The 72,089-nt window shown below is 43.0% G+C and overlaps 3 non-coding genes across 3 annotated transcripts; 1 reads left to right on the top strand and 2 right to left on the bottom strand.

Annotated features, from left to right (window-relative positions):
* Positions 1–44,958: 44,958 nt before the first annotated feature.
* On the bottom strand, positions 44,959–45,033 carry Trnas-cga (transfer RNA serine (anticodon CGA)). The gene has a single exon. It is a non-coding gene; the product is annotated as a tRNA-Ser (tRNA).
* Positions 45,034–45,259: 226 nt separating this feature from the next.
* On the bottom strand, positions 45,260–45,334 carry Trnas-cga (transfer RNA serine (anticodon CGA)). Its single transcript has one exon. It is a non-coding gene; the product is annotated as a tRNA-Ser (tRNA).
* Positions 45,335–45,588: 254 nt separating this feature from the next.
* On the top strand, positions 45,589–45,663 carry Trnas-cga (transfer RNA serine (anticodon CGA)). The gene has a single exon. It is a non-coding gene; the product is annotated as a tRNA-Ser (tRNA).
* The last annotated feature ends 26,426 nt before the right edge of the window (positions 45,664–72,089 follow it).

The following is a 72,089-nucleotide window of genomic DNA, read 5'->3' as shown; positions in this document are numbered from 1 at the left end:
GGCCATATGCATTATCTCACAGCACTGTGGAATGCCGAAGTTCTGGAGGATTTGTTGTTGACTTCTGGAGATGCTATCGTTATGTGTTAGCTGGTAGTGTAACGGTAAGCGTCATGCACTGTAGATAAATGGTCCCGAGTTCGAGTGCATTCACTGCCACATTTTTTTAAAACGCAATTCTGCTGTCTGCTGAAGTTATCAATCGAATGGAACTTTGAACATAATTCCCTTCACTTCTCAACCCAAAATAGTCGCATGTGGAAAAAGGGCTAACTTCTGCGACACTTTATTCTTTTCAGGTTTAATAGACGGCCAGGCAGCAAATGCATCTCGAAACTTTTGTATTATGTATGGGGAGAGCCGTATCTTGCTAAAATAGGTCATAAAAGTATTTTCTACATTATCTGTCGTATGGTAGTGGCATTTTATTATTTTTCAAATCTTGTTTGACAGATTTAACTTAGCACAATTTTTCTACAAGCATGTAATCAAAAAACTGCATGCAAATTGTCAGAATGTTAATGATAACATCAGAGAATTCTCATATATCGTTGATGATTAAGTTCTCTCTCATGTTTACTATTGTTTTAAGAAATGAAATACACTCCTGGAAATGGAAAAAAGAACACATTGACACCGGTGTGTCAGACCCACCATACTTGCTCCGGACACTGCGAGAGGGCTGTACAAGCAATGATCACACGCACGGCACAGCGGACACACCAGGAACCGCGGTGTTGGCCGTCGAATGGCGCTAGCTGCGCAGCATTTGTGCACCGCCGCCGTCAGTGTCAGCCAGTTTGCCGTGGCATACGGAGCTCCATCGCAGTCTTTAACACTGGTAGCATGCCGCGACAGCGTGGACGTGAACCGTATGTGCAGTTGACGGACTTTGAGCGAGGGCGTATAGTGGGCATGCGGGAGGCCGGGTGGACGTACCGCCGAATTGCTCAACACGTGGGGAGTGAGGTCTCCACAGTACATCGATGTTGTCGCCAGTGGTCGGCGGAAGGTGCACGTGCCCGTCGACCTGGGACCGGACCGCAGCGACGCACGGATGCACGCCAAGACCGTAGGATCCTACGCAGTGCCGTAGGGGACCGCACCGCCACTTCCCAGCAAATTAGGGACACTGTTGCTCCTGGGGTATCGGCGAGGACCATTCGCAACCGTCTCCATGAAGCTGGGCTACGGTCCCGCACACCGTTAGGCCGTCTTCCGCTCACGCCCCAACATCGTGCAGCCCGCCTCCAGTGGTGTCACGACAGGCGTGAATGGAGGGACGAATGGAGGCGTGTCGTCTTCAGCGATGAGAGTCGCTTCTGCCTTGGTGCCAATGATGGTCGTATGCGTGTTTGGCGCCGTGCAGGTGAGCGCCACAATCAGGACTGCATACGACCGAGGCACACAGGGCCAACACCCGGCATCATGGTGTGGGGAGCGATCTCCTACACTGGCCGTACACCACTGGTGATCGTCGAGGGGACACTGAATAGTGCACGGTACATCCAAACCGTCATCGAACCCATCGTTCTACCATTCCTAGACCGGCAAGGGAACTTGCTGTTCCAACAGGACAATGCATGTCCGCATGTATCCCGTGCCACCCAACGTGTTCTAGAAGGTGTAAGTGAACTATCCTGGCCAGCAAGATCTCCGGATCTGTCCCCCATTGAGCATGTTTGGGACTGGATGAAGCGTCGTCTCACGCGGTCTGCACGTCCAGCACGAACGCTGGTCCAACTGAGGCGCCAGGTGGAAATGGCATGGCAAGCCGTTCCACAGGACTACATGCAGCATCTCTACGATCGTCTCCATGGGAGAATAGCAGCCTGCATTGCTGCGAAAGGTGGATATACACTGTACTAGTGCCGACATTGTGCATGCTCTGTTGCCTGTGTCTATGTGCCTGTGGTTCTGTCAGTGTGATCATGTGATGTATCTGACCCCAGGAATGTGTCAATAAACTTTCCCCTTCCTGGGACAATGAATTCACGGTGTTCTTATTTCAATTTCCAGGAGTGTAAAACTACCCACGATAACCTTACAACGAAAGTCTGCTTTCATAAAACTGAATATCTGTTCACAAATGTGCCTCTATTGGCACGTATTAGTAAACTACTACTTACTTAGATTTCGACTGGGTGTGCTGTGTTATACTCAAGAGGTATGCAAATATGGCATTTCATAAATAAAGTTATGTATTCCTAGAAACCCAAAATTTGCGTGTCAGCAGCGGAAAGAGGCGTTACCTGTTGTGCAGCAATGTAAGTTTTTCACCATTGCTCTATGAGCCGAAAATATTTTCTTTTGATTTCCTTACTAAAGTTTGATCTGGCTGCTGGGAAATGTGGCCACAATGGTCTGGTGGACCGAACTATAACAGGTGCAATGCATGGGTTCAGGCATTTACTTTTAAGAGGCACAAACAGATTTGCTTTACCTCTGGTAACCTCAAGAGAAAGACGTTATAATCCAGAATCTGCATTAAACATCACGTTCCTTCATCACCAACTGGGCAGAGCCGGTTTACGTTGGGAAATTACTCAGACGGAAGTCATGGTAAACAGAAATACTGTCGCCAGTAAACTTACTTGCATTAGGAAAGTTTATTTTATTTGGTGAACCGATAGCCGTTTAAGGGAACAGGGCTCTTATTTTACTTGCACTTGATTGAACTACAGTGGTTGAAAAATTTGGTGCGGGACTGTGATTCGAATTCGTAGCTCCTCTTTCGAGGATCTCAATCTCTTGGAACAGTATAGTTCAATCATGTCGTTCCTTTTCCTAAGTCTGCATTCTTCTCTAGGTCTCCTCCAAAGGTAAGTGTGTGTGTATGAATCATGATCCAGTACAAATATATTCACAATTCCATTTCAAACTATATCACGTGCACACCGGCCTGCTAGTGAAAATTAACGTGCATTTTTAATGTCTGTTCATGTGTTGCCAACAATCGCAACAGGTATCGTTATTTCTGCCCAAACACACACACATCTTACTGCTGGTGAGTATGCAATTGATACTTAAGCTATATTCGTGGATGATAAACAAGGAAGGTAGGTGTGCGGTTCGATTGTCACTAAGACACAAAAATTTGTATCCCTATTTTAGATTCAAACACCTAGCAGCTGGTCAGAAAAACCGATACGTAACATTTGATTTTACTTAGTTAACAATCCAGGTTCATATCTCTGTCACAGAACTTCAAATCATGTGCTTCATCTTTAAAAGCATTCACACCCTAATGGAGGTATTTCAGACATTTTTCGTGGTTAGTTAACAGGGACGAAAGGGTCTTGATAGCAGTACCGGTTAATTATAAAAACTGTCTTCTTTTATTTTCCAGTTTAGATTTGGTTACTGACATTGGCAAAAATTTCGGTAATTCATGACTATTCATGGCTAGTCAGCAATAAGATATGATTAGTTTAGATCAGATTAATACTTGTTCCATAGATCACGAAAACAACATTTCGTAATGATGCGGAACGTGTCATTTTAATGAAAGATTTCTTTACACACCATGATTCAGTTTCTTTACAACAATATTTTACTCTTTCTCCCATGCTGTTCTATTTCTTTCTCTCTCTCTCTCTCTCTCACACACACACACACACACACACACACACACACACACACACACACACACACACATCCTTTTTTTTTATTATTTGTTTGTTGTGATCGACTATCAGTGAGGCACGGAAACGTCCGTGAATGTGTTTCTTAGTTTTGAGTACACTCACAAAGGAAATATAAAAACAACTATGAGAGTTACTGATTTATGGTGATTAGTTTGCAGTCAATTATGAGAATTATTACTAACTACGTTCCAGTCCCTAAACCTAGCTAGAGAAATGCGAATCAGACGCATTACATATTCCAGGCCGTACCAGCCGCGTCTTTGAGACGCCATCTATGGTCACTTCCCAGCACGCTGTAGAATCACATCGGTTCGTCTTCTTCCTGCTGGTAATGTAACTTAGATTTGGCAACAAGGCAAGATATGTTTGGCAACTCTGTGATCGACGAGTTACTTCCTGGTATGCACGGAATTAAGCCTCAAAGTTCACATGATGTTTCCTGTCATTTCCATTGATTAATCAGAGTTACTGTCGTTTGAGGTGTAACAAAAGAGTCTAAATTTACGGTTTCCAGCCCGGGAAAATCATTGCATGTGGATATCGCAACTAATCTCGTCCTTTAAGTAGCAGTTTATGCGTTCTAACCACTATTGTCCTCGTAAGAAAAAAGGATGACATATTCATCTTTGCTAGCTCTGTGGTAACGTGCTGACTTGTAAAAAGTGAGTGTTATGGTTCGCGGTTCCACTCTCAATGACTACAACGTTTTTATCCCTTCTGTGGAAGAGCTACAAACAGCCAGATCAAACTTTAATAAGGAAATCAAAAGAAAATATTTTCGGCTCATAGAGCAATGGTGAAAAACTTACATTGCTGCACAACAGGTAACGCCTCTTTCCGCTGCTGACTCGCAAATTTTGGGTTTCTAGGAATACATAACTTTATTTATGAAATGCCATATTTGCATACCTCTTGAGTATGACACAGCACACCCAGTAGAAATCTAAGTAAGTAGTAGTTTACTAATACGTGCCAATAGAGGCACATTTGTGAACAGATATTCAGTTTTATGAAAGCAGACTTTCGTTGTAAGGTTATCGTGGGTAGTTTTATTTCATTTCTTAAAACAATAGTAAACATGAGAGAGAACTTAATCATCAACGATATATGAGAATTCTCTGATGTTATCTTTAACATTCTGACAATTTGCATGCAGTTTTTTGATTACATGCTTGGAGAAAAATTGTGCTATGTTAAATCTGTCAAACAAGATTTGAAGAAGAATAAAATGCAACTACCAACACAACAGCTAATGTAGAAAATACTTTTATGACCTATTTCGGCAAGATACGGCTCTCCCCATACATAATACAAAAGTTTCGAGATGCATTTGCTGCCTGGCCGTCTATTAAACCTGAAAAGAATAAACTGTTGCAGAAGTTAGCCCTTTTTCCACATGCTACTATTTTGGGTTGAGAAGTGATATACAAACAGCAGTTGACTGGCGTTGCCTGGTGAAACGTTGTTCAGATGCCTCGTATAAGGAGACAAATTGCGTAACATCACGTTTCCGATTTTGATAAAGGTCGGATTGTAGCCTATCGCGATTGCGGTTTATCGTATCGCGATATTGCCGCTCGCGTTGGTCGAGATCCAATGACTGTTAGCAGAATATGGAATCGGTGGGCTCAGGAGGGTAATACGGAAAGCCGTGCTGGATCCCAACGGCCTCGTATCACTAGCAGTCGAGATGACAGACATCTTATCCGCATGGCTGTAACGGATCATGCAGCCATGTCTCGATCCCTGAGTCAACAGATGGGGACGTCTGCAAGGCAACAGCCATCTGCACGAACATTTCGACGACGTTTGCAGCAGCATGAACCATCAGCTCGGACACCATGGCTGCGGTTACCCTTGACGCTGCATCACAGACAGGAGCGCCTGCGATGGTGTACTCAACGACGAACCTGGGTGCACGAATGGCGAAACGTAATTTTTTCGGATGAATCCAGGTTCTATTTACAGCCTCATGATGGTCGTAATGATGTTTGGCGACATCGCGGTGAACACACATTGGAAGCGTGTATTCGTCATCGACATACTGGCGTATTACCCGGCTTGATGGCACTGGGTGCCATTGGTTACACGTCTCCGTCACCTCTTGTTCGCATTGACGGCACTTTGAACAGTGGACGTTACATTTAAGATGTGTTACGACCTGTGGCTCTACCCTTCATTCGATCCCTGCGAAACCCTACATTTCAGCAGGATAATGCACGACCACATGATGCAGGTCCTGTATGGGCCTTTCTGGATACAGAAAATGTTCGACTGCTGCCCTAGCCGGCACATTCTCCAGATCTCTCAGCAATTGAAAACGTCTGGTCAATGGTGGCCGAGCAACTGGCTCGTCACAATACGCCTGTCACTACTCTTGATGAACTGTGGTATAGTGTTGAAGCTGCATGGGCAGCTGTACCTGTACACGCCAACACTCAATGCCCAGGCGTATCTAGGCCGTTATTACGTCCAGAGGTGGTTGTTCTGGGTACTGATTTCTCAGGATCTATGCACCCAAACTGCGTGAAAGTGTATTCACATGTCAGATCTAGAATAATATATTTGTCCAACGAATACCCGTTTATTATCTGCATTTCTTCTTGGTGTAGCAATTTTAATGGCCAGTAGTGTATGTTACGTAAAAGTTGGAGTGCTTTTGTGCGGAAGGTACTGTGGGAAGCGTAAAAGGTGGCTTGGGTTTTTGGCGCGCTAGCTGTGGAGCGAGTGGGAACGAGAGGACAGAGACAACCTGTAGGTAGCTGTGAAAGAGGCAACACTTGGACAGAGCAGGCTATGCCTTAGCTGGATACTGTTGCAGAATAACCTCGGATAAACAGCCACGGATAACGGATGCTGAATTATTCCAGCTTTGGTACATGTTTTTGGGCTATGTTACGGACGGTAGAACGACGCCAGCAAGAATCAATTAATCCATACTTCAAGAAAGTTGTACACTGTACCGTTGGTAGTATAGCTGCCCTTACTACCTGCCTCAACCAATGAACTGTACAGTTAGAATTTTAGAAGCATGAATCATTAATTAACAATTGATTTTTTGAATAATTATTGTGTTAAACATAAAATATGGTTCACCCAGCTACTTTATGCCTAATCATTCACCTACATACGGTCCTTTCCTGCCGGCCGCGGTGGCCATGCGGTTCTGGCGCTGCAGTCCGGAACCGCGGGACTGCTACGGTCGCAGGTTCGAATCCTGCCTCGGGTATGGGTGTGTGTGATGTCCTTAGGTTAGTTAGTTTTAAGTAGTTCTAAGTTCTAGGGGACTTATGACCTAAGATGTTGAGTCCCATAGTGCTCAGAGCCGTTTGAACCATTTTTGGTCCTTTCCTGGTGTTTGATTATTGCGAGTAAATCTGTTATAAAAATATTTGAAGTGCTTTATTCAGTATCTACAAGCACTTATTTTCATCTTTGAATAAATGTCTGAAAATAACTGTTGTGGACTAACTTTTAAAGTGCAGGTAAAAGTACTGTGTGGTTTACGTAGTAGAAGTGCTGAAGTGAAATTATGCTTAAGCGCTAAAGCAGGTATTTACAGACAGTTTTAACAATATTAGTTTTCTTACTCTCTTTGTGGTTATAAGTAAAGTGAAAGTGAGTAAATAAGTTTTGCTAAAAAGACGAACTTATCTCGCATAAACACTGAAGTTTTGCAAGTTTAAGTTTTGAGTAAAGTAAACGTAAAATTCTTTCAATTATACATGTAATTCAGTAAAGTACAAAGAGTTATAAAAAGGAAATTGCTTACGTGGCACAGTAACACTGAAATAGGGTTGCATAAAAAAACTGAGCCGCGCGGCGCCGCAGTCATGGACTGTGTGGCTGATCCCGGCAGTGGTTCGAGTCCTCCCTCGGGCATGGCTGTGTGTGTTTGTCCTTAGGATAATTTAGGTAAAGTAGTGTGTAAGCTTAGGGACTGATGATCTTAGCAGTTAAGTCCCATAAGATTTCACACACATTTGAACATTTTTTGAAAAAAACTGAATGACAATACAGTGTGACCATATCCTACCTTTGGCTTTTGACAGATCATTTGTTAAGAGAAAGGTATAAGCGCAGTGTATTAATAATTTTAAATGTGTGTATCATTCTATTAGAATATTTAAGTATTTAGTTTGTTGGTTATACAAAATGCACAAATAGAAGTCTCTCTGGCCAAAATTTTTAGCAGATAATGATGATTAAAACTTCGTAGCCTATATATATATATATATATATATATATATATATATATATATATATATATTTCAGAACCATATCCTGAGAAGTAATATTTATTTGTGAAGTTATGTTAGGGTACACAAGGAAAGTAGGCCAAATTTACTTCTTCTGCTTTTCTTAAACTTAACCATTCTTTTGTCTAGATAGGCTGGCGATTGTAAAACCAGTAGACAAACCATTTAATGAACTTGGTACACGAAGGTCCTAGATTTACTATTATTCCACTGTTACTGCTTTTGTTTGTAACAGCTAGAAAACTCATAGGAAAAGAACTAATAGTCTGATTCCGATATCCATTAGGCATACATCACGGTCAATTCCTGTAAAAGGGGTAACATTATATGACACTATCTTGCTGAAATGTAAACCCAGGATGGCTTGCCTTGAAGGGCAACGGAACGGGGCATAGAGTACCGCCGAAGTACCGCTGTGCTGTAAGGTTGCTGCGGATGGCAACCAAAGGAGTCCTTCTATGAAAAGAAATGGCAGCCGAGACCATCACTCCTAGTTATTGAGCCGTATGGCAGGCGACAGTCAGGTTGGTATCCCACTGCTGTCCAGATCGTCTCCAGGCACATCTTCGGCCTGGAATCTCATTGACTGGAGTAGAATTGTCTTCAGTGACTAGTCCCACTTCGAATTGAGCCGCTATGATCAGCAACGCCCTGGACAGTGATGGGATACCAACTTAAGTATCGCCCGTCATACAGTCTAACAACCAGGAGTGATGGTCTGGGGTGCCATTTCATTTCATAGCAAGAATTTTTTGGTTGCCATCCGCGGCAACCTTACAGCACAGCGGCACGTCGACGATATTCTATGCCCCGTTTCGTTTACCGTCATGGCAAGCCATCCTGGGCTTACATTTTAGCAAGATTATGCCCGCGTGCATATGGGGAGGTTTTCTAGTGCTTGTCATTGTCGTGGCCCCAGTTTGGCCATCAAGGTCGCCGGATCTCTTCGAAATTGAGAAAGTTTGGGTCTTTATGGACAGGACCCTCCGCCTATATCGGGAATTTGACGATCTAATGCGCCAATTACACAGAATTTTGGAAGATATATATATATATATATATATATATATATATATATATATATATATATATATATATATGAGGAGACCCAAAAATTCTAGCAATCAATGCCAAACAGAATAACAGCTTGCACTAGGGTCAGAGAAGGACTAAAGCGTTGCTGACATGCTCAACTTGTGAAGCTCTTTCTCTTGAATAGATCATCCAGTTTTTCTGAAATTGTAATCTTTTTCTGTGTGTACCTCTGCATCACATACACCGATTTCAGTCCAATTCGCATAATTCTTCCGTACTGCGTCGTTTTTTGTCTTAAAGTGTATATCTTGGTTCTTAAACATCGAAAAGTATGTGTTAAATAAGTTTCCGAACGATAGGTATTTTACGACAAGGACAATAATCAGAAACACTCCAAGAAAACACACCAGAAAGACTTATAGTGGAAGACGGCATGGGCAGATTTGCTCTCAAATCCATCAGCTCCCAAACACACCCAGCGGCATGTATGTTTATAAATGATGTAATCACGATTCCATAGTGTTGCCACAAAGTAAAACTGACTAATCAACGGTGCTGTCAGCCCTATCGGACTGACACACACGTACCTCGAACAGTAGGTTACCACATAATTGTAGGTCTGTGGAAATGGATAAAGTTTAAATAAGCGAGATGGAAACGCTTGCATCAACATATTTTAACGAAATAAACACCAAGAAATTAACATATACGGAAAACAAAGCGTTACCAGCATCCAAGATGGAAACGCTTGCATGACTTATACATGCTTTTTCGTCGGGGGAAAGAATCTGCAGCGATTCTTCGCTGTCATGCAGAAAGCATTGGAACCCACCAATTTCATAGTTGATTTTAACGAAGGAATAGGCTGTCGACTTATGGTGTGATGATTTTACTAAGCACTCATATTTTCGCAGTTTGGGAGAGAGATAAGAAAAAACTATTAAAGAGATTAATACAACTTGCATAATGGCGAGTTGCAACTCATTGAGGCTGGGTTCAGATTCTCCAGCGTGGGCTGTGTCTCGTGATCGATGAAGCCGTTCCGGCTATTTCAAAAAATGGTTCAAATGGTTCTGAGCACTATGGGACTTAACTGCTGTGGTCATCAGTCCCCTAGAACTTAGAACTACTTAAACCTAACTAACCTAAGGACATCACAAAAATCCATGCCCGAGGCAGGATTCGAACCTGCGACTGTAGCGGTCGCGCGGTTCCAAACTGTAGCGCCTAGAACCGCTCGGCCGTCCCGGCCGGCTCCGGCTATTTCCTGCTGGCTGCTATGTATCGTATGTGGGCGAATTTTGACGGTTGGTGCTGTGTGAAACAGTGATAGAGGACATTTCCCTTCTCTGTCGCTCTCAATCCAACCAGTGCATTATATGCTCCGGCCATTACTCGTATGAGGTACATGTGCCAGTGTGCGACAAGGATAGAGACATATCTCCTTCTCACAGGGTCCGGCGCGTGATGAGGCTGGAACTTCCCAGCTGTGGGTGAGTGCTTAGTGTCTGCCGGTTTGCCCCCAGCCTGAAGCTGTGGCGACCATCCAGTATCTGGCGGCCGCGGCAATGGGCCCTGAGCCAGAGCCTCTAAGGCTACCTTATAGTGACATGATTCGTTTTTAACACACTTATAATGCAGCGGCGAGTTCCTCGTAGACCTAATTGTATCTGTTGCAGTGCGCTATTTGGTTAACACTGGATATAGGTGTATTTGCTGAAGTAACATGCAAGCATAATTCTTTAACACAATATATCGGTATTTTTGATTAAATATCAAACTTTGCTAATACTTTAATGAGGGTATCGGTGAATTAGTTTAAATTTCGCATCGTGTAAATTGTTTAAAGTGGGATATCAGAATTTTTGATTAAATAGCGAACTGTGGTTATTGTTTAACATGAGAAGCTTCATGTTTATGAGCGCCTTCTTGAAAAGTGGATGGCTGTGGGACAGTGGGCGAAAATTACAACAAATTATCCCAAAATTGTAAATTATAAGCGGAATTGTTCATACATTGGAGTGCTTACAGAAAATTTCATAACATCATTATAGTAATTCAGCCATGCCCCAGTCACACATAGTACTGTCAAAGTGTCTTATCTAATAAAGTATGGTAATATTGGCCTCCATTTCTAAATAGAGTGACTCTGCTGCTGATTATCCTTCCACTACGGTGCACAGCAATTGGAATAGTAATAAAATGGGGGAGGGAGTCTTGATTTAAGTCTTCCTATTGGCCTAGATTGAGAACGGAGATGGTGATTTCGTCTTAGATCATTATCTGCGCTACAACCGACACAGTGTATTGGTGACCTTCATTTTCCAACTATTTTTATGTCACGTAGTTGCCCAAGACGCATGGGCTGTGAAAGAGGAGGCTTTTCTTGACACGTAACAGATATTAGGTTCCTTCTTGGTCTTGAATGTACCACACACAACTGCCCCGTAAGTGCACGCAGAGTATGAGGCAGTATTGGGGCAAGGAGGGTTCTACCCCACTTTCCATTGTTGCCAGATGTATCCAAGTTGGCGGCGATGACCTCATCCAAGATAGCGGCGTGTAGACTTGGCAACAGCACATGATGTCATCCAAGATGGCGTCTGTGACGTCATCCAAGATGGCGGATTTTGGTGGGTAGATAGGTCAATTGGCCTACCTCCACTAACTTAACCCCTTCCCCTCCCCTCCCCTCCCCTAGAAAAAATGGCGGGAAGTTAAAATTCCAACTGGATAATGCATCACACCACAGTTATCTCTACTAACCTAAGAAAATCGTGGGAAGATAGGTCACTTGGGCTTCCCACAGTAACCTAAGTCATCCGACCACCACCTTGTCCTAGGAACTGGTGCTAAGTTTGACTTTTGGTGATAAAGAAAGGTCAGTTGGGCTATCTCTGCTATCCTAAGAAAATTGCAGGAAAGAAAGGTCACCTCCACTAACCTAAGTCACTGGACCACCACCTCCTTCTAGGGATTCACAGGAAAAGGACTCAACCAGTGCTGGACATAAGTCTATATTTAAACAATATAATGCAGTACAGCCATCCGGTGAGTTCACCACGAGGTCTGGACTCCAACTGACTTAGTACACAGTATCATCAGCAGAGGGCGCTATTGTCCATGATGATGGGCATGATGTCAGCTGTGATGCGAGTACTGTTATCCAGGATGGCGGGATACAGTGCGTTCGCCATGAGGCCCGAGTAGTCTAGTACACAGTACCACCACAAGAGGGTACTGTCGTACATTCTGTGACATAATCCAAGATGGAGGTCTAGGGTGGGGGAAAATGGCAGGGCTCAATAGGAACCCTTAATCTGCTCACATGCTAGACTTCAGTCAGTAGCCGGCCGAAGTGGCCGTGCGGTTAAAGGCGCTGCAGTCTGGAACCGCAAGACCGCTACGGTCGCAGGTTCGAATCCTGCCTCGGGCATGGATGTTTGTGATGTCCTTAGGTTAGTTAGGTTTAACTAGTTCTAAGTTCTAGGGGACTAATGACCTCAGCAGTTGAGTCCCATAGTGCTCAGAGCCATTTCAGTCAGTAGGATGGCAGTATCTGATAAAGTCATTGGAGGGAGTAAAGGCGAGGCTCAGCAGCTCTGGGACTTCAGTCAGTCAGCAGCAGCAACAGCAGAAGAAGAAGAACCATGAAGTGTCAACAGCAGTCGCAATCCAACAAAACCCTGCAGAACAAGAGGAAATGGAAAAGTAAGTATCCCATATCACATCTCTCTCTGTGGTTAGCAATATTATTATTATTCATTGTTTCCTCGTATTGGTCCATGCCTATTGCTTCCTCATCTTTGTCCAGCAGTAGCCATCAATGTGTCCAAGCCAGCAGGGTTGAGCGCCAACATGCCAATCTCTGCTACTGTGTCCAGACCTGTAGCAACCTCGGCTGCCATCTTGTTGAGACCTGCAGCACCAACATCCAGTGCGTCTGAACCAGTAGCAGCCATGTGGGATCCTGTAGCGCAATTAGCCCACTTGCTGGAGCAGGACGAGGAGCTGCTGTTGTCCAACCCACTCATTGATTTGTGTGATGAGGACATGTGATCTGCCCCCGAGACATCGAATGCTGAGACTGGCGGTGTTAAATAACAAGATGGGGGTCCATACTGGTCACCGACATATGACCCATACAAGCAGAACATCTCTGTGATAGTGCAACCACATAGTGCAGATACTGTGGATAAGAAGACATCGAGTGCACATGCACTTTTCACTTCCTCATACAATTTAATTCCCAGTGGATCAGAAAGTGTGAACATTGCTATAGAAGTGCATCATGTCTTGGGCTTGCATGCGAGAATGGAGATTGAAACTGTATCCAAGTGTGTTAAAGTGCCAATTTCTGAGTTGGACTGGGATGAAATATGTCGTGCGGAGCGCTACATCAATCGGCAGATGACTACAGAGTATTATCCAACTCGTTCTCCCGCAGACATTCGTCTTACTGGTGTGACATTGTCTATTATAACAGTGTATGATGACTGTGCATTATGTGTGAAATCGGGTGAAAACTGTGTTTATCTAAGACATGCCTCAGTTATGAAGTTTTGTGATCTGGATACTGCCATACATCTTGCACTGGAGAGACTGAACCATTGGGGTTGTCTAGCATAGACTCTGCATGCAATGATGTTGTAAACTCCCTGTGTGTGCATTGTGTATATGTTGATGGTCTGAAGCAGCACCTTTGTTTGCACATGAATGCTGAACCTAAGAAGAAACAGATTAAATGTGTGTGTGAAAAACCTGTGTACTGTGAGGCATCTATCAGCTTGAGTGAGATACGCACTGAATTTATTGCATGCCAAAAAGCTTTATTTGTTAAATACTGTACAGGTGCGAAGAAGAAGATACATAGAGATTGTAATGATATTCCTGAAATACTACACCCCATGTGTGATATTTGAATAAATAAATAATTTATGTATATGTAATCTCAAACTGTGTTTCTGTTTTATTTCATACCTCTCTCATTATAGTCAAAGTATTACAATTATTAATTTTGTTTCCAATGCTATATGAGCTATTGAGATGATGGTTGATCAAGATACTCTTCATGGGTAAAATATATAGATGATTTCTCTATGTAGTCAATATAGTTCACTTGGTTAAGTGATGGAACTATAGTGGCTACACATACTATTATTATCATGTCCCATGTATTTTTCTATATATGTGAACTACTTGTCTATACCTCGCATAGTTAGCATCATGGCAGGGTGGGTGAAACATCCTCATCACAAGGACTTGGCTGTCGGTGACTGTTCCTGTGAAGATGCAAAAGAAGACCTGAAGAAAAACAGAATTCTCCTTCCCGATAATATACAATCAATTATTGTAGGTCCATCCAATTGTGGGAAGACTAATGTCCTCATGACTCTGCTAACACATGTAGATGGAGTCCGATTTGAACATGTTTGTGTGTTCTGAAAAACAATGTTTCAACCCAAGTATCAGCTATTGCAGGAGATATTGTGCGGTGTTGATGGTGTTACTTACACGACATTCAGTGAAAGCGGTGATATCCCTCCACCTGAAAAAGTAAAGCCAAACACTGTCTTCATATTTGATGGTGTTGCTGTGGAAAACCAAGACCAAATTCGAAAATATTCTATTTTTGGTCGTCATATGGGTGCTGATATATTTTATCTAAGCCAAACATATTCCAGAATCCCCAAACAGTTGGTTAGGGATAACGCAAACCTCAGTACAGCCTTCAAACAAGACGATCTGAATTTAAAATACATTTACCAAGCAGATGTTGGAACTGACATCTCGTTCAATGATTTTGTAAAGATATGTACTGACTGCTGGAATCATTCATAGTACAGGTTTCTCATTATTGATAAAACAACAAAACTGAGTGATGCTAGATACAGGCAAAACTTTCGAGAGTTTTTGCATATATAGCATGGTAAAAGAGGTTACAACATCATTATACGTGACACCATGGACAAATCCGCCCTCTGGTGGTGGTACTGTGTACTAGACTATTTGGGCCCATGTCGAACCCACTGTTTCCCTCCATCTTGGATAACGATACTCGTCTCACAGCTGACATCATGTCCATCATCTTGGATGACAGCGCCCTCTGCTGGTGGTACTGTGTACTAAGTCAGTTGGAGTCTGGACCTCGTAGTGAACACACCTGATGGCTGTACTGCATTAAATTGTTTAAATAAAGACTTATGTCCAGCACTGGTCGAGTCCTTTTCCTACAAATCCCTAGGAGGAGCTGACAGTCAGGTGACTTAGGTTAGTGGAAGTGATCTTTCTGTCCCGCAACTTCCTTAGCTTAGTACAGATAACCAAATTGACCGTTCTTTACCACCAAAATTCAAACTTGGCGCCAGTTCCTTGCCCCAATACTCTGGGTTTCACTATGACTTTGAGAATTGATCGTTATCAGTGCCTGTACCTGCATACCTGCGCTACTAGAAGGTCAGACAGATGCAATTTACTGTGTTTATTGAGACATGAAGAGTCTCACACAGGATAGATTAGCGTGGAGAGGTGTATGAGATCAGTTTTCAGACCACAATACAAGACAGAATTGAAAAAAAAAATTATCCATATTTTGCAGATGCAAACGTGACTGTACTCAATAAACTCGAGGTATGAATTAAAAAACGCCTTCAGTCACAATTTTTCGTGTTTTATTCAGTACATAATGCATTTCGGACCCTGTGGGTCCATCTTCAGTTGTAATTCGTTTTAATACATGCTTTATTTGTTCTCTTGAATTCAAGAGAACAAATGAAGCATGTATTAAGACGAATTACAACAGAAGATGGACCCACAGGGTCCGAAATACATCGTGCAGTGAATAAAACACGAAAAATTATGACTGAAGGCATTGTTTTAATTCATAACTCGAGTGAAAAAAACAACGTTCATTTTGAGAAAGAAACTAAACAGCATAATTCTGGCACAGTGCACCAGTAAAAAGATCCATTAGTTGAAAATTTTCGGCAACCAGCATGAAAGTCTTGGTGATTTGAAGTTTTCGTGGCGGAATAATTCCCGCATTAAATTTCAGGAGAGCAGCTGCATAAACTTTATTTCGTCTTCTAATACTTTGGCTGCGTACCTTGCGGCCACCTTCAGAGTGAGCCGACAGTTTTGCCATGTATGGCAAGGAAGCAATGGATTTTAAACTATCTATGTCTTTTTCTCCGTTCTTTAAGTCCGCCATAGCTTGTATCATTAGTGCATTACATATTTATTGTAGAGAATATCCATTTTTTCGAGACCTCTCATTAAGTGTAGAAGCTCATCTTGGGGACTGTTCTCGTCAGAAACGGTATGCGCTCTGTGTACTAAAGTTATGAGAACAGCCATCGTCTGAGAAGGGTGGTGGGACGTAAATATGAGTTCGATGAACTTCACGTCCCAAGGTGCCATCATCTTTGCAACGAACCAGCATGTCCAACAATGGAACGTATCATTCTGTTTCGATTTCCACCGTAAATTGTGTTTTTCATTCAAGGATTTTAGATTTTTTAAGCATTATTGTAATATGTCCTTCAACATATCTCCGTAACACTCTTGATTTCAAAGAAGCAGATTACAGTGCCTTTCTCTCAAAGTCCTCCGCCATCATATCGGCCAGCAAGGGCGACAAGGGACTACCCATGACGACGCCATCATCCTATTCAAAAAATTTATTATTCAATAAAAATCATGTTAAAGTCATGGCATTTCTGAAGAAAGCTAACACCTTTTTCTCAAGACTTTTGGTAATAAGAGATGAAAACGGTAAAAGTGGGACCACGGGGAATAGGGAAACCACATTAAAACTGACGAATAAATCAGAACTGTTCAATCTTAGTGGTTCAAGTTTGCCAATGAATTCCACAGTATTGCTTATATGATTAGCACATTTTCCTACAAGAGGTCTTAATAACGAGGCTAAGTGTTCGGCAACATCGTAATTACTCAATCAGATGTTCCTGTGTTTCAATAGTGAAATACAGGACACTCTATGCAGTATGAAAATATGGAAATTGTAGCGTCGAATTCATCTGTTTGGCACTCGATGGTGAAAGAAGCAGATAAAATTCGTTTGGCGAAGAATTTAACTGACGAAGACAGCAGTTTCAATCTAGAAAAATCTTGGGAACCGGCGCTTCCTTTAATAAACTGACGAAGTTGGCATTACATCGTAGCTAATAATGACGCAACGATATCCCAGCATTTATGGATTGCGTACTCACAGTTCCAATTTATACATACTCTTTGCTGCCGATCAACGTCTGTGATGCTTGTGTTTACTATGGTTTAAATCGACGGAAAAATACCATAACGTACTATAGATTCAGGCTCTTGGATCACTCTGAAGATGGACAGAATTTACACGACTGAAATGGTAGAGGGTACTTACTACGGTGCCACAAGTTAAGGTTTCTACAAGAGGCACCCATACGATCGGGAGGGCGGATAATGGGGATAGCTGCTCGTAGTGAGAATTCGTCTACTCTGCGATACAAAAAAGGACATGTGACCGCAGGAGCCGAATTTTTATGATGTAAAATAAATTGAAAATTTTCACCAAAAGGCCATGAAGATATCGATATAATGACGTACAAATCATATAAAACATATGTTAAGTGAATTATAAAATTAGCTAAATGGAAAACTTTATAGAAGTTTGGAACATCTATTCTTGGATACACACACTTGTAGTTACAAAATTTTCCAACATTAGCTGGAACAACTGGAGCATACACTTTGATATTTTCCTTTAGTTTCAGAAACGAACTTAAAAAAAATCGACACACGTGAATCGAAATTCCACAGATAGTGATTACATTTGGTACAATGTCGATATAGAATATCGATATTTTTATTTCAATACCCATGCCTTGAACAAGTTAATGACAGTAAGAGGAGCGACAATGACAATAAGCGGATGAAATATTAATTTATTTTCAACGTGTATGAAGACATTCTTGAAAATTGTAGATGGCTCTGAGCACTATGGGACTTAATTTCTAAGGTCATCAGTCGCCTAGAAGTTAGAACTACTTAAACCTAACTAACCTAAGGACATCACACACATCCATGCCCGAGGCAGGATTCGAACCTGCGACCGTAGCGGTCGCGCGGTTCCAGACTGTAGAGCCTAGAACCGCTCTGCCACGCCGGCCGGCAAGACATTTTTGAGCTACATTGTTAAGTTTCCCGAGATATATGTGTATTCTTCGTTCTTGGCAACATTAAAAAAATGTATTGTTGTGTAATTACTGTAAGTTAAGCACAAAAATGTAAAAAATGTAATAAAATGTAAAAATGAAATCATCTTTGAAAAACTAACGTACTGATGAAAAATGCAAAATTAAATGTGCATTTCTACAACCAGAATGTTTGGTATTTTAGTACTTGTGAATAACGTGTAGCTCGTAAGGGGGAAAAATGTTACAGGTCAACAAACTGTGGGTATTGCTAATAAGCTATAAGAAAATGAAGTGACGCTGGTGATCGACTGAGTGACAAAACTGCTTCATAGGTACACGATATCATTAAGAATCGGAAACATGGCATTTGTAGGGAACGCAAGAGTCACCCGGCTAGTTTTCACATCACTAGATGCACACATCTTCATAATCCGCAAATGGGTATTGGTGTAACAAAGCAAATGCACAACAAAACTCATTCGATAAAAGCTTCCTCTTTTTAAATTCAAATAATGGTTAACAACAGCAAGGCATTAATTTAAAGTAACATATTGTGATTTTTTTCATTTGTTGAAGGATGTATACATTCGTACTGTCGCCGTTGATCAGCAGAGGTAGGAAGTCGTTATTAGAATTATGGCCAACTAATGGGATCAAACAGTGGCTGGCGCTCATTGAGTAGTGTGGTATAACAGATTTAATTTACTTAACTCGATAATCACCACTGTAAATAAGCAGCACGTTTGAGCATGAACGTCTCTATAAAGTTTATAATATTACTTGAAAATACAGCTCTTCGGTTGCGCAACCGAAGTGCTGTATTTTCAAGTAATATTATAAATTTCGTCTACGGTTGCTGCATTATCGGCCATGTTCAAAATTGTAAGTATCTATAAAGCGCTGTCACGAAGCTTAGGTGGTTAGTACGCCATGAACAACGAATTGCAAGTGAGCAATGGTGCATGAATGTGGTTTACTTTGCATTCTGTGCATTGTGAGCCCCAAAACATAATGAATAGAGTGAAAAATGACCGAAATTCGTAAGTCTTTTGGACCTCATAAACTAATGAAAACCGAAAATGAAAGTGACGGAAACGGAAACCATTCTACCTGCGACGAAATATCAGAAGAAACGGTTGATTCGAACTCAAATATCTCCATCACAAATGCGACTAATTGTAACGACGAAGAAAATATAGAGCTATCCAGTACCACTGCTGACTCCAAGTGCTTTGATTCAAAGAAAAGCAGTCTCCCGGTCGGTATTTCCGATGCCGAAATTCACGATGAAATTAAAAAAATTTATATATATAATGGCATGCCGAAAAGAAATGCCTCCAGATTTTTTATTCTCTTCTCAATATGGGTTGAGGAATTATAGGTCAAGCTTATTATTTGGTCGAATGTGCCGTTTCGCTGACGCAAGTTGCAACCCTCTGTTGCTAGCGGTCCCGGAACTGTAGCGTGCAACATGGCAGTGTGTAACTTAACTATGTCGGCGCATGCGAAACAGTGTGTTGCAATCGAGTTTGTAACAGCAGAAGAGTTCGTTCACACATGGAGTACCCTCACCTTCACCACTTACCACGCAAGACCACACACGATTGCTGCGATATCTGCAACAATCCGACACCATGGGTTCATTGTAATAGATCATTGTTCATATAGTCCCCACTTGGCCCCATGCGATTTTCATCTGTCTCCAGAACTTAAAGACCACCTTCGTCTTCAATTTGATAGTGATGAAGTGGTGCGAGCAGAGGTGAGATTGTGGTTCCGTCAACAAAGTCAAACATTCTACAGGAACGCTATCAACAAAATGGTCTCCCCGTGGGAGAAATGTGTTCGCCGCCAGGCTGACCATATTGAAAAATAAATATGTAGTCATAAAGAATAAAGAAATAGAATATTCATAAAGTTTAATTTAAAAAGATTCAAGAGTCTTCTCATAAAAATTCGGAGGCATTACTTTTCAGTACACCATCGTCATTTCAAGAATGATGCAGATGGCATAAGGAGAACATTTCGATTGGACAGACTCTCATTATATTCATGGTTTGTTTATTCTAAAGAAGTTAAAGGTCTGCATTGTCAGTTGTGTGCATTCAGGTGCGGGTTAAAGCCCAAGCGACGCAATTGGCTGCTGAACACGACTGTCTGTGAGGGGCTCCAAAGGTGCCCTAAGTGCAAAATTTGTATTCAGGATTTCTCTGAGTTAGTAGCGGAAACTGACAAGGTGAAAGTATACCATAGTAGAATTAAATTCATGACAAATTTTCTAAAATTTAACTACTTACATGTGAGTTTTGTTGACATGTAACATAGAGTTTAGGCAGTTAAACAATGTCTTACGTTTAACACAACAATGAAAAATTAGGTGCTTTTTTGTATATCTGTCCCACTTTTTCCGATGGGAAGTGAAAAATAATTTGCAAAGTATAGAATTAAAAAATTCCTTTACTAAACTTAAAAGAACAAAATTTTTATATTTTCATTCTTTCCACTCTGCACAATTTTTATTGAAGCTAGAACAGTAGGTCCAGATCTTTCTGATATCACTATGAGCTTTTAGAGGTCGTAGAAACTATCTTAAATCTAAATTAATTCTTTCTTTTATTATTATTTAGCATTAGAATAAGACTCAAAAATTAATTTTGTTTTAGAGGAGTGTCTTTGCAGTACATATATTAAAAGAAAAAATCCGCTATCACGATTCATAGATTTAGGTTAATTTTAAAGGTTTTACCAAAAGCCTAGTGAAAGGCAACGAATGTCTGCTGGAGGGAAACTGATGGTGGGATGGGGTGAGGGGATAGGAGAGGCAGGTAGGGAATGCCAAATGATATGCCACTTGCACGAAAAAAGTTCTCGAACTGGCACTGTGTGTGCATTTCCGGCCACGTATTTGTATTCATGATGGCGCATTCATAAACTGTCCATTCACCAATTTCAAAGGCTTTCACTAATGTGCAAAAATGGATATGGATTTCAGATGGCATAAAGAAGCAGTTGAAAAGTCTGGCAGTTTTGTTAATGTTGCGACAAATAGAACTAACAGTGTAGAAGAACTCGTCAATGAGAATCTTACTAAATCAATACAAACCAATCGTGCAAAACTAAAATCACTTGATTTCCCGTATTGTTTTGTATATTAACATGACTTGCCTCGAAGAGGAGAAACAAATTCAAATGTTGTTTCCGGTGGTATATTACAGTTTAAAGTATAGTCAGGAGATGAAACATTGAGGAAACGTTTTAAAGTGCACCTAGAAATGTCAAGTATATTTCTCACAGAACCCTACATGATTTAGATCCTAAAACAAACTGCACAAAAATATGTTGTGAATTATCCTACAGGATTTTGAGTGAGCGTGAATATGATTCAGTTTACACACATATCGATTTGAAAGTCGGTGTAGAAGTTTGTGGTAGCGGTGCAAAAGCCCTAAATGTGGGGAATGTTATCCGTACGATATTCTGAGTGGCAGGAAAACAAACAATTGAGAGTACAGGGCTTACAAGGGCACTAACAGAAAATAACGTAAAGGGCAGGGAAACGTAAAATCAGGGAATGCGAAGGCAGATTTTACTTAAAATATGCTGTTAGTTAGTTTGCGTTTATATCACTGACCAGGTAAAAAAGTGCACAGTAGAATCCAGTATAAGAAAATGACGAGCAGATAATCTTCTCAAAATTCCTAAATCACATGTATGGGGAAAATATTTTGTCTCTAGTGAAAAGAAAACCTGTGGCCCCACCTAGTTTCTTCCTGCCCCAATCGCCTATGCAGAGAGGGAACTGTGATTGCTTAGCACTCAGAATATAGCAAATTTTATATTGTGGCGACTGCAGGAAATAGGAAAGTGCTGCGGACGTGATATTGCCTTGTACCAGTAACGATGTGGAACGCACATACATTGATGAGCCAAAACATTATTACTGTTGCTCACCGCGACGTTGTGGGCACGTGAAGCTACAACAGAAGTACGTGAGCGGAGCAGATACGAACGGGCGATCACTCTAGCGAAGATATGGTCTGCAAATGGAAAAATCCATTGAGATAAGCGACTTTGACAAACGACATATTATTATGCAGAACTTGTGAATGAGTATCACGAAATCAGCGAAGCTGGTGCAATGTTCATGTGCTACTGTCGTGAGCATCTACGGAAAGAGGTAGAAAGACAGTGAAACCAGGCGTTACATTGCTGAGCGTCCACGAGTCTTCACAGAACGTGGGGTGTTGAAGCTTGTCTGCTCTATGAGGTAGGATAGATTGTACTCTGTGGCATCTTTGTCAAAGGAGCACAATACTGGTGCATGCATAAGTCTTTCGGAGCACATCGTTCATTGTACATTGCTGAACATACAGCTTTGCAGCAAAGCATCCCTAACTGCTCACATGTTAGCCCAACGACATCGATCAATGGAAAAGTGTCGACTTCTGGGCGAATGACGTTTTTGTTACACTATATCAGTGGTCGACTCCACAAACGCAGTCATTGAGTTGAATGGCGGCTCGAAACGTGCAGTGGGCTACGGGCACAGGCTGATGGGAGCAATATTACGCTATGGGAGACATTCTCCTGCGTTTGCATGGGGCTTGTGGTAGAAATTAAAGACACTATCAGCTGCGAACCACCCACATCCATTCATGCTTGATGTCTTCCCCGACGGCGATGTCATCTTTCAGCAGTGTAATTCTCTGTGTCTTCGAGCAAGAATCGTGCTACTGTGGTTTGAGGAGCATTATATTGAACTCAAATTTATGTCTCGGCGACCGAATTCGCCCGATGTAAATCCTAGGGAACCCATTTGGGTCATTATTGGGCACCATCACCGCATAAGCAAGTCAGCGGCCCATTGATTACGGGAATTACATGACCTGTACATAGACACCTATTCCCACATATCTCCACAAACCTGCAAATAAACTGCCGAATCTCTGATACGCAGAATCGGCGATGTGTTTCGTTCCAAAGACGGACAAACGAGCTATTAAGCACGCGGTCATAATGTTTAGGTTCATCAATGTATATACACTCCTGGAAATGGAAAAAAGAACACATTGACACCGGTGTGTCAGACCCACCATACTTGCTCCGGACACTGCGAGAGGGCTGTACAAGCAATGATCACACGCATGGCACAGCGGACACACCAGGAACCGCGGTGTTGGCCGTCGAATGGCGCTAGCTGCGCAGCATTTGTGTACCGCCGCCGTCAGTGTCAGCCAGTTTGCCGTGGCATACGGAGCTCCATCGCAGTCTTTAACACTGGTAGCATGCCGCGACAGCGTGGACGGGAACCGTATGTGCAGTTGACGGACTTTGAGCGAGGGCGTATAGTGGGCATGCGGGAGGCCGGGTGGACGTACCGCCGAATTGCTCAACACGTGGGGCGTGAGGTCTCCACAGTACATCGATGTTGTCGCCAGTGGTCGGCGGAAGGTGCACGTGCCCGTCGACCTGGGACCGGACCGCAGCGACGCACGGATGCACGCCAAGACCGTAGGATCCTACGCAGTGCCGTAGGGGACCGCACCGCCACTTCCCAGCAAATTAGGGACACTGTTGCTCCTGGGGTATCGGCGAGGACCATTCGCAACCGTCTCCATGAAGCTGGGCTACGGTCCCGCACACCGTTAGGCCGTCTTCCGCTCACGCCCCAACATCGTGCAGCCCGCCTCCAGTGGTGTCGCAACAGGCGTGAATGGAGGGACGAATGGAGACGTGTCGTCTTCAGCGATGAGAGTCGCTTCTGCCTTGGTGCCAATGATGGTCGTATGCGTGTTTGGCGCCGTGCAGGTGAGCGCCACAATCAGGACTGCATACGACCGAGGCACACAGGGCCAACACCCGGCATCATGGTGTGGGGAGCGATCTCCTACACTGGCCGTACACCACTGATGATCGTCGAGGGGACACTGAATAGTGCACGGTACATCCAAACCGTCATCGAACCCATCGTTCTACCATTCCTAGACCGGCAAGGGCACCTGCTGTTCCAACAGGACAATGCACGTCCGCATGTATCCCGTGCCACCCAACGTGCTCTAGAAGGTGTAAGTCAACTACCCTGGCCAGCAAGATCTCTGGATCTGTCCCCCATTGAGCATGTTTCGGACTGGATGAAGCGTCGTCTCACGCGGTCTGCACGTCCAGCACGAACGCTGGTCCAACTGAGGCGCCAGGTGGAAATGGCATGGCAAGCCGTTCCACAGGACTACATCCAGCATCTCTACGATCGTCTCCATGGGAGAATAGCAGCCTGCATTGCTGCGAAAGGTGGATATACACTGTACTAATGCCGACATTGTGCATGCTCTGTTACCTGTGTCAATGTGCCTGTGGTTCTGTCAGTGTGATCATGTGATGTATCGGACCCCAGGAATGTGTCAATAAAGTTTCCCCTTCCTGGGACAATGAATTCACGGTGTTCTTATTTCAATTTCCAGGAGTGTATTTACGACTCCCGCTAACATCTGTGACGTCTAAGGACTTCTTAGTTTTCGCTGTTACCGCTAGATGGCAGTAACAGCATGACTAGAAAAATTCTTCGGTTTTGAAACCTTTGTTGTTGCTTGCTTCACAGGCATCAGTTGACGTTCGGGTCCTCTGTATCATGCCCTTTTTGTGCTTTCATGTTGATTTTGTGTTCGGAACGTAAAGTGAAGAGGAGAAACGTTGGTAGCTAACGGTTTACGAAAACCTTAACGACTCTACAGATGATGAAAACAAAGTGTTTGACGACAATTCAGATTCCACATCGCCTGAAAATTGTGGTAAGTCTAGGTTTTTGTGAAGTTGAGATACTGCATTTGTTTAGCACATTATTTTAACAGATTGTGTTACTATGAATGATTATCCTGTAGGTGCATCAGAAAAAAGATCCAAGCAGGCTTTGTCTTTTACATGTGTTATATATCGTTTATTAAGTAATAAGACACTATGTCTAGTTTCTTACAGCTTTACTCCTACGTCTACAGTTAAAGACATTACATTACAGTGATGAATTCATTTACGATTTCAACATCCTCCCCACCCTGGTCACTCTCAAGTGGGATGACCACCTGCACTGCGCCCTAATATTTCTTCCGACAGATATTTGAAGAATTAAGGTATGCACTATTTCATCTCTTCCCGGTCTTCTTTCAGTAATGCAAGCTGTATTCCACATGTGCTTCAGCTGTGTATCTTCCTGTAAGAACACAATATATCACACTCGGCATTTGACAGGTTCTATTTTATGACGCTGGTTTTCATGATAGTTTCTGAGCTCTAGAAGCTATTCTTTCTTCTATCTTCTCATGAATTCATTTTGCAGCTTCTAAGAACCTTCAGTATACTCGGTCCATGATTGGTTGGTAATGTAACTGTATGTTCTTCAGTTAATAATTGGCCTGATGTCAGTATATACGATTCACCCTGTGCAGCTGGTCGAGAGCTGATGGCGGCTTCTATTTCGACCAATATAGTTCAAAGTATTTTCTCAACTACTAGGGATTTTTACAAAACCTTTTCCAGACAGAGTTTCGTTGTTTCGATCATATGCTCCCACCAACAAGCCGTCCATGATACAGTGAACTTAAAATGAAACACATTGGTGAGTGAAGTGCTGGCTGATAGTAATGTCCTCGAAGAAGTGGGTGAGGTCTTTTAGTTCCGTGTTTGCAGCGTGAGATGTTTTTGCATTTCCAGAATAAATAGTATTTGGCAGTCCTCTCCTCACAGGAAATCTTCTGAATACGATCGAAAATTTTTCTGTGCTCATATACACACATAAAAACAAACGTCTGTGTTCCTGTCCTCGTAAGTATTATAAATGAAACGATTTTAGTCATATTAGTTGCAGTGAGACAAAGAGCCGTCATCCTTATTCAATAAGATCCTTGTATTCACTATCAACTATCCAAAAAAGGCAATCAAACGAACTATTTGAATAAAATTTTTATATATTTGAATATATAGTCAATTAATTTTGATCCAATAATGAGATTACTGCTTCTTTCTGACTGTGGCCAGGAAATGAAACAGTGTGCTATCGATTTTGTTGTACTGAGTTTCATCCAGGAGAGGAAGAGTAGAAATACACATATCAAAAAACAGTTTTGCATCATTCCAAGAGTTCAGGAACATGTACAGAGAATTGGAATACAGATCAATATAAACATCATTTCCGCCCTTTTTATTGTTCATGAAAGCCACACATTGCATGTTGTACCACCATAGAGCGAGACCTTCAGAGATGGTGGTCCAGACTGCTGTACACACTGGTACCTGTAATACCTAGTGGCACGTCCTCTTGCATTGATGCATGCCTGTATTTGTCGTGCCATACTCCCCACAAGTTCATCAAGGCACTGTTGTTCCAGATTGTCTCACTCCTCAATGGCGATTCGGCGTAGATCCCTCAGGTTGGTTGGTGGGTCACGTCGTCCATAACCAGTTCTTTTCAATCTATCCCAGGCATGTTTGATAGGGTTTGTGTCTGAGGAACATGCTGGCCACTCTAGTCGAGCGATGTCAATATCCTGAAGGAAGTCATTCACAAGAATTGCACGATGGTGGCGCGAATTGTCGTCCAGGAAGACGACTGCCTCACCAGTATGCTGCCGATATGGTTGCACTATCGGAGGATGGCATTCACGTATCGTACAAAAGTTATGGCGCCTACCATGACTACCAGCGGCGTACGTCGGCCTCACATAATGCCACCTCAAAACAGCAGGCAACCTCCACCTTGATGCGCTCGCTGGACAGTGTGTTTAAGGCGCTCAGCCTGACCGGATTGCCTCCTAACACGTCTCCGACGATTGTCTGGTTGAAGGCATATGCGCCGCTCATCGGTGAAGAGAACGTGGTGCCAATCCTGAGCGGTCCATTCGGCATGTTGATGGGCCCATCTGAACCGCGCTGCATAATGTTGTTGTTGCAACGATGGACCTCGCTGTGGACGTCGGGAGAGAAGTTGCGCATCATGCAGCCTATTGCGCACAGTTTGAGTCATAACACGACGTCCTGTGACTGCACGAAAAGCATTATTCAACATGGTGGCGTTGATGTCAGGGTTTCTCCGAGCCATAATCAGTAGGTAGCGGTCCTCCACTGCAGTAATAGCCATTGGGCAGCCTGAGCGAGGTATGTCATCGACAGTTCCTGTCTCCGTATATCTCCTGCATGTCCAAACAACATCGCTTTGGTTCACTCTGAGACGCCTGGACACGTCCATTGTTGAGAGCCCTTACTGGCACAAAATAACCATGCGGACGCAATCGAACCGCGGTATTGACCGTCTAGGCATGGTTGAAGTGCAGACAGCACAAGCCGAGTACCTCCTTCCTGGTGGAATGAGTGGAACTGATCGGCTGTTGGACTCCCTCTGTCTAATAGGCACTGTTCATGCATGGTTGTTTACACATTTGGGCGGTTTTAGTGACATCTCTGAACAGTCCACAGTCAACGTCCATCTTCAGGAGTTCTGGGAACCGGAGTGATGCAAAACTTTCTTTGATGTGTGTATGATACAAATTCGAGGGGAGGAGCTCTTATTTTAGCACATGTTGAGGATAAGATGTAACAATTCTATAACATATTTCCGAGCGTGAAGAAAGTGGACTGTCGAAATATATGCACGTTACAGCAAACGGCTTGGTTAATTGAATACGATCAGTAGGTACAGTGTAAGACGTTGTGGTCTCCTGACCTTCATTGCTTACATATTCCGTCCTCACAAACATATTCCGCACATCAAGACGCTTCATTCGAACCCAAACTCGATAAGATAAAGTCAATGTTGTATGAATTCATGTAAACGATATGCAAATAACTAGTAAATCGGAAGTGCGTACTGAGATTGAAATACTCGAGGCTGGTGTACACACACACATTCAAGACACGATGGTCGCAGGGGCTTTTAGTTCAGGAGAGGCAAACCACACGCCGGGGGGCCGTTCCCTTCAGAGGACGGTACAACCTATCTACGTTGGCTGGTGACTGCCTGTAGAGCAGACATCGTTTGCCTGAGTGAAAGGCAGAACGACCCGTGTTAGGCTTAAAAGAAAATTCCGCTACATTGTGTGGGAGCGCCCAGCCTACGCATTCTTTACAAATATAGCACGCAGTTTCAGAGGTTTTCACAGGGAGACAGCAAACGCCCAACGCCGATGCTACAGATTTCCAGATTGGTCGCCTTAAACGAAACGTCATTCTCGCGTTTTAGAAGAGCAATGCTGATTGGCAGACGATATTCCTGACGCCTTGAACTGAAGGAGTAATGGAAGAGACTGAAAGATATACCACTTTACATCTGGCGTGGAGAGGGGCCGTTCCGTTGTCGCTCTTGGAGCGAGAACACGTAACGAGAGCGTGTGTGCTCATACATGTACTCAAAGAGCGAGGAACAAGTCTCTCCTCAGTACTTCACTGAGTCCTTGCGATTAAGCGTTGTTCACTGTGTTGGCCTCCACACTTATTGTGCGGTGTGAACAGACAGAGCTATAGTTCAACGCCTGTGAGCAAATTTTTGAGTGGCATCGCAGTGGACTGGTTATCTGACCGGTGTACCCTGCCAATAGTTAGACTAGGGGCGAATAGGAGTACTTTACTTCATCAAGGCATAGGGAGAGTTTGATTGGGGAAGGTCAATCCAGATAGAACGAGAGTTATCTTATTTGTCAGCAGCGAGCGGCGCAGACAGCAGTCAACATCGCTTTGGTTCACTCTGAGACGCCTGGACACGTCCATTGTTGAGAGCCCTTACTGGCACAAAGTAACCATGCGGACGCAATCGAACCGCGGTAATGACCGTCTAGGCATGGTTGAAGTGCAGACAGCACGAGCCGAGTACCTCCTTCCTGGTGGAATGAGTGGAACTGATCGGCTGTTGGACTCCCTCTGTCTAATAGGCACTGCTCATGCATGGTTGTTTACACATTTGGGCGGTTTTAGTGACATCTCTGAACAGTCCACAGTCAACGTCCATCTTCAGGAGTTCTGGGAACCGGAGTGATGCAAAACTTTCTTTGATGTGTGTATGATACAAATTCGAGGGGAGGAGCTCTTATTTTAGCACATGTTGAGGATTGTGCGCTACAGCTCTTGCGAGCCCCATATTTCCTCCACAACAGTACACTTCACTGCATTTCACACGCGACAGCCTCGACCGTACCTAGCAAAATTCTAATGGATAATTATTCAAGTTGAGTAGGCGCGGCTCTCAGCCATTCTGCCAAGTCAATAACAATCTTAAACTTTGTATAGAAATTTCAAAAGCGAATCCTATCCTAAAGAGGTAACTTCACATTCCAAAAAGAACCCGGAAATAACTTGTTCAGTTCATAACTAAAAGTGCCATTGTGATTTCTCAGAATTTTTGCAAAATAAATAATTTTCGGTTGTTCATGTTTTTCTTACACTAACTAGCACTACTCCAGTACCCAAGTATCCCACTAGTTACGTAAGAAATTTTGTGAAGTTTTGTGTCATTTCCTTACAGCGGACCACTCAAATGGTTCAAACGGCTCTGAGCACTATGGGACTCAACTGCTGAGGTCATTAGTCCCCTAGAACTTAAAACTAGTTAAACCTAACTAACCTAAGGACATCACAAACATCCATGCCCGAGGCAGGATTCGAACCAGCAACCGTAGCGGTCTTGCGGTTCCAGACTGCAGCGCCTTTAACCGCACGGCCACTTCGGCCGGCGCGGACCACTCCAGAAGATGTTTATTGCTTAAAGTTTTTCAGGCATTTCTCTTTAGAACGTTAGGAGCGTCTGTCTTACTTCTGTAGAAGCGTGGGCGTGGAAATTGCATCTTGCAGGCGCCACAGGGTAAAGGGTACATCTCAAATTTATCCGTTGCGCAGAATGACAGAATAGCACCCACACGCTCACAACAGGAGCTTTTATCTCGCATCCTCATACATTTCTGGCTATTTTGCAAGGGAGACGTGTGTGACTGTTTTTCTTCCCTCCAAATTCCAAAACCTATTACGCAGTATAGACAGTACTTTGGCAGTTCCTATATAGTGTATACGTACGTGCATCTGCCGAATGAGCAGTTTCGTGAATGGAGCTACCCCTAGCGAAGTCGCCATCCATGTCATGTAAGTCCATCCTGAAGGAATTAGTTGTAACGTACAATTTTTGATTTCGTCGGAAAGTCAGTATTATTCCTAAGAGTGCTGGGAAGCTTTCCTGCTGGGCAATCTGCGTCTTGCCAATTGCAGTTTATGGGCATTGAATTTGTCATTAACCTATCTGAACATCACACATTATAGATGAAACGCAGAATCCATCCTATTGTGTGAAATATTTTCCAGTGCGAACTATATTTTGACGCGTCAGTGGGACACTGCCACGTGTTAGTAGTCAAAGCTTGCAAGTATATGGTTCAAATGGCTCTGAGCACTATGGGACTTAACTTCTGAGGTCATCAGTCCCCTAGAACGTAGAACTACTGAAACCTAACTAACCTAAGGACATTATCCACATCCATGCCCGAGGCAGGATTCGAACTGTCGACCGTAGCGGTCACGCGGTTCCAGACTTTAGGGCCTAGAACCGCAAGGCCACTCCGGCCGGCTGCTGGTATATCCTTTGCTTTTCTGGTAGAGCATCGTCAGAAATTTCTTGTTGAGGCCAAGTGTCAGGTGGTTTACTTCCTTATCTATATCTACTTGACTTCTCCGTAGTTCACAGTTAAGTGCTTGACAGAGGTGTCACCAAACAACTTTCAGATTACTTCTCTACCACTCCACTCTCGAACAGCGTGTGGGTAAAACGAACACTTCAGTCTTTCGGTGTGGGCTCTGGTTTCTCTCACTTTATTACGATCATAATTTATCCCTATGTAGATGAGCGTCAACAGAATATTTCCGCATTAATCTGCCACGAAAGCCCAACCACCGATACACAGAAGACTGTTTTCCAGTGATGTACCACGTGATACCAAATCTGATGAATGAGTTGTGGTGGGGCACTGTGATGGGGTGAGGCACTCTTGAATTTCTTATACTCGGCTACAAACAAACGTATTCCAGTGATCTGGATCGCTTCGTATCTAGTCCAGTATCACCATGGAATCACCATGCCATATTCCGTTTGCCATGACCAAATCCAGAAGACTGGCAGAAGTACCTGAGAAGTCACGAACCTAGTAAGGCAACTAATAACTCAAACCACGGAAGCGTCACCCTTTTGATAGCGGATACCTTGTTTTAACTGGCGAACAGACATAAAATGTGTTTTTAGCCTCAGTGGTTCTAATATACAGCACAGCTCCGTGTGCTCTTTTTGAGGTATTACTAAATATACGAAGTTATGAAGCTCCTAGCATTTGACTGTACAGTCGTATCCGTCTCGGTATTTTGAAGGTCTACAGATGAGCGAGTTGTGAAATCTAAATTTTACATCTGGAGACCAAGTCTGGAGGCCGAATATCTTCCCATTGTATCCCTCGACACCACGTATCCTGAAAAACAATCCTTCCTGCTATGGACATTGACCAAAAGATGCCAAGAGAATTGTAGAATATCGCTGGCATGTGCGGTAGTAATTGGCGTTTTGTGGCAGGTTCATTTTGTGGTTTATTAGCAATGAGACAGTGATCGAAGAAAAGTGAGTGATTCCGGACCACAGTCGAAGACATATTTGAATTCCTGTGCTTTTGTATCCTATACACCCCTAGATATACTAGAATTCGTAGCCCATTTTGGCATTAGAAGTTTTAATTGTTGGAAAAGACCTATGAGCTGATACAGTAAGGATATCAATTCAGTGCTGTCCACGCAACTGGGGGCAAAGTGGTCCATGAAAATACTTTGATCCATAAGCTTTGCTTCATTAGGATATGTGTCCGCAGCTCGTGGTCTTGCGGTAGCGTTCTCGCTTCCCGCGCACGGGGTCCGGGGTTTGATTCCCGGCGGGGCCACGGATTTTTTCTGCCTCGTGATGACTGGGTGTTGTGTGTCTTTCATCATCATTTCATCCCCATCGACACGCAAGTCGCCGAAGTGGCGTCAACTCGAAAGACTTGCACCAGGCGAACGGTCTACCCGACGGGAAATGCCACACGGCATTTCATTTCATTAGGATATGTGCCCCTACGTCTCTTGTAGCCAATTCGCGTAAGGTAGCAGAAACGAGAAATGGGCTGCATGTGAGGCAAAATGATAAACTTGTAAACCTGTAAATGATGACGTCACTAGTAATTTGCGAAATTGCATCTTCTTTCTTCTCCACGAAAAACCAGAAGAATCTCGTTAAATCTCTGTCCTTTCCGTGCGACAACAGTCGTAAAAATGCTTGAGTGCCATCTCCAACGTTTGTTTTCTGGAACATCCTGAAGCGAATTAATGTAGACAGTATTTCAGGCAACAGATTGCGTCCTGAGTATAAAGTGTCATCAAGTGACGGTAAATCGTTTTCCCGCGATTAAACATAAAAACAATTCTCCACTCTGTAATTCCTATTCTTTCTTCACTGTGTGATGAGAAAGGTAGAAGAGAGCATTTGCAGTTCCGTTTGTTGTGATGATTTTGACTTGTTCATTCTGAACGTAAGGCGACATTTGAGAGTGACACATATCATGAAACTGAGAGTTGTTAGAAAAATTGCTTTGTAACGATATGAAATGCTTCTTTGCGTTGCAAAATTTCGAAGAAGGGATCATTCCTTTCTTTCTTAGGAATGCTACTACTCTTCATCCATTCTCCATCTGGAAGGTATCATGGAATTCTTGCAAAATGGCGATATGTTCTGGTCAGATCGATCGGTCTTGTTGATATTTTATTCCCGTCAGTTCTACGTCCCAGAACTGGCGCATATACGTGACTAACAACGCAGACTCTTCGTTGAGATGTGCTTGGTTCACTGCAACATGCCTGACAGTAGCACCAGACCTGTCCACACAAAATCTATCCAAATTTCGAAGGAAAGAGAACTGCAGAATCGGTACGGCGTATTGGTGTGTCGCAATTTATTATTTTCCAGTGTTTATTTTCACCTATAAGAATCTCAGTATGGTACTGATTGTCGTCATTATTTGTATCAGCAGTTTGTAGGATCTGGATGGTAATATCTTGCGGGGCAACTGGAAGTGATAAGTATGTGTTCCTGCTTTCAGAAGCGGAGAATGTCAGCGTGTTATTTCTGCAATCTCCTGTAAGCTTGAAGTGAACAACTCTGCAGTCTGTGTACGTGGATTGTGGTGACGCAAATCCTGTAACAGCTAATGGTTGATGGGTGAGGACTCGTAATTGCAAGCTGTTAACTAGCTCTGTGATGATGAAGCTGCATTGGCTTCCAGCGTCCAGTAAACAGTGCATACGTTTCTTCAGGTCCGTCGGACCTGTGATGTAAATGGAAGCAACTTAAAAATACGTGAAGTGAGGCAGTTGAACACCTGTCCTTCCCACTGAGACTCGCTGTTTTTCATGGGAGACAGACACTTAATGGGACTCGTTGAATCTAGAACATGCACTTTATTTTTCTTGCCGCATTCCTCAGTATTCTTCCCCCTTTTACACACAAATAAACGAGGACGTGAGGCTTTCAACGTATCGATCGTATGTCTGATGCTCCATATCTTCGTACAATCTTTTGCCCGATGACGACATGAGTCACAAAACATACAATATTTAGCTTGTTTCCTTTTCGTCTTCTTGCCAGCCTTCTTTCCTCTCTACTTCCAAAAGAACAGACACCATTTTGATCCTGCAGCCATTAAGAATCAAGACACAGAGGAATTAATGACATTCAGTTGCAAGTGGATATTGATTTACATCAATGAGGAAAGATGAAAATTTGTGCTGGACTGGGATTCGAACCCAGTTCTCCTGCTGACTAGGCTGATGCACTGTCCACTACGCTCTCCAGACACAGTGATCATCCAACCTGCACGGACTGCTCTAGTACATCTCCCATTACGAGTCTTAAGGTGTGTCGCAAGAATCTTCATCGTCTTCAAGAACTGCAGCAGAGCATTTCGGATGAGAGTGCAGCAATTCCAGCAGTCCAGCTTCGATCTGCCTTCAGCAGATTACTGACCAGGCCCAAAAGTGCCAAGAGATGAATTTGTGGCCACTTTCAACATCTGCTATAGTGATGTTGATACTGTATTTCCTTTCCTCTGCTGTGTTTCTTTGTACCCTGGGACTCTGTTCTTCCGGCCACTTTTATACGCCCCACCATGAATATGTGATGTCTGTTCTTTCGGACATGTCCAAAAGAACAGACACCATTTTGACCCAGTCCCCATTATGAATCAAGATACAAAAAAATTAATGGCATTTAGGTGCTAAGTGGCGTTGATTTTCTTCTTTTGTTCCACTCTCATGCAGTGTGGCAACTGTGGCCCTGTCTGAAATATTACTACCTCTTATTTTGTGGGTGACTGTGGCTCCCCTCACTTCATCATTTAAAAATTTCATTACTTTCATTACGTCATTTTCAGTGACTTTTTCTCTTCTAGTGCAAATAATTCAGCATTGAACTACGTCTTCAGGAAAAGCATACAGAATTATACGTGCCAGCATACACGACCATAATAGTCCACTTCTTTCTCTAGGGCTTATAAGACTTGTATGCGTTTGATAGACTCAATATACGAAGCATTGAGAATGACTATTGAGGCATGTGGCATCGGTTCCAAAGTTTCAGGATAATCGAGATGAGCCTGAATTATATGGTTATTGTCTCTATAGCGAGAAACCAAGATTCTTTATAAGTCCTCATACGAATCAGCAGTAAGTGCAATGCCTTCAACCAGGTTCTTCTCGCATTCGGAAGGACGACGGTTCAATCCCGCGTCCGGCCACCCTGATTTAGGTTTTCCATGATTTCCCTAAATCGCTTCAGGCAAATGCCTTTTAAAGGGCATGGTCGACTTCCTTCCCCATCCTTCCCTAATCCGATGACACCGATGACCACGCAGTGTGGTCTCCTCCCCCAAAAACAACCCAAGCCAGCCCTGCTTCTTTCGCTGTTACTGATCTTCCAAGTACTGTCTGAGGAAGAGGTGCTTGTCTATAGCACAGACTGAAGGATTTCTGTCTGCAGAGGACTGAAACTGCTCCGAGAGTCGAGACCACTTCCCTTTTTCTCTTGAGAATACCTCTAATCTGATGGCTGGAAGTTTGACGGTATCTGCCACAGGTGCAGGAGCTGCTGTCAAAATTGAAGCTGTTGTACCCGGCAGCTGTTGTACACACCGATGAGGACAAATTATCAGCAGTCCTTCTTGTTGCCTTCAAAATTACCTGCTTGGAGATATAGACATAATCTTCGCACTTCATGACGCCAGCGCCACAATCCGTGTTGGAAAAAAACGGTCTAACGTCTCTTATACCCTCGTTCGAAAGTAAGTAATTTATTAACTGTATCTTTGCTTGTGCCTGAGTTGCTGAACTGAATTGTGTTACCAGTGTTTCAGTTCTTCGTCCCCCTTTCAAATTGCGCAGGCGTAACTTTGTATCCGTCACAGTTATGGTATCTTGAACTGCCGTTGCACGTGAACAACCGAAGAATGTCGTATAAAGAACTGTCAGTAGATGGCGCTCTCTCAGATTACTGCTACTTGGGATCAAAGACTGTTGTAATATAAACAAACAACACAAGGCGTTGCTTGCTGTTAAACATTTTATAATCTCAAAGCGTCAGGTCCGGATCTGGGTTGGGATGGGAGGCGCGGAGTGGGGGTGGGCGGCGGGGGGGGGGGGGGGGGCAAAACGGACTATCTGCCCCGCCCTCATATTCTTGAAGAAAAAAAACTTTGTTTCAAAAAACACCTAGCGTCCAGAGCACGTTGGCCTATTGATTGTTCATATGATTTTGAAACACATCCCTATTGGTTTCTGAACATTTTTAACACATTTTACGTTGGTTTCTGAACGAATCAGAAGTTGATTATTGAATGCGTGCATAGTGTACGTGATGTCTCTTCCAGGAGAATCTCCGTCGCATCTAGAAATAGAAACTTTCCCCCAGACAAAAGAGGACGGGGCTATATGAGCTGAGCTGAATAAAGCCGAACGGGTGAATGCCATTCGCTGTTTGTTTATGTGGCTGGGTGTGCGAATGGTAGGCGTGGTTGTAATTATTAGCGAAATCCACAGATTCAGACTATCAGACTGGAAATAAACGACTAACAGAAATAGCAGATAAAAAAGATTACATATTATCTTCTTGGTATATCCAAGAAAATGAAATTTTGACAGAAAATTTTTGCCAGATCGCTGCACTACTAAGGCCCAGTTGTACAGTTTCCGGTTAGCAGTCGTCTAATTCCATGCTCGGAACAGCGCGAAAACGCGTTGTGCGAACACATTATAACACCTAACAGAGAACAAACGCGAGATAACTAAACCGGTGGTTCTGGCAGGGTTAGTGAAGTTAACCGGAGAATAAGTTTTGACAATGGCAGGAATAGTTACAGAATTAGTGACGACAAGATTGTTTGTTAGAATGACGAAGGAGAAGAAACAAAGACATCACACAAATTATATGGAAGGCTATGATGATTCCAAATTTAGATAAAAATTTCGTACTGCTACTACTTTTCGATCTCATACTTGAGAAACTGGTGCACATGAATGAAATGTAAAACTCTTGCCGAACATAAAACTTTTTGGTTGTAGTAGGCCGAATAGGCATTTGATATTGGTGCTTCGTGAATTATATTCTGTCGTGTTATTTATGTAAATGAGGTAGATAATGGCTCTGAGCACTATGGGACTCAACTGCTGTGGTCATTAGTCCCCTAGAACTTAGAACTACTTAAACCTAACTAACCTAAGGACATCACACACATCCATGCCCGAGGCAGGATTCGAACCTGCGACCGTAGCAGTCGCACGGTTCCGGACTGCGCGCCTAGAACCGCGAGACCACCGCGGCCGGCGAGGTAGATAAAAATGACCATTTATGTCAAAACAGTCTCGCTAACTTGGCATGTGTTACAATTGCTGCTATATTAGAAAGGTCTGTTTCATTTTATCTAACAGACAGTGACAATTTAGACGTAATCAACTCGAGAAACCACACCAGTATTGGGTACTATCATATTAACAGCTTTTTCAGTATTAGACAACGACATTTTGATTTTTCACGTAGCACAACGATTGAAGATCTTTGATGAGATAATAGATACTTTTGCAGAAAGAAAAGCACGCCGTGTAAAGCTGTAGCAAGATTAGAGAGAGAGAAAAAAAGCTGGTATCAAAAGACTGAAGAAATGTGTACTGTCTTGCTTGTCTCCTGACTTGCTTTTATGTTTCCTATATTTAATTTTATGTTACACAAAGGAGAGTTCTTATTCTTCTGGTCACAAATAGTTAGACTCAGTATTAATTGCGAGTTTTTTTTAAGGGGTAGGATGTCAAACCGGCCGACTGGGAGCAGGAGAGGCACCACAGAACATTTTAATTTCCATTGTCCTAAATATAGGCTTGGTGGTCTCCATTGCAAAATATATATGTTTGAATTCCACAGAGCGACATACAGCGCCGTGCAACGGAAAAAAGCTGTATGAAGAGGTTTGGTACTGCACTTCGGCACACTTACGGCTAAATAACACGTCTTACACTTCCTCGAACATATATGTTTTATATATGAAACTCTTCAGAAAGACGTGCGCTACAACATGAACATATTTTTGAAAAATCGACTTCTTTTTAACGCTTTTGACGTCTTAAACACTCGTGGGTGATTGGGGGGGGGGGGGGGGGGGAGTGTGGAGGAGAGGGCAGAGGGCCACTTTCAAGTTTTTGCCCTGGTTCGGGAATATTGTGGATCTGTGACTGTGCTCTGCTTGTTTATGAACTTCACAGTACTTACAGAGTTTATTTAATATGCATTTTCCAGAACAGAAAAGCGTACTGCTTAACTGCTGCAACGAGGTTATGTGACTGCAGACTGCATTGCTACATGCTGTCTCCGCTCTTACCTCGATTCGAGGATGTGAAACAAGTGGACACGGTGTCTCTTCCTGCTGCTGTACTTCCACTGCACCATGTTGGAGCTTCCCGAGTTACAGCTCGATTTTATACCCCGTGTATTAATTAACAAGACACCACGTATAGTTTCTTTATTCTTACGTGTACAGTCAAAGATACTACATTACGGGATTAATATCAAATACAGTATTTATTTACAATCCTCAACAACATGTAGGCCCTTTCAAAGCCTAGTGACTTTGGTGGCGACTGAACAAATGAGAACGAAATTTGAGTCTTGGACTTGCTCGTATTGAGTGCAGCCAGAGACTCTATTACTTTGTCGCAGGGTGATGTATTTCGCGGTGTCCCTATAGGATGTGGCTGAGAAAATTTAGCAGAGGGTGCCCCGGCATGACATCACACAAATTATATGGAAAGCTATGATGATTCCAAATTTAGATAAAAATTTCGTACTGCTACTACTTTTCGATCTCATACTAATCGATCTCGGACTAAAACAAGAGTAACCATGTTAGAAGCCATTAACGCAATTTATATAGGGTTTTTCATATGCTGAGGGTAACTTTTATTTGGTTACTTCTCCAGAAGCTCATTAGTTTTAAGGCCACATGCCATGTGCTGCCTTTAGTATCACATGAACCTCTCTTTGTATATTAGCCTGAAATTATTTTCGGCACCTAGACAACAACAATGACAATTCTGATTGGTCTGTCTCTTATGTAGTTGAATTTGATCTAAAGAGTGAAGCATCCGTCCACGCTGGACGGATCGCACCCAGTGTTTATACCTAATGAGGGGGGATGGACTGTGGGGTACGGTGATGCAGTGTCACGTTTAGCCGTAATCTTCCGCCTGTGTGGAGCTTCGCAGTCGACCGAGGGTTACCGCCGACTAGACCTTGAACTCTTGGCTGCAAGTTCCTAGTGCATATTTCAGTGATGATTGACTGGAATTTTATCTGCGCAACTGGATTATGTTGATACGGTGAGTCTTAATTTATTAAACCTGGACCAATTGTTTTGATTCGTTGAAGACCCATTCTATTGTAATGCCCCAGGTCGCACTTTGGCGGACTAAAACAAGAGTAACCATGTTAGAAGCCATTAACGCATTTTATATAGGGTTTTTCATAAGTTGAGGGTAACTTTTATTTGGTTACTTCTCCAGAAGCTCATTAGTTTTAAGGCCACATGCCATGTGCTGCCTTTAGTATCACATTAACCTCTCTTTGTATATTAGCCTGAAATTATTTTCGGCATGTATTTCATTTTCACGGCCTGTTTATTGGATGTATTCTTTTTCATTTACAGTTATGTTGTTCTGCAAAGAAGTGATAGAAGAAACAGTTAAAGTAATTACCTTCTTCCTTAAGTGAACTGTTAAATTTCGTCTCTGGATGTTTGTGTTTAGGTTAACCTTCATGTTATTATATAAATGCGTTCTAATCGTACAAAAAACTTCTTTTCAATTCCCCTCCCCAGGAAGCATAACTGTCTTTTGGTAAAGGAGGTAGAACACAGTCCATTCATATTTCTGCAAACACCATTTCAAACCAAACCAAAGGATGATTATTTCAGAATCTTCATAGGAACTCCTTAGGATGATCCGCAGACATCACAGTGAACGTTTAAAAGGTAATGCCGACCCTAAAATAATAAAATCTGCTTACGAAATAATGTAATTACAGATTAGACGAAACTCGCTGTGAATGGCGAGTCATGTGCTGTGACAGATTTCAAAAGATAAGCTGGATAAAACAGCCAAGCAAATTAATGTTTACGAGATGCATGTGAAGGCAGATGTATAATATTTCTATGCATGATTGATTTATTACAAACGAAACAATGATTATTAAAACACTCAACATTTAAGCTGCGAATTCTGAAAACAGTATCACATTATTTGGATGAATTATTGTTGCTGAACGTACTTACTGTGACATACATTTACTGATTGGAATCATTTCTCACAACAACATAAAAAAATTGAATTTTTCTGTTTGTATTTACCTGGTTTTGCTAGTGATGAGCATCGGGGTTCATGCTGGGTCTTCAGAGCACTGGCCCACACAGTCAACAAGTAAATTTATAGTATATTAGCGGTGACCAATTATATATTCTTGAGTAAAAGAATTTTTTGTTATAATGTTTGATTAAAATTAGAATAATATGTAAACTGGCGCCTACGGCAATATAAGTTAGGACAGTGATGGGCACCTAGACAACAACAATGACAATTCTGATTGGTCTGTCTCTTATGTAGTTGAATTTGATCTAAAGAGTGAAGCATATCGAGTTTGCAATTTATCTCATATGTGATCCAAAATGAAAAACCTAAAAATAACTATGCAGAATATTTCAGAGGAAATAGTAAATATTTTGGGAGGAGATAGTAGAGACTAATTCCGTTTTGTCCAGTTTCATTCCCCCTCTTTTAATTGCGTCTAATACTTTATCTAACAACATACAGTGATCTTCCCAAGTGGGAGTTGAGATTAATACATCGTCCACATAAACAGTAATTATACTAAGCAGTAGGTCTCCTAGAACCTGGGACATTCCCTAACAAATGCACAAACGCTAATGTTTAAGTCAAAGGGCACAACCTTATATTGATAACATCTCTCAAACAGGAAATCTGTGTACTTTCGAGATTCTTTTGCCAAAGGCAGGTTCCAGTAACCACACGTTACATACATTGACGTAAAAAATTTTGCACCTTTAAATTTTTGTAGTAATTCTTCTATGTTCTCCGGCCTATCACTTTCTGGAAATATAATTTTATTTAACGCTCGGGCGTCCAAAACAAGCCTAATCGAACCATCCTCCTTAGGTACTACAACCAATGGGTTATCATATACACTAATTGCCCTCTCTATAATTCCCCATTCGAGAATTTTCTGAATCATATCTCTAACTGCTTCTTTATATACTTCCGGAACAGTAAAGGGCTTTCAGAAAAAAATGTGCGTCCTCTTTTACAGTCCAATAGCACTCATAATTCCTAATTAGGCCCTGTTGGTCTGAAAACACTTCATAATGATTGTTTAAAATTTGTCTCAAATCATCCTTTTGTACGTCAGTCAGTTCCGTTAATTCTTGTAATTTTTCGTCGATCCTAATCCTGACATTTTCTGTCTCAGAAGGATCCACTTCCTTCTTTTCGCCATATTCATTATAGCCTTTGATCAATGTAGCCGCCTTGCAGTATCGTATTGGAACGTCATTTTGTTCTTCGTTTACACTTAAAGCTATGGGTAATAGGACTTCTTGTTTAACTACTTTTTTAGTTTTTCCAGTACCTACAATAATGTTTAAACCACTCACTGCCATTACAACTATTTGTTTATTCTTTGGTAGAGTATTTACAAAATTCTGTGATACAGCACACACTTCCGAACCGGTATCAATTAGACCAGGAACATTTTCTCCAAACACTGTCACCTCAGTTATAGGTTGTCCAATACATTCTCTTCTGACTACAGACTCACGTTCGCCCAGTAAACCTCGCACTACTTCACGCCTATCAAAACCTACTCCTTCTGTGGAAAGTACACATACCTTAACTGGGTCCTCTTTCACTTCGTTAGCAGTGGCAGCTTTAACTATCCTGTCCACTATTGATCAATCAAAATATTTATCTAGCTTCTCACCCTCTTTAATAACCTCAAATTCCGCAACCCTCTCCAAGATGTTGCCAGAATTTTCAAAATTATTTACTCCTTCCTCTTCTTCTGACCCCTCTTCCTCACTATTGGAAATTACTTCATTCAACCTATATACCACCTCCTCTACACTATTATACTCTTCCTTGGGTACCTTCCCAACTGTTTTCCCAATAATAATGATACTTCACCCGTCTTTGGTAGGCCTCTCATTTGTTTTGCAGTGCTGATTCAACCCCACCCCATGATCTGAGTGTTCACTTTCTGTATTTAGTTCCTTCTTAATATGGTTCCTGCGATCCTTGTTTGAGCTTAACCTTTCACAAAAAACTCTACCCTTCTATTTTCTATTATGCTACCTCCATGCTATTTAGTAGGTGCCTTCTTAATAAAGGGCGTCACTAGCGGGTTTAACTTACGTGATTTCAATCTGCAAACGCTAGTGTCATTACAGACTGCTAACAGTTTTCCTCCTGTGTGACGTCATTGCCTCTGACGTTTCTGCCACCTGTCGGTCCGCACCTACCCGTTACGTCATCAGACTGCAGCTGATGGCTATCAAAGTATTGTACTCGGTCGTTGAACGTATTTCCAACATAGGATCCTCTCTCCCGGTACCTTTCTCTGTAAGTGTTACCTCTTTGTTCGCCTATTCTGTTTACAATGACTTCTGCTCTGTTGCCATTTGACCTAACAGGAGGCCTATACTCTCCTCTGTCATTTTCCTCTTCCTTTAAGATGTTTTCTGCTCGCTCAGGATAATGAATAAACCAGTCAATGTCATCCCTAGGTGCCGAAATGATCTTACTTCGCCAGCTCAATTGCAATTTTTTTTCAATACCCATGATTATCTGTTCTGTCTCTGCTTTTGCATTTATAGAAGAAAAGGCAGTCACCCACTTTTGTAGGAATCCTTTAATGTTCTCTCTCTTGGAATCACATTTTCACCCGACCAACATTTATTCAACACTTCCATTTGCTTCCTCTTTTCCCAATATTCTTCAAAAATGCCTGTTTTAACTCTACTAATTTATCGTATTTATCTGAAGCCAAATTCCCCCAGATTCTAGCTTATCCCATTAGATTAGAGGTGATGAATCCAATCTTTTGCTTGTCATTCCACACTTTGGGTAACACATCTTCAAAATCAGTCCAAAACTCTTTAGGGTGAACATTCTTATTTGGATCAAATTTCAAGAATTGGCGATGTGTTACTTAAGCAATTTCAGATGATTCTACTACCCCATTAGTTACTACACAGCCACTATGGTTGTTAACATTATGCTCTACTCTGGTTAGTCTACCCTCATGCTCACACAACTGTTCATTCATACTGGTACCAAATTGCTGGATATTAGTTTCCATGTTAGTAATTTTATTAGCCTCTTGCATACCAATCTTTGCACACATATCTTTTCCTTCTTTGATTTTACTTGCTAATACTGTGTGACTTTCCTCACAGTGTTTTTCTACATTATGAACCTGTTCAGTAACTTTGTCTAATTCTAAATCTAATTGTTGCTTTGACTGTTGGTTGTCTTCAGCAACTTGCTCAATCTGTGTAGTTAGTTCACTTTCCACTGTCACAACAGCAGTATTACATTCCTGTCTGACCTGATTAATGTCACTTTTAACATTATTGCTGAACAAAGTCATACCATTTTTCCAAGTATCCCTCAAATTCGAAATTTTATCTTCCATTTTGGATTCCATCACAGTTGACAAATTATCGAACCCTTGATTAACCTCCTGCATTAACCCATCTACTTCAGTGTGTAACTCATTTATTTCCAGACCTAATTTATTCATTTTAGTATTAAGGTTATTACCCATTTTATTAATTTTGGTGTCAATATCAGAACTTAATGACGATTTTATATCTCAATCCATCTCCTTCATATGTTTGAGAATATTTACAAACATATCTGATACACTCTCTTTTGGTACACAAGCCACTGACCTTGGTTCCAGTTTCATTTCTTTAACCATAACAAGTAGATATAGGACACTGGGTTCTGGTGCATTTTGTTCACTAGCAGTCCCACAATTAACGTACAGTGAATCTGGCAAACTATTACTAACATTTGCTTGTGACACATTAAAATTGAAATTACCAATCATGGAATCATTCTTATCTTTTACATTCTCCAAATCTACTCCCAGTCTCTCTTTTACTATCGCCTGATTATTTTCAGCCATTCTACCAAGTGTTTTGGCACACACATACAAAACTCTAAGTAGAACACTACTTATCTTTTTCCTCGTCCGGATGACTGCACGGCGAGGTGACACTGCGGGCCCGTTCTCAAGGCCCTGCTTCCGCCGATCCAGTTTACTGGCCAGCACTCCCTACACAGCTGCCAACTGCTCCGTCCACCGGTTTGCTGCTGTAGCGTGGCGCCTGTCGATCTTCAGCTGTCGGCATGTAGTCTGCTGCTGCGGATCGTTAGTTGTTCTCGCTGCCTTGTACACTTCACTAGTAACTTCGCACTCGAGTTCTTTGCTGCTGTGCTCCAACTACCATGCATTAGCACACTTGTCGATTGTCTCACAATAGTTCCTTTATCACTCGCGTGCGAATACCTTATGAGTACATTTAAACAATGCTGCTTTTTTATAAAGTTCCTACCCACCCAAACTTTACTATAGTCTTCCCCGGAAACCGATGCACCAATTGCGGCGTGGCGGGGTTTGAATATTCCGTGTGCTGTGTAGGCTGCAAATTAGAAATTCACCTACCTGAGAACAGAGTCTGCTCGATGTCCCTTCACTCAGCAACGTTGATACTTACAAGATGATGGAAAAGCAGCGTTGATAAAAAACACCATCTCATATCTACAATTACTGAGGCCGCGCAACTCTAGAAATGAAATAAAGTTATGTAGAAAATACTGTCAAAAAAAAAAAAAAATTATCGGGCGGTAGGATAATGGATTGGCTTCTGGAAAATAAGAAAATAATGTCCAAAACTTCCACACAAAAATGTTTATTTGTTCTCATAAACAAAGAAACGGTACTATTCAGTCCACATTTAAACTATTGGTTATTTTCGTCAAGTTCACAATTCATACAGTCATTTCCCACGCATAGCAGACAGAAATCTGTCCAAATCCGACCCATGTTAAACAACTTTTCCATAGTGAGATTTTCACTCTGCAGCGGAGTGTGCGCTGATATGAAACTTCCTGGCAGATTAAAACTGTGTGCCCGACCGAGACTCGAACTCGGGACCTTTGCCTTTCGCGGGCAAGCGCTCTACCAACTGAGCCACCGAAGCACGACTCACGCCCGGTCCTCACAGCTTCACTTCTGCCAGTATCTCGTCTCCTACCTTCCAAACTTTACAGAAGCTCTCCTGCGAACCATGCAGAACTAGCACTCCTGAAAGAAAGGATATAGCGGAGACATGGCTTAGCCACAGCCTGGGGGATGTTTCCAGAATGAGATTTTCACTCTGCAGCGGAGTGTGCGCTGATATGAAACTTCCTGGCAGATTAAAACTGTGTGCCCGACCGAGACTCGAACTCGGGACCTTTGCCTTTCGCGGGCAAGCGCTCTACCAACTGAGCCACCGAAGCACGACTCACGCCCGGTCCTCACAGCTTCACTTCTGCCAGTATCTCGTCTCCTACCTTCCAAACTTTACAGAAGCTCTCCTGCGAACCATGCAGAACTAGCACTCCTGAAAGAAAGGATATAGCGGAGACATGGCTTAGCCACAGCCTGGGGGATGTGCTAGTTCTGCATGGTTCGCAGGAGAGCTTCTGTAAAGTTTGGAAGGTAGGAGACGAGATACTGGCAGAAGTGAAGCTGTGAGGACCGGGCCTGAGTCGTGCTTCGGTGGCTCAGTTGGTAGAGCGCTTGCCCGCGAAAGGCAAAGGTCCCGAGTTCGAGTCTCGGTCGGGCACACAGTTTTAATCTGCCAGGAAGTTTCAACTTTTCCATAGTCATTAATTCCACCACTAACATGAGTTATGATATTCGATGCTTCTGGTGGATTTCAAAAAAGAAATTGCTCGGCAAAAATGCTCAGAGGTTGAATACTGAAGCATGCCACGCAGATACAACGAAGTCCAAATTTTCACACGTGAATATCATCCTAACAATACAGTTCTAAAACTTCCAAACTTCATAAAACTGTCCATAACTACATCAGCGTTAGTCACGACACATATCAAACGCGAGGAACTCAATAATCGTTCAATTTACACATTATTTCGACTCGCACAAGTAACATGACCGTCCGCATTCAAAGCTGGCGAGAGACTCACTTCTTGTGACCTAACTCCCAATATAACTATCAGGTAACGAGCGGGAACCATCTCAATTCTGATTGGCTAACCATACTCGCTGCCAGTCAGAATGCTCGCTCATGATCATACTCGCGCCAAAACTGGCCTGCACCAATCCTTACATACAGACGCACCTATGTCATTCTCATCTACAAATATTAAAGTAATGTTTAATAAACGAAAATGGAAAGGCAATAAATCTGGAAACATCCTTTAGATACAGATAATACTCCAGCTGACTTTCTTGCTGCTCTGTTACAATAGCAATCACACCTAGACATACGTCATCAGCAAAGTGGGTAAATTCTCTATGAACATTTTCCCACGACAGGCTTGCGTAACACTTGCAGGTTATTTAAGATGGTATATAATGCAACATTAAATTTGACGAATGTCGCACGTACACACTCTGATTCACTCACATATACCCCCACAACAATCTTAGACACTAATAATAAATTTGTCTGATTTTTATACTACGAAAACGAAAAATAATTAAAATTTTAATATGAAAATCTCAATTAATTAATTCCGCACCCTGCGAGTTCTGTCTGTGGTTTTAAATAATACCAAAGGATAAATTATTATATTTCCTAACTGAATTTAGTTTCCTAAGTGTCAGTTTTTGTCTTTTTCATCAATTTTTTTATCTCTGAAACTATGATAGCTATAAAGCTGAAATTTGAATATAATTTTTTCCTGAATGTCAGAAGGTAGTGTACCGATTTTGAAAATGATTGAATAATACTTAATATCATTTATTTAGGTTCTTACAGGTTTTGAATGTACGCATATAGTGAAATGAAATGATCGTATGGCGTTGTTAGCCTGGAGGCCCCATTCGGGGGAGGTCGGCCGCAGTATTGCAAGTCCTTTGTAGGTGACGCCACATCGGAGACATTGGATAGCTTTCCCATGGCAGGTAGTGACAGATGCGCGCGTGTCTCCCGGTTAGGCCCGAAGTTACATGCAGCTAGCTATCCTAAAACAAACGTTCGCTCGGAACAAACTTGCGACGCAATACTCGAATGTCCGACACGGATTTGTTTCCACTTCCGCCCTCAACATGTCATTGCGTAAAGCTGTTGGTCTTTCTGATCGATACGAATCCGAAAGATCAAAATTATCGGATTTGAACTTAGAAAAACACCAGTTTTCCATTTAAAATCGTCTTATGCACATGGATAAATATCACAAGTGTTATTACTAGCAACTGTTACTCTACTTCCTTTGCGAAACTCAAAAAGCATACGATGCTGGATATGTACCTCTTCTGGTATTTGGCTGGCCATTTCACCATCAATGGCAAGGAAATTAAGATTTAATTATTTACGAGTAAACAAGTCACTCTAACATTAAAATGCCTTTCGCACGAATTTGAAGCACACAGTGAGCTGATAAATAACAAACTAATATCGACATGCACAGAAACGGCGTTATTTTCAGGTCTACCTCACAATATGGGGAAAATTCACCTGGCCTTCCACGAGACGTGTGGTAGTAATCGAAGGTACCATGACAGCTGTGGGCATTATCTCGGACCATCCGCATCCCTTCATGCTTGATGCCTTCGCCAGTGTCGATGGCTTCTTCCAGCACGATGACTGTCCATATCACAAAGCTAGAAACGTGATATAGTGGTTTGAGGAGTTGATAGTAAGCTCCTGCTGATGTTTTGCGTTCGAAATTCGCCAAAGGAGAATCCGATGGGTCACATATGGGACGCAGTCGGGCACCAGCTCCACGTCCACAACTCAGCTTCACGTAATGTATGTTCCACAAGCCAGCTTCACGTAATGTACGGGAACTACATGAACTGCTCATAGGCATCTGGTGCCACATGCTAACAGAAATCTACAAAGGACTTGTTGAATTCATGCCACAGGGAATATCTGCTGTACTGCGTTCCAAAGGTGGATCAACAGGCTGTCTTCATCTTCATGAGTACTCTACATTTCGCACGTAAGTGCTTGGAAGAGGGCTATTACGCAGATGATCGTGCTGTTTTGGCTCTTCAGTTTATAACGGCTAATTCACCACGTGAGGATTGTAATCTGCTTTGTCGGTAGCGAAAACGTTGGTCCTACTTCTATCATTGTTGAAACTAGCATTACGCTGTAAGTAAGTCTCGAATCAAAGGATGCCCTTCTGGAATTTTGAAATAACTTTCGGTTGGAAGAACATTATTCCTACTTCTAGAAGGAATCTATCCTTATTCATCTCTTGAAACTAGCGAACGATCCCACATTCTTAGTTAGTTTTCGCCTTATCGCTGCGTGGGAAAGTCTCTTGTGAAGATAGTCAGTAGATATCTTGTGTGAATCCTGGAGAGAAAGCATCTCTTTGAGTAGTTACTGTATTTTTTGACATAGAGAGGGCTTATGACACTGACTAGAGGTTCAATATCTAATGTCAGCTCTACAACTGGGGATTCCATGGGCGACACTCTATTGTACTGCGCTCCTTCTCGGCACTGTCAATCTGGGAGCCATCTGCAGTTTATGATAACTGAAGAAAACTTCAAAAGCCAAGATCGCTAAAAAAACATTGTTTCGAGAGAGCTAAGCTGGGAACATAGATAAGATCCGATGGATAAGATCTGATGGAGATAGCATGAATCTGTCAGGGAATCAAGTCGTGGGCCACGAAACTCTTCTGTCCCTGACGTTTCGTCCAGAACTGTGCTGGACATCTTCATAGGCGTTGCTCCTCCGTTGAGTCTTGTCGACTGACGGGTCAGACGTCTACAAGCGACATATATACTGTAGACAAAGGGGCGAAGCCGGAGTTACACGTCATAAGCAGAGATGATCCTTTTCAAATATAAAACTTAACTGTCGACCGTCGTCTTATCAAACATAGAAAACTTCTTTAGGAATTCTGCAGAGCTACTGTCCATATGTCGGTAAGTTTCATGATCTCTTCTTTCATATTCAAATCTTATGTTTGTATATTTCAAAGCCTTCTCTACATAGCCATGAATAATAATTCGTCTTCTTAGATAAAGGTAGTGAAGGGAGACGAAAATTTAATAGTCATGGGTAACTGGAATTCGAGAGTAGGAAAAGGGAGAGAAGGAAACATAGTAGGTGAATATGGGTTAGGGCTAAGAAATGAAAGAGGAAGCCGCCTGGTAGAGTTCTGTACAGAGCATAACTTAATCATTGCTAACACTTGGTTCAAGAATCATGAAAGAAGGTTGTATACATGGAAGAATCCTGGAGATACTAGAAGGTATCAGATAGATTATATAATGGTAAGACAGAGATTAAGAACCAGGTTTTAAATTGTAAGACATTTCCAGGGGCAGATGTGGACTCTGACCACAATCTATTGGTAATGAACTGTAGATTAAAACTGAAGAAACTGCAAAAAGGTGGGAATTTAACGAGATGGGACCTGGATAAATTCAAAGATCCAGAGGTTGTACAGAGTTTCAGGGAGAGCATAAGGGAAAAATTGACAGGAATGGGGGAAAGAAGTACAGTAGAAGAAGAATGGGTAGCTCTGAGGGATGAAGTACTGAAGGCAGCAGAGGATCAAGTAGGTAAAAAGACGAGGGCTAGTAGAACTCCTTGGGTAACAGAAGAAATATTGAACTTAATTGACGAAAGGAGAAAATATAAAAATGCAGTAAATGAAGCAGTCAAAAAGGAAAACAGACGTCTCAAAAATGAGATCGACAGGAAGTGCAAAATGGCTAAGGAGGCATGGCTAGAGGACAAATGTAAGGAGGTAGAGGCTTATCTCACTAGGGGTAAGATAGATACTGCCTGCAGGAAAATTAAAGAGATTTTTGGAGAAAAGAGAACCACTTGTATGAATATCAAGAGCTCAGATGGAAACACAGTTCTAAGCAAAGAAGGGAAAGCAGAAAGGTGGAAGGAGTATATAGAGGGTCTATACAAGGGCAATGTACTTGAGGACAATATTATGGAAATGGAAGAGGATGTAGATGAAGATGAAATGGGAGATACGATACTGCGTGAAGAGTTTGACAGAGCACTGAAAGACCTGGGTCGAAACAAGGCCCCGGGAGTAGACAACATTCCATTAGAACTACTGAGGGCATTGGGAGAGCCAGTCGTGACAAAACTTTACCATCTGGTGAGCAAGATGTATGAGACAGGCGAAATACCCTCAGACTTCAAGAAGAATATAATAATTCCAATCCCAAAGTAAGCAGGTGTTGACAGATGTGAAAAATACCGAACTATCAGTTTAATAAGTCACAGCTGCAAAATACTAACGCGAATTCTTTACAGACGAGCGGAAAAACTAGTAGAAGCCGACCTCGGGGAAGATCAGTTTGGATTCCGTAGAAATATTGGAATACGTGAGGCAATACTGATCTTACGACTTATCTTAGAAGCTAGATTAAGGAAAGGCAAACCTACGTTTCTAGCATTTGTAGACTTAGAGAAAGCTTTTGACATTGTTAACTGGAATACTCTCTTTCAAATTCTAAAAGTGGCAGGGGTAAAATACAGGGAGCGAAAGGCTATTTACAATTTATACAGAAACTAGATGGCAGTTATAAGAGTGGAGGGGCATGAAAGGGAAGCAGTGGTTGGAAAGGGAGTGAGACAGGGTTGTAGTCTCTCCCCGATGTTATTCAATCTGTATATTGAGCAAGCAGTAAAGGAAACAAAAGAAAAATTCGGAGTAGGTATTAAAATCCACGGAGAAGAAATAAAAACTTTGAGGTTCGCCGATGACATTGTAATTCTATCAGACACAGCAAAGGACTTGGAAGAGCGGTTGAACGGAATGGACAGTGTCTTTAAAGGAGGATATAAGATGAACATCAACAAAATCAAAACGAAGATAATGGAATGTAGTCGAATTAAGTCGGGTGATGCTGAGGGAATTAGATTAGGAAATGAGGCACTTTAAGGTAGTAAAGGAGTTTTGCTATTTGGGGAGCAAAATAACTGATGATGGTCGAAGTAGAGATGATATAAAATGTAGACTGGCAGTGGCAAGATAAGCGTTTCTGAAGAAGAGAAATGTGTTAACATCGAGTATTGATTTAAGTGTCAGGAAGTCGTTTCTGAAAGTATTTGTATGGAGTGTAGCCATGTATGGAAGTGAAACGTGGACGATAAATAGTTTGGACAAGAAGAGAATAGAAGCTTTCGAAATGTGGTGCTACAGAAGAATGCTTAAGATTATATGGGTAGACCACATAACTAATGATGAAGTATTGAATAGAATTGGGGAGAAGAGGAGTATGTGGCACAACTTGACAAAAAGAAGGGACCGGTTAGTAGGACATGTTCTGAGGCATCAAGGGATCACAAATTTAGCATTGGAGGGCAGCATGGAGGGTAAAAAATGTAGAGGGAGACCAAGAGATGAATACACTAAGCAGATTCAGAAGGATGTGGGTTGCAGTAAGTATTGGGAGATGAAGAAGCTTGCACAGGATAGGGTAGCATGGAGAGCTGCATCAAACCAGTCTCAGGACTGAAGACCACAACAACAACAACATGGATAAAATTGTTGTTTCGTAATACTTCATTTCGTGACTTCGCAATGGAAGAGCATGCTTTGCTACAGTCGACCTGTCTATTTTTCCTAGCCGGCAAAGGCTTTTGTGTTCCTTTAGCTGCGTATTCACGCTTCTCTTGGTTGTTCCAATATAAGCTTTACCACACGTACACTGAATTTTACATACGCCACATGCTGAGAGAAGAAGTCTTTTATCATTTACATATCGGAGTGCTTGACCTATTTTTTTTTTTTTTGTAGGTTTAAAAACCGGTCTAATGTCAAGTTTCCGTAAAATCTTTCCGATCTGATCTGCTACTCGTTTAATAAAAAGGAGTGAAACTGTATTCTCCCATGGTTGTTTTTCAAGCTTGTCCTTCGGCTTTCCGTTATTTGGTCGCAGAATTCTGTTTTCTTTCCCTGAATAGCCACCTTTCTCGAAAGCCTGCTTTAGACGTTTTAATTCGGCGTCCAGGTATTCCGTCATGCACATCCTTTTAGCTCTATCGACAAGACTTTTAATGACACCTCTCTTTTGTTGTGGATGGTAATTGAAGTTCTTATGTAAATATCTCTCCGTGTGCGTTACTTTTCGAAAAACCTAATGTACCAAACTTTCATCTGTCTGCCTCATAACTAAAACACCTAACACAGCTATTTTGTTGTCTTTTCTATTTCCATGGTGAACTAGATTTAGGATTTATGTTAGTTAGAATGGTTCAAGTGGCTCTGAGCACTATGGGACTTAACATCTGTGGTCATCAGTCCCCTAGAACTTAGAACTACGTAAACCTAACTAACCTAAGGACATCACACACATCCATGCCCGAGGCAGGATTCGAACCTGCGACCGTAGCAGTCGCGCGGTTCCGGACTGAGCGCCTGGAACCACTAGACCACCGCGGCCAGCGTTAGTTAGAAAACCAAAGAATACGCCCAAATCCTTTTTACCATGTGTCAGGACCACAAATGTGTCACTCACAAATAGATACCAGCGAGATGTTTTCTTATATTCTTTTCCTGAAGCCGACTGTTAGAATTTTTTGGTTGAATTCTTTTAATCTCTTATCAGTTTTACCTGTCTTGAAAATGGAAATTTGCGTCCAGCAACTTCTATTTCAAGATGCATTTAACTTGTACGGAACTTGTCTTTTATAATACTTCGCCTTGTCTGATTTTACTCATTGATTATAGACGTGTACCAGAGGAATAATGTAACAAATGTATCAAATGGCTCTGAGCACTATGGGACTTAACATCTGTGCTCATCAGTCCCCTAGAACTTAGAACTACTTAACCTGCGACCGTAGCAGTCGCGCGGTTCCGGACTGAGCGCCTAGAACCGCTAGACCACCGCGGCCGCCAATAATGTAACAGATGGACGATTAAATACAGTACTGACAAACTTTTCTCGATTGCAACCTTTTTAAATTTCAGTAGAATATTTGTTTCCAGGTACGTGATCATGCTGTACCTTGGGCCATGCTTGTGTATTTGCAAAAACTTCAGTTTTCCGGAGTAATTTTTTTTAACTTCAGGAAAAGACTGCAGAACATAAAATTGAATGCTATCTTTTAAAAAGGAACAAGAAAATATATTAGACTTATATTGTAGTGCTGGCTAGAGGGGCAAGTCTGAAAAGTGCACCAAATTACAACACTGTCCTCTACAGTGACTAATACCTGAATAGAAACTTGCGCCAAAAACAGGCGGTAGGTGTGCGATATGTTTACTGCAGAAGCCCAAGCGTGGCTAGCGCCGGGAATACTAAATATTATAAATGCCAGCGCGGAACGTTCCGGCTCGATGCGGTGTGAACGCGGCAAAGCAAAACAACGCGTTTGATATTACGGCGCGTCCCTGATCCGTACGCAGTGCGAACGCGGCCAAGGGCAATCGTGATGAATTACATCTAGTATCTTCAGGTACCAAAATCGGTAGGCTATATGCGGTAATCGGGGCGAGGCGTAAAGAAGCTTCTTTTCGCCCCTAGTTTTTTACCATTGAGACATTTCAATCTAACCAGTGTTCTCATCCCTCTTACTTTGAGATATCTCATTTGTGACAAATGTAAGTCCCGGTAACTTCACCGAATTCTTAAAAGCTAACGGAATGCTCATCATGTGCAGGTTAGGTTTGCTAAAATTAAGACGCTCAGTATTAGAATTTATACGCACAATTAGTCTACGGAAAACTTAAAACGTGCCTATTCCTACACCCCCGAGAAAACGTGCCTATTCCTACACACCTGAGAGCATCAGCTGAAATTGAGATGTGGTCGCAAGGCTGGAGGAAGAACAGAGACTAAAAAATGGACAACATACAAAGAATGTTCAACAGGAATCTTCACAGCGGATGAAACACTATTAGATAAAAACGCTTCTGAGACGATATTACCGACTCGGTATCGAAAATGTCACTCACGAAAGAAGGATCGCATAACTGAAGTAAAATTCACAAGCCAAGTTCGCTAAAACAAACTTGTTGTGCTCCATGGTAAAACACAATCTGCTATTTCAAGGTACAAGATGGCGCAAGACCGACCAAGTGTGGCTTAACGTTGCACTTGTTATATAAGTAGCTCCAAAAATATGTAGCATTTTACTCTACATAAAATTCTGTATCTGAATAGTTAACAAAATGTTCCAAAAGAGCTTTAATATGTTACACAACACTTAAATTTGTAGAACTCGAAATATTTACCTAAGCTGCACAAAACCCAACTTCACGTCTAACACCAGAAACTGTAGGAAATGGCGGAAACTATTTAGGGCGGTCTCTAGTCCCCATTTCTCCATGTGATTCTAAAATCACTCATTAGACTGAAGTAACTACCAAAAACATCATGTGTTCCTAGGTACAGTATCCTCTAGGTACAACAACTTGCCCTCTTCCGTCAAGAACTCTCAAATAAAATGAAAAGTAGTTTGTGCGTTGTTTTTTTTTTATATTCTCAAAGAAAGGAAATGTTGCCTCTATATCTCAATAAAAATGTTACAAGTTTTAACCGAACTGAAAATTACTTTCACTGTATTATCATTTGTGAAAATCTCTTTTTTTATACGAAGAGTCGATTATGAAGTATTAATGTAGACAATATATCAAGAAATGCCATATCATTTCTTTATTTCATACACACTTACGAGTATGTTCCGTATGCATGCATACGCGCGCGCGCGCGCGTGTGTGTGTGTGTGTGTGTGTGTGTGTGTGTGTGTGTGTGTGTGTGTGTGTTAAGCATCTTCGCCTCATGGAAATGGAGTGAAAAGCCAAGCAACAGCAGTTGATTAGCAGCTGTTGCTTGTGAACCAGTTTTCAAGTTATTCAATGCAGTGACACAGTTCACAGGACAAAATATTAGTTATATTATAAGGGCACAGTGGCATTTAGAAGCTCTGTAAGCAGAGTTATAAAACTACTATAGGCTACTGTAGACTATCATAAGTAAGCATGGACTACGATAGTTTTCCTAGTAGCCTTGTTCAGTTAAAGTAGTAACCGCGTTACCTGTGAGTTACCTTTTGGACGTTACCACATAACTATTGCATTCTTTATGTACGCGATCAGTGCATTACTAGAGTAACCTAAAAACTGCAAACAGTAAACAGTCTAGAAACCGAATGACGATATAAAAAAGGGTTGAGTAGCCTATGGAAAATTTTTGTTCTATATAGTTATCCTCCCATCTGTTGCTTAAAAGTGAACATTATTTATAGCACGCGTAAGGTATGCCCAGTGTTGTGGCGGTGTGGTGCAGTCTGGGTGGTAACCGGGCGCCGCTCGATAACCCTTGGCACCGCGGCGTCATGCTGGGTCAGCGAGGTGTCAGCCATGGGCGCTGCGTCCGTGGCATCGGTAGCCCCGGTGTCGTGCTGAACACGGCGACCAGAAAAGGAGCAGTCCGGTGGCAAAACAACGATGTGGGGTGGAGTAAGAGACGCAATTGTGCGGTCGCAGGAGTCGATTTCAGCCTGTAATTCACAAAGACGGCGCCGAAGAGTGCTGTTGTCAATGATGAGGGCTGAGGATTCACGTTCGAGGTGGATGAGAGAAGACGTGGTTGTAGCCAAATCGACGGAGAGTGCCGCACAACGGCGACGTTCCTTGAGGATAGAGGATGAGGTGTAGGTGGTGCGTGTCGAGAATGGAATGCAAATGCCTGATTTGGAGAGTATAGAAGAATCGTCGATGTTCACTGATACCTTGTAGTGATGGAGGAAGTCTATACCAATGACGGGTTCATCAACTGAAGCTACACAGAAGGACCATGGGAATGTAGTACCAGTATTGAAATCGAGCTGGACGAGAGCTGTGCCAGGGACAGGAATGCGTGTGCGGTTAACCGCAAAAACCTCAACAGGTGGAGCAGAGTCAGTGGCAGGGGTTATAGAGGCAGGTAATATACTCATTTCTGCACCCGTATCGATGAAGAATGAAGAGTGTAACGTATGATCATATACGTATGGGCGCGCAGATGACGTCGGAAGGCTCGAAAAATTAGAGCATGATTGTAGGTGCAGAGGTTCATTAGGACAGAGTGGCGCGCCTAAACGGTTCCGTCCGCCGAGTTTAAAGCATTGCAGGGCGCGCGGCGCTTCGCGGCTTTATCATCGAATGTTGCATGGTGCCAGCAGAATTTATGACAGAGACCTGTTGCTGTTTGTAGAAGCCGCGGAGTCATCTGTCCACCGGGCGGATGACCCGGTACCGGGCGCGATCGGTTTGGTGTGTGGTTTAATGCTGGCGCGTGTAGCCGGTTGTGTGGCTGCACGTGCGGAGTTGCCAACCTCGATTGGCGAAGAGTGCGTCATTCCCTGCGTGGTCGCCGGGGGATGTAGAACTTTTCGCGGTTTCACCACTTTCAGGGTCACCTCGAAGGACGTGCCTTTGTCATTTACACCGACCACAAACCCCTTGTGGAGGAAATCCGCAATCCGAGCGCCAACGCACCCCCTCGCAGACTTCGCCATTTGGAATACATTTCACATTTTTCAACCGACACACGACATGTTCGCGGTTCCGATAATGTGGTCGCTGATTTTTGGTCGAGGATCGCAGTGGTCTCAGCTGACATATCCCTCACTGAACTTGCACGCCGCCAGCGGACTGAACATGAAACTCATGCTGAGTTTGATAGCTCAACCTCAAATCTTCGATTTGAAGACCTTCCGCTCCCGGACTCAGACCTTACACTAAGGTGTGACATTTCAACCGGACGACGTCAACCATGAGTCCCGCCGTCCATGCGACAACTCATTTTCGATGCACGCCATGATTTAGCACACCCGGGCGTCCGGGCCACGATCCGCCTTGTGACTGAACGTTTTGTGTGGCCTCGCGTACGTGAGGACTGCAAACTGTGGGCACAAGCGTGTGTGGCGTGCCAACGTAGCAAGGTTTCCTGTCACACCCACCCTCTTCTCGCTCCCTTTGATGTACGTACCGGACGTTTTCACCACGTCCACATTGACATCGTGGGACACCTAACCCCCTGTGGGCCCATTTAACTACTTATTCACAATGATAGACAGAGCGACCCACTGGGTCGAGGCCAAGCCCATCACTGACACTTCCGCCACAACGATAGTCCGCACCTTTATCGAGTCGTGGACCTCACATTTTGGCTGTCCCTCCTCTATAACAATGGACCAGGGGCGCTGGTTTGAAGCAAACCTCTTCGCACGACTCTGTCAACTGTGCGGTGTAGACAGATTCCGTACGACAGCTTACCACCCTCAGAGCAACGGCCTGGTGGAGAGGTTCCACCGCACCTTAAAAGTAGCAATCATGGCACATGGTGGCCACTGGACAGACGTACTCCCATGGGTTTTACTGGGATTGTGAACCGCGGTCAAGGAGGATTTAACTGCTTCACTAGCAGAGGTGTTGTATGGGGAACCCCTCGTCCTCCCCGCCAAATACGTCGACGACTCACCTCTGTTGCCAACTGTTGACTTACCCCCTTTATTGGAGCGAGTACGATCCGTTATCTCGAAACTCTGTGTACCAGCTCCCAAGAAGCACTCGGCGCCACGAGTTTTCATTCACAGACGGTTGGCAACCTGCACGCGTCATTTTACGCGACAACACAATTCGCAGAGCTTTACAACCACCTTATTCAGGCCCACAACAGGTGGTCCATCAGGGTGTAAATACCATGGACATTGATATTAATCAAAAAACATTTACTGTTTCGACACATCGTGTGAACCCAGCCTGGACGCTCTCCGAACAATCGGATGAACCTGTCCCAGCCGCCGCCTCGACCACTCCGCCTGTTGTTCACATTGACACGACCTACGATGATGCGTGTGACGAGTATTCAGGTGATGATACTGCGTGTGACAATTATGATGCGTGTGATGATTATTTGGGAGACCATACTGCATGTGACGTCCCCCCCCCCCCCCCCCCCACCCTAGTGCACGACGCTGAACGACGATCGCGGGCTGGCCGCCCCCTCGTTCCCCCGCTCTACCTAGAGGATTGTGACGGCAATTAGACAGTTTTTTGTGTATATTTCTTGTACTTTCCTTTTCAGCATTACTTGACACTCAGTGACTGTGCATTGATTAGCACTAATTTTGACATTTTTCACAATGTACCGATGTGTACCTTTTGCTTTCTTAATGTACATGTATTTTTGTTCTCTTGTTTGTTCTGTATGTCACTCTCCTGCATTCCTCTCACTCCGTGCTGGAGTGGGGGGGGGGGGGGGCTCTGTAGCGAATGTACAGTAATAACCTGTACTTCCGTGCATACCTATGTATATTTCTTTGCTATATTTACGATCTTTGTGTCTGCTTCGCCTAGAGAGTTGGAAGTAGTCAAGTGTTTACTCTTGCACTGTGATGTTAACCTGTGAACGTTATCCAAATAAATCGTTATTGTGCTGTAAGAAGTTGGTTTATGGGACTCAATACCTACCAAAACTCTACAAGTTTATGTGACTTAGGATACTCTAACCTGTAGGCATATGGGTAAGAGCAACTTACCACAACAAATGGAACATGGTACAATTCAAAAAGCCTTTGACCATCCCTTTGTCTTTACAAATACTAGGTCACCCACCTTGTACTTTGTAGCTTGTATCTTAAATCATGCCTGTTATTCATAGGTAAGGCCCCTTTGGCCAGTTGTTCAGTAATTTCCTTCTGTCTCTCTTGTTCAGAAATAAATGTGCCTGCTGGAAAGCTCAGTGCCTCAGCTATCAGGTTGGCTGCCTTTTTACTCCACATTACTTCAAAAGATGTGAACCCACTGGCACTTCTTTTCACAATGTTCATCATATCCTCAAACTTGGCCACATATTCTGCCTAGATGGTATGTCTGTGGCTGCAGTATGTCCTGCAGAATCGTCGAAGCTCACGCATGTACCTCTCAGCTGGATTTCCTGCTGCGTGGTTAACTGAGAGACTTATATGTGTCACACCTCTCTGCTCCATGAAGTTCTCCCATGCCTTGTAGTACGACTCCAATTTTTTAATCATTGTCCCGCTAGGATCTTTTTCATCCCATACATCTTTTTGTGTTTGGAGAATACATCAACTGCCAGCAGAATGTACTTTTGTCCACCCCTACTAGTTGGTAACAGGCTGAACACATCAATTGCTAGGTGCTCTTTAGCGGTTTTGGGCAAGATGTTTTGCATCTCCCCTTGACTGGTAACAGTGCTGTGTTTTACTCGCTGGCACCTGTCACAAGCACCTAGTTGCTTTCTCACACTACGGTTCATGTTACTGAACACCACATAGTCTTGTAGTCCCCCTGTACATTTTTGTGCCCCATAGTGCCCATGGCTCACATGCACATAATTAATTAGTGACTGGACATGCTCCTCAGGCCAGCACAACCGCCACTCCTCTTCACCTTTGTTCTTTGTGCGGGACAACCTCCCTCTAAATATCTTTTAAAATCTTTCCAAATTCTCATGCCACTTTGTACCCAATCTGGTCTTAACTAGCTTCAAAATTGGATCTGCATTCTGTACTCACCTAATATGTTTGCATGTACACCTAATCCAGGGGCACAGGCTCATAAAAAATATTGGAGGGCCCATACAGGGGTTTTGCTCCGGGAAATTTTCTAAATTTTGGATGAAAAATAGTGAGTTTGAAAGTTTTTTTAAGCATTTTAGAGCCATACGATAAACATTAGAACCCCGCGGAGTGCCCCAGCTCCATTCTGCCCTCTCATGATGCCTAATGACTACTGAGGTCGCTGATATAGAGTATCTGCCAGTAGGTGGCAGCACCTAATATTAAAAACGTTTTGTGTGTGTGTGTGTGTGTGTGTGTGCGCGCGCACATACACTCACACACTACACTATTGAAATTCCAAGAGAGTATACTGCAGGAAGAGTCAGGCTGTATATTACACAGCCTGAAAAAAAAGGGAGTGAAGCATCCAGAAAGGGTAAAGGATACGAAATGAAACTTGATGGGTTAAGAGGATATTTGATGTTTTTCAGTGCTTAGAAAATAAAGTCATATGGACAATGAACCTGGCAATATGAGCCCACTTATCAGTATAACATTGCGCTGCCTCTGGCCTGGATACATGCAATGGTCATGTTGTGAATGGTGTCAAAACTGTCGTCTCCTAAAGCAGGCTGGTCCACAACTGTTGTAACTGATCCTCAGTATCCTCATTGTTGACAATGGGATGGAATTGACATCAGAGCTGGTCCCACATATCTTCTGTCAGTGACAGAACTGGGGATGTTTCTAGCCATGGGAGTACCTCAGCAACATGTGTGCAGTTCATGGACACATGCCATGTGTGGATAACCAACATCCTCTTTAAAACAGCACTACAATACTTTCACATGAGAAGTAACACATAACGATGTAGGATGTTACTGATGTACTCTTGACAGTACAAAAAATCGGGCAGCAAAAATCACAGCCAGAGTTAAAATCCAGTGCCAGTAAACCACTGATGTGAATGAAATGTAACATGCCATATTTTTCTGTTTACTTTGGAAACATGCGAACAGGAAATTTTACTTCAAAATATTACAGGAGACTGATCTTGTCAGTATTCTAGATCTGTTCGTAAAAAGGTACAAAATATTTTCAGCAAATACAAAATGCTGGTATTATCTATAAACATACTGTATGTTAACTGAATAGATGTACGGTCATAAATGGCCACTGCAGCTGAATAAACTATAGGCAGACTTTATATGCAAAGTCTCATGTTCAAATCCATGTCATGTCTTCTTTTGCCATAAGACGCACATTCTCCTTGTTCAGTTTTTTGTCTAAGATTCCCTCCATTGTAGTTGAAAATGTTTCAGCAATTTGGAGCTACTTTCCAACAGAAGATGCAATAGAATCTCAGCTATCAATCAACGAGAATCACATCTGGTGAAGGATGTTCTCCCTGGAGTCAAAGAATTAAATTTATACTTCTATTTGACATAATACGTGAGAATGGTGAGTTAGGTCTGCAGACTCACTATTTGTTCTATAATAGCTAATGGCAGTACATAAGCAAGGTCAAATACTTGCACAAGATCACTTTCAATTGAGTATCATTATTCATGTGCCATACCTCATAGTCAACAGACTATTTGCGAATGCACCATCGCTCTTGTGGAGGAAGGGAATTTGGTGTCATCAGAGGCCAGAACATGGTATGGCATTCCTGAGCACACTGCACAACAATGAATAAAACGTTATCAAGATACTGTAGAATTCAGTTGCTGTATGGGAACTGGACTCTGGTGTGTAACAATACCTGTTCACACCAAGCAATATCATTTTTAAAATGTGATGCAGTTGAATGATATAAGCATTGTTGTGAAGAAGAGCAAATAACCATGAATAGAGATAATAGCAAATTGTATTTTTGTGAAGGTTAGTGAACTGTTTTGTACAAATGAACTTGCTTTAAACTTTGAAGTTTTGTATTGTCAAAAATATTCCACCTTCAGTTAATCTAGTATACCAACAACAAATAGTAAACGTGGTAGAAAATTGTAAGTTCTTAGGTGTGTGTATTGATGAAAACTTAAAGTGAAAAAATCATGTAGTACACTTGCTAAAATGTTTATGTTTGTGTATATTTGCCATCAGAATAATTGCCAATTTTAGTGATAAGCAGGTTTCTCTTCAAGCAGCTGGGAATGTTAACCACAGCCTCACAGAACATTTATTCACCTACGAAATTTGTTATCAACAATCCACCAAGTTTGAGAGTAACAGAGATATTCATGGGTACAACACTAGAAGGGTTCAAATGGTTCAAATGGCTCTGAGCACTATGGGACTCAACTTCTGAGGTCATTAGTCCCCTAGAACTTAGAACTAGTTAAACCTAACTAACCTAAGGACACCACAAACATCCATGCCCGAGGCAGGATTTGAACCTGCGACCGTAGCGGTCTCGCGGTTCCAGACTGCAGCGCCTTTAACCGCACGGCCACATCGGCCGGCCATTAGAAGGGAAAATGATCAGCATTACCCCTGAATGAATCTAACTTACATAGCTAATAGGTTACATATACAGGTATAAAACTCTTCAACAGTCTACCCAATCAAACAAAATGTCTAGCAGATAAGAGAAATGCATTCAAATGCACATTAAAGATGTTTCTCCTTGGCAACTCTCCTATACCATAGAGAAATTGTTAATCATAGATGATTAGTCATTAAAATATCTATAAATTGCCAGCATAGAGCCATACAAATATTGTTTTTTATTTATTTAATGCATTTTTAGTTGTAAATAAGGATCCTTTTTTTCTGTTGACACATTCCTTATCATAACATTTGTTGTGAATCTGATCTATGGAACAAGGAACAAAATAACTAACCGAAACATACTACTGCATTCCTTGGGTTGATGGATATAGTTCAGAACTGGTTTCAGAAGACTGGACTACACTGCAAAAGCATGGCCTTAAAGGAGAGGCGCCATGCTGATTAACAACTCTACAGATCAGCATTTACCGAGGGCATTGTCAACTTTGACTGGCACAACATGATATTTTCTGACAAATCAGTATTGCCCTCAGTGAATGATGGTCCAGTACAGGTATACAAGCCACATGGTACCTCTTTTGACCCCAAATACATCCACGAGTCATTTCATGGTGTCCATATGTCTGTGGCAGTTTGAGGCTGGATGTGTTCCTGTGGACTTGAAATGCTTCACAAGATACACGGTCTACTTGATGCTGCCCAGTATACTCATATTACGAGTAATGTTATGGTCCCATCAGTGTGACAACTATATCCTGAGTGATCTGTTTCCACCTGAACCAATTTCCTATACACATGACAATGATGACGCAGCAGTGATCTGCAAAACAGAATGAGATTTCTCTTCTTGATTAACCTCCATCTGCACCAGATCTACACTCCATTCGAAATTTATGGGCTAATACAAAATACACAGTGCAAGAAACCTAGCATGGTCCCATGCCGGGAAACTGTGGTGACCTTCGAAACATCACTCCAGCTACTTGGAAGGAGCTGGCAGAAAATGAGCATTATTACCCACCTCACAGAGTCCCTTATTTGCAGACTGCTGACAGTTACTGAAGTTGAAGGCCTCTGGACAGGCTATTAAGTGGTGAAGTGTTCACAAGCTGTGCTCTTTTGAGGGCCAAAATATCTTAGTAACAACTATGAACTGTTTGTTTTATTAACTTTGTGATTTCTACTGATGAAATAACTTAACGGAGTAATGCAAAAAATTGCACCAAGTCAGATACAAACCAAACCTTGTAGCCTACTTGACCACTGAATATGACACTGAGCTACAAAAATATTATTCTACACCTTCCAGCATTTAAATACAACTTACTGCTCTTCACTCGACATTACAAATTGCAGTACCTTTACTAGGTCTGCAATGCTGCAAATGATGTGGTGCAGTGTTCATGTGGGTCTTTAGGGCATGCTTCCTTATGCTGTCAAAAAGGTGTTGATCCTTCTACCACACTTATGATTACAAGTATTCTCTCTCTTTACGATTATATCTGTACACTCCATATAGTGACTGGGTCGTGCCTAACATGGTGGGTAATTCACGTTTCAGCCATGACCATTTTTTGTGCTGTCAAGTGTACCATTACACAGTCAAAGTTATCTGACTCCTTACCACCCATAACCTTAAGTCCTATGCAATGGTTCTCCACACCATGATGCCAGGAGTAACATTGCTGTGCCTCTCCAGCACACTGGAAGAATAGGATCTCTCCTCAGGTTGCTGCCATACTTACCAACAATAATTCCTAGGACTAAATGTGGACAACTTAAACTGGAGTACACATATTGAGTTCCTATCAAATAAACTAAGCAGCTTTGCATTTCCAATGCAAATACTAGCAAACTCTACTGACATGAGTACACGAAAAATAGCATTTCATAATTATTTTGAATCTGTCATTAGGTATGGTATCATTTTCTGGGGAAATTCAAGTAGTCTACCTCGAATACTGAAACTGCAAAAGAAAATTATATGATACATGTGTAGTGCACAACAAACAGAATCTTGTCGCCCATTATTTTGGAACCTGCAAATCCTAACATCCATATACATTTGTGAAATTATAATCTTTGTACAGAGCACACAAAAATTATTTGAGGAAAATCATTTTAACCACACACACAACACAAGAAATAAAAATAATTTTATGTTACACACCATTTCAAATTATATGCGGGAACTCCACAGTATATGGGGATGACAATATATAACAAGCCACTGGGCAAAAATATATTTAATATGAAGACAGAGAGTCTAAAAATAAGGCTACAGCAGATTCTGTGGGAGAAATGCTACTATTCAGTAGAAGAATTCATAGAGGATGACATGATAATTTGAGAAAGGGGTAATTAATTGTTAGTCTTGAGGGAATATGAATAGTTGTAGGTAAACAACTAGAATTCACTCAGATACAGATTTATTCACACTTAGCTTCTACACCGATACAAGTCCGGAGGCTAACTGCCGTTAGCGTCCAACTTCCTGCCCCAAAGCCCTCTCCTCAAAGATAGCACACTTGCGCACAGAACAAATATCTATGCCACATAGCCCCCCCGCCCAGTATGGAGTACGTCCCTGTGAATGGAGGGGTGAGAAGTTAGGAAGGTAACGCACAGGTCTTCTGCGTCAGGCGGAAGCGGTCGACTGGTAGGAGACCGGGGGGTGAAACCCGGTACGTCGACGGTGAAGTCAGCAAGCGACGCCGGCGGCTGAAGACGACATCCCATCCTGGAGTGGAGGTGTAGCCTTTCGTCAGCCGGCAGATGGAGAATCACCTTGCCAGAAGGCCTAACAAAGGCACGCAAATTGCCACACGCAGCACTTCTTCTCAATTTAAAGCGGCGCACCACACGAGATTCTGCACTTCCTCCCTCAGTATTGTCACACGCAAGTACCACACACACCGTATCGCCATCTACGACAACAGATAATTTATATATGTCATCAGGGTGCACATGTGTTGTGAATTCTTGGATGGCACCTGTACGGGCAATGGTAGGGAGGCAGGGAGGTGTGGGAAAGCCATGGCAGGGGAAAGCATCTGCTAAGAGGGGAGTGGCAGGTGCACTGGACTGCGCAGGAGACAACCTCGGGCGATCAGCTGACAGACGAGGGAGCGTGACCGAAGGCAACGAGGAGCCAGCGTGGATTGAACGGCATCACAAAGAGCTGTCACACGAAGATGGTAACACAATGGTAGAATCCGAGTGGTTGGCAGTTCGACTGCGAGGGTTGTGAGGAGTGAAGCCCCAAAAAGATTGGCTACTCGAATTAGATGAATGCGGAGAAGGAGCAGTGCTCGGCAGATAAGCACGCTGTGGAGAATCAATACCCAAATGCATGGTGTGGGAAGATGGATGGCCGCTCGAAGCAGGAGTGGGAGAAATAGGGGCAGAATCAGGGAGGTTCACCTGAGGCTCAATGAAAGCTGGTTTCACTCAGTTGAGTGAGACTGTGGTTACAGAGTCTTTTATGAGGAGATCCATGTTATTCTCAGAGCGTTTGACGACCCTGTAAGGACCTGTGTAGGGCGACTGAAATGGGGCTTTGACTGAGTCGTCTCTGAGAAACATGTACTCACAAGAGTCTAGTGTGTGCAGTACGTACACGCGCGGAGGTGTATGAGCAGCCGGAGGTGGCGGCTGAATTTTGCTGCAGTGCAAGCACACCCACTCGAGAAGTGAAGGGAGTTCAGAGGGCCGTGGAAGTGGGGTCGGAGTGACTAATTTTCCAGGCAAAACCAGAGGTTGGCCATACACAAACTCGGCTACAGAACCCTTGAGGTCTTCCTTGAAAGTCGCACGAAGGCCAAGGAGCACGAAGGGCAGTGCCTCTGTCCATAGTGATTCATGGCAACGCAGGGCAGACTTTAAGGTGCGATGCCATCGCTCGACAAGCCCATTGCTTTGGAGGTGGTATGCAGAAGTATGAATTTTGATAATACCACACATTTTACATAAGTCAGAGAAAACTGAAGACTCGAATTGTCGCCCCTGGTCAGTGGTGAGGCAAACAGGTGAGCCAAATCTTGAGATCCACGAATCTAAGAATGCTCGACTTACTGTCTCGGAGGTAATGTTCGGAATAGGCACAGCCTCAGCCCACCGAGTCATCCTGTCAATAGCTGTAAACAAGTAACGGAAACCCTCGGAGGGGGGCAAAGGGCCTACGAGGTTGACATGAACATGGTAAAACCAGCCTGGCAGTTGGGCAAAACAGCCAAGGGGTGGAGAAGTGTGCCTGGAAACTTTGTTCTGTTGACACACCATGCATGCCCTTGCCCAAGACTGACAGTCACGGCGCATGTCTCTCCAGACAAACCGTTCAGTTACCAGACGGGTGGAAGCTTTGACACCGGGGTGTGCTAATGTGTGTAGTTTGTCAAAGACCTGGCGTTGAAGGGGCTTAGGAATAAATGGCAGCAACGTACCAGTCGATTCATCACACCACACTAAGTCAGTTATGCCAGGGAAAGTAGAGCGTACCAGTTGGAGAGAGGAGCTGTGGTCTGAAATTAACTGCATGGTATCGGGGTCTGCCGATTTCAACCGAGGTTGTGACAGCAACAACACGCGGGAGAAAATCAGCGACCACATTGTCTGCTCCTCGGATGTAGCGAATGTCATTTGTAAATTGCAAGATGTAATCGATCTGACGAAAGAGCCGTGGGGGCGTATCAGCCGCAGGATTTTTTATGGCAGGAACCAACGGCTTGTGATCAGTGAGCACATAGAAATCTCGCCCCTCAACATCAGTTCTGAAGTGTCTTATGGCCTCGTAAACTGCAAGTAATTCTCTGTCGAATGCTGAGTATTTCTTCTGCGCGTTGTTTAGCTTTTTTGAGAAAAACTGCAGGGGGGTCGTAACATCGTTCTATGTCTGACTCGGTACTGCGCCGATAGCATTGTCACTAGCGTCAGTAGTGATAAATATTGTGGCGTCCGCCCGTGGGTGAGCAATAGTGACAGCGGAGGCCAACAGCTGTTTGAGTTCATTAAATGCCTTGTCCATGTCTGGTGTCCATGGTACCTGGCGGGTGCCAGAAGTTTGTGGGCCAGCGAGAGCATCTGAGAGAGGAGCCTGCACCGCAGAAGCGGCTGGCAAATGTTTCCGGTAATAATTAACTGTTCCGATCAACCTGCGTAATTCCCTAAAGGTCTGAAGGCGAAGCATCTCGAGAACAGACTTGATCTTGTCCTGTGGTGGTGTCAGACCGTCCGATGACACAACATAACTTAGGAATGTGACGGATGACTGGCGCAATTGAGTCTTTTTATTGTTCAGTTCAATACCAGCGGCCGCTAAAATATCTGTCACGACTTGAACACGCTCCTCACTCTGTTCCAAAGTAGAAGCAAAAACCAATATGTCGTCCATGTATACGAAACAAAAGTCTAGATGGGATAAAGTTTGATTGATGAAACGCTGCCACGTTTGGGGGGCGTTTTTCAACCCAAACAGCATAAATTTGTATTGGAACAGCCCGAAGGGAGTAGTTATGGCAGTCTTCTCAATGTCCTCCGGAGCCATAGGAATCTGATGAAATGCATGCTTACAGTCCAAAACAGAGAAGTACTTTGCGCCTGCGAGCGCATGATTGAAGTCTGCGATGTGTGGGACCGGATATTTATCAATGATGGTGCGGGAATTTAAACGCCTATAGTCTCTGAACATACGCAAGGTACCGTCTCACTTTTGGTCAAACAGGATAGGACTAGCCCAGCAACCGGAAGAAGGTTCAATTATTCCCTTTTGTAACAGATCGTCCAATTGTTCTTTTGCAATTTTCATAAATTCCGGCTTGAGGCGGCGCCGACGTTGCGATAAGGGCGGCCCATCGGTTAGACGTAACTGATGAACTGTGCCGTTAGTGACTACTGCAATACGTGGCGCGGCACGACAGTCAGTTGTCCGTGAAGCGGAGCAGACAGTGGCGGACGGGCCAAGCTGTGGCGCTGAGGGCACGGAAGTACAGGTGTGCCACCCGCTCGTAGGCTGCGTAAAGGCCGCACACGTGTTAACATGGGCGAGGTTGGTACACTGGTTCTTGGTAGCAGGCCGTGCCGCTAAGAGCGCTGTAGGCACGAGTGGGCGTGGCCGGACAGCAGATGGCCGTAGTACATTGCCGCGAGCTTGGCAAGTTGATTGTCCATTCGGAACGCAAGGAGCATGAGCACTCGGGCATACCCTATCATTACAAAAGGGGGTGCTGACACAGTTTACAGAGTTCACAACATTGTCGTTAACGTGCGCGGGCACGGGAACACCAGATTGGCACGGACTGACCTTGTCTGTAGCCGACAAGTCGTCTGCTTGTAGTGCCGCGAGGCGTTGTTGTGTGGAGGCCAACTCGTGGTGTACATTGCGGAGATGCAGCAGCATTTCCATACGTTCCACACTTCTTAGCACAGCACACATGTTTGATGTTAGCCAAACTGTCACTCGGCGAAGCGGAAGGAATATGTTTGTTAAGGGCGGGGTAAAACACAGTATTTTGCACAAAATCTAGTGACAACTGATAGTGCTTGAGGAAATCAATTCCGAGAATAGGTTCTTCAATTGTTGACACTAGAAACGTCCACTCCAGCTTGCACTCGGGCGAAAGTTTCACTGTATACAAAGTGGAACCTGAACACTGTAGGGTAGACAAGTTCACTGCACGAAGTACTGTTTTGTGTGGTTGCACTTTATTGGTTGCTAGGCGAACCGGCAGCAAAGAGACGTCTGCGCCAGTGTCTACCAGAAAACATACACCTGATCGTAAATCGCGAACATAGACTCGACCACACTTACTGTTATTGTCCGAAACGGAGTGCAACGTGGGATGGTGCCCGTCGTTTACATCGCAGGAGGTGGCCTACCTGCGGTTGGAGTTTGGGTAAGAACACGGTGACTGGCGTTTGCGAGCTTGCTCCCTGAATCTCACGTGGAAGAAACAGTAAGGTTGGGCGGGCCTGTGCTCCTGTGGGTAGTTGCTAGGTGACGGAGTATGTGCCCCAGAGTCTTCCACAGAGGCCGATGCACTGTCGTTGCGAGGAGTTGAAGGTGCAGGCCGGGCGGCTAGTTTAACAAACTTGTTATTAGCAGCACCAGACAAGGGCGTGGCGTCAGAAAGCGTCTTAGTGCAGTCACGTCCAGAATGCAGTGCACGGAGCTCACGTTGCCTGGCGGAGTATGCTCTGTCAGCGGCGCGTAAACGTTCATTTACTGGCCTATCTTCATACGCAGAGATTGCAGTCTGTACAGTCAAAGGCAGCTTTTCAGTCCAGATTTCTGCGAGCGTGTCATCAGGCATAACTTGCTCATCGATGAGACCTGTCGCCGAGACGCTCTTTGTAGATGAGCTGTCGCACATTTTCTCTCCTGGTTTTAGAGACGCGCTCCAGTATCGTCTGTTTCGCCACAGCATACTTCCCTGCTATGGGGGGTGCTTTGACCAGATCGTAAATTAAATCGACGTGGTCGTGAAGATGGTTCATGAGGCAGGCAAAGCGTGCGTCGTCGTCCAAAGCACAGATATTGAATGTTTGCTCAACCAGGTTAAACCAGAACTCCGGGTGAGCGGGTTTGAAGTCTGGTAATTTCGGCAGATTCGGCACTGCAGTCACTGCGGAGGTGCGCCTATTACTTCGGACGGAAGTAGAGCATGAAGAAGATTGCGAGTCCGAATAATTGGCGTCCCGTAATGCGGGAATCGCGAAATTCACTTGACGCCGGGGGGGCGGCTGAGAAGCGGCGGACGCTCGAACGGTGTGAGGATCGTAATCAAAATGTGCATTCTCATTGACGTGGTAGCTCGGAGAGAAGCCACAAGTGCTTAAGTACGCCGGTGAATATCCGTTATGCACACAGTATTCACTCAACCGTGGGTGGTGGGGCTGGTTGTAGATGTCGGAGTAATTACTGTCCAGCACAGAATTGTTGACTTGATTAGAAGCAACACAAGGAACCCACACACGTCCACAAGGATGCACACTCGGTGTGATATTTTCTGTTTGGCGAGCATTGAACTTCTGTTGACTAGCCGGCGCGGAAGGATACACACGTGGCAGGAACTGATTCGAGTTTGAATTTACTACTGGATTTTCCAAAGTAGCAAAACCTCGCTCGACGCCACGAACTGTATTGAATTGTGTGTTCGACACAGGAGTAGGAATGTTCCGACCAACACGCTGTGGAGAACACGTGGGAAGGTCTATGCTAACAAAGCCAGAGTCCACGACGGTTGGTGGTTGGAAGATACTGGTGGCACTCGATGAATTCCACTGCATGTTCTGGCTGAAGGATTCCGAAGATTCTTGTGGCATGTCCACTACGACAGCAGGAGTGCTGGAGAGATGTTGCTGGAATCCGGGCGGCGGTGAATGCTGAAAGGCCATTGTCTGGAGCTGAACAAAGGCCCTCGCGATCGCGGAGAAACATGACGCGGTAGGCGCGTAAATAACCTTCGGGCGGTAACTCGGACGCGTATTACACAACAACAGGGTCACCAGTGAGTGAATATTAATAGTTGTAGGTAAACAACTAGAATTCACTCAGATACAGATTTATTCACACTTAGCTTCTACACCGATACAAGTCCGGAGGCTAACTGCCGTTAGCGTCCAACATCCTGCCCCAAAGCCCTCTCCTCAAAGATAGCACACTTGCGCACAGAACAAATATCGATATTTATGGCGCTCTACGCCACAGTCTTTTATTGTATGTGTAACAAAATTGTATTATTATTATGATACCATTTGTTAAAATCAGTCGTTGTAATTAATTGTTAGTTTTTTTATTGTATATGTGTTTTTATACTGTATTATTGTTATGGTACCATTTGTTAAAATCAGGTGTTGTATGTACATGGTAAAACTTTATGAAAATTTTGATGCATCTCCTGTACCTGAATCAAATGATTTAGATTATGTACGTTATGAGACTAATAAACCACAATTCACAATTCAGTAATCCTGGACAGTGCAGAACTGCAATTCATTGCTAGCAAAAGTTGTTTTATATGCAAAAAGAGAATTGTAAGAGCCATAGAAAATGCTGCATCAAGAAGCTCATACAAGCCCTTATTCAAGAAACTACATATCCTTCCACTACCATGTCTTCACTTAAAACTTTCGGGCTGATAGGCCGTGGTCGAAGTATAAAACTGTCTCCTAACGTTTCGTCTCCGACTGCATTACCAGAGACAATCTCATAGCCGACGCCACGTGATCGACAGTGGCGCCCTCTGTACTGCCTATATAATCAACGCCTCCTCGAGTCATCTTCGCAGTTCGCCGCTTTACCTCCGATGATGTCTCCCGCAGTCGGAGACGAAACGTTAGGAGACAGTTTTATACTTCGACCACGGCCTATCAGCCCGGAAGTTTTAAGTGAAGTCAATACCGGCCGTGAAAGTTTACATTGTATGAACTACCATGTCTGTACATTTTACAAGTAATCATATTTGTAAGGAAAATCTTAGAAAATAGCAACAATCTTATGTCAACCAACCATAGTATCCACCTGTTTAACACAAGGAGAAAGCAGGACATACATGTTCAACATGCAGACACAACACTAAAACAGAGTGGACCACTGCAAACAGGAAACAGACTATATAATAAGCTACCTACAAACATTAAAACAATAAAAGACACTTCAAAACTTAAAACTGCTGTCCATAAATATTTATTGCAAAAATGTTATCGTAGTATAGATGAATATCTCAAAACATAAAAATTTATTGCCAAGTTTAAATATACTGTATGGAAGCTGAAACTTCAGTTGTGATAATATTAAGCCTAAATCAATGTAAATATTCTTGTATGATTTAAAAACATGTATTGTACATCACAATGGCTTGTCCTATATCATACTGTATACCTTGCACAACAAATAATCAAAAGGACCAGACAAATGGAGACCGACAAAGAGGCCCCTTTCACACTCTGTTGAGTGATAATAATGCTCACTCATGTGACTAACCAACATCTGCATGTCCTTCACAGTGTTCACTTGACATCTGATGCTGTTTGTGCTCTTAATATATCCTACCAGGCATGGTA

Source organism: Schistocerca nitens, chromosome 3 (assembly GCF_023898315.1).
Source record: "Schistocerca nitens isolate TAMUIC-IGC-003100 chromosome 3, iqSchNite1.1, whole genome shotgun sequence".
Classification (NCBI taxonomy): domain Eukaryota; kingdom Metazoa; phylum Arthropoda; class Insecta; order Orthoptera; family Acrididae; genus Schistocerca; species Schistocerca nitens.
The sequence above is the reverse complement of the archived record's forward strand: the minus strand, read 5'-3'. Positions and strand labels throughout refer to the sequence as shown.